This window comes from Homalodisca vitripennis, chromosome 4 (assembly GCF_021130785.1).
Source record: "Homalodisca vitripennis isolate AUS2020 chromosome 4, UT_GWSS_2.1, whole genome shotgun sequence".
Lineage (NCBI taxonomy): Eukaryota > Metazoa > Arthropoda > Insecta > Hemiptera > Cicadellidae > Homalodisca > Homalodisca vitripennis.
Genome location: NC_060210.1, coordinates 156,181,270 through 156,253,358, shown reverse-complemented (window position 1 = coordinate 156,253,358; position 72,089 = coordinate 156,181,270). Strand labels below are relative to the sequence as shown.

General features: G+C 31.3%; 1 protein-coding gene across 1 annotated transcript; it reads right to left on the bottom strand.

The window, feature by feature from the left end:
* Positions 1–13,556: 13,556 nt before the first annotated feature.
* LOC124361242 (ATP-dependent helicase brm) lies at positions 13,557–70,649 on the bottom strand. Its single transcript, XM_046815285.1, has 21 exons — positions 70,560–70,649; positions 69,036–69,197; positions 66,691–66,887; positions 64,937–65,084; positions 64,726–64,831; positions 61,327–61,467; positions 55,438–55,549; positions 53,446–53,527; positions 52,069–52,226; positions 51,111–51,288; positions 48,998–49,240; positions 47,766–47,932; positions 47,071–47,259; positions 45,225–45,555; positions 41,593–41,823; positions 39,445–39,630; positions 37,150–37,260; positions 34,903–35,123; positions 16,419–16,545; positions 14,611–14,788; positions 13,557–13,949 (listed from the first exon to the last, which is right to left on the bottom strand). Exons 1-21 carry the CDS (start codon positions 70,647–70,649, stop codon positions 13,783–13,785), a joined length of 3,525 nt encoding a protein of 1,174 aa, XP_046671241.1. The 3' UTR covers positions 13,557–13,782.
* Between the last annotated feature and the right edge of the window lie 1,440 nt (positions 70,650–72,089).

Below are 72,089 nucleotides of genomic sequence, written 5' to 3'. Positions count from 1 at the left end.
CATAGCCAAGCTCAAGAAATCGTAGCAAACGTTTATGAATACATGAAACATGAGAAAGAAAGTGGCGCTGCAATAAACATAAACAATCCGTGTAAAAGCTGCAACTGGCGTGCCATTGACAACTATAAAAAAAAATAGTTTCTAAGAGGAAAAAAGTAGTTGAAGACAATGCAGAATTCAGCACTCCGAAAAAGAATCGAAATCGTACAAAACCTAAAACCGATCTAGACAATTTCGATATAGGTGTTATTAGGAGGACTATAAATGAATTTCACCGAATTCATGGCGAAAGACCAACAATAAAATCTCTACTACCTGTTCTGAAAAGTGTAAAGGTAGTTCTTTCTCTCTTCGAAGCATTTTAAAGAAAATGAATTTTAGAAGGAAGAAGACTAGACTAATGACAGAAAAGTATTGGGAGAAAAAATTAACATTCGAGAGAAAAGAGGATTTTTTTAAAATTACTCAGTACAGATCTGAGAACAGACCCATTATTTATATGGATGAAACTTATATCCATACGACTCATGCAACCCCTAAAGCCTGGACTGACGACAGCAATGAGGGATGTAAAGTACTGGAGGATTTTAATTGTTACTATTGGAAGTATGTTAACTATACTGCCAATGTAAAATTTGTCTAACATGTGTTTAAATAATCGTACGCAGCGCGCAGATCCAGCTCACTGACAAGTGACAGTGGCAAGCTTTTTGGCGCGGCGGCAGTCAGCCTCTCCCCTCTTTTGACGGCTTCTCCCACTCCGTACCACACCACTCCCCTGTCGCGCTTCTCAGGGCCCGTATGGAATCTCTCGAAGTATACGTAATACGTAAGGCTGTTTATAAAGATTTCGTCATTCTGGACATGATTGAGTTGTGGGAATATGAGGTCGTCAAGTAAGAGTCAGGTAGTCTCTTTACAGAGTCTATTAACCCTCCGAGTGGTGAAAGACGCTGCAGCGTCTATTAAATCTCGTTCGCGAGTGGCAAAGACGCTCTAGCGTCTATTAACGCAAGCCTCTCTTGTTCCGGTATTTCCGATGTTATGCCGCGACTTAAACGCTATTATTAGGTATGGTTAGAAAGACCAGATTCTAAACTTTAATTTGGTATAGTATTTAGATATGCTGGTACTAATGGAACTCTTACAAACGGTTCATCCACCTACTGTACTACCTCCTGGACCAAGTGTAGGTCTTCTTCACAGGATTGCTTATTTACCAGACTTTGTGCAGTGTGTGTACACACCAAAAAAGGGGGTAAAAGTCACTTCTGGTGCCCAACTTGTAATTTTGGGGTTCATAGGGAGTGTTTCCCCTTACCTGGAACATTATTGGAGGCCTCTCAAACCAGGAAGAATGATGAGGAATGAGGTTGGCTCTGATACTGACTAAATGCAGTAAAAAAGGTGTACATAAAAGTTTCGATCAGCAAATAGTGCGTTGTTTTTAGGAATAATACATATAACGGATACATATTTTTGTTCAGAATTAAATTTTAAACAAAATGGCTATTTTGGATTTGTGTTAAAAAATTAAGTTTAGGAACATTTACTCAGCCTAATATAAAACAAAAAAATTTGAATTTTTATTTTTGGAATTCAACCCATTGGTTTTTTACACCAATCCAAGGTAAGTGTTTCATATTATTACCATTCTACTCTGTGTGTTATGAAGTTTAAATCGATGTATGATATGTCATACTTATATAATATACAGGATTTAATATAAATTTTCTTTTGCGAACATACAAAATCAGTAAAAATGTCCCGCCACTTGGAGAAAAAAGTACCGCCACTCGGAGGGTTAATTAATTCCTGAAACTGAAACAGGTGACCTCCGGTTATCCCTCATGGTATATTCCGGAAGACAGGAAATCGATAGGGGACTACTACCATCAGGTGTTAATCCGACTAAAAGTAAAGTAAACGGTGGTCTAAGTTCTCTAGCATAGCTCATGCTAAAATCCTCTCAGGTGAATTCGGTCAAAGAGAATATCACCAGCAAATTGTCTTTGGTTAGACAAACGAAAGAGTTCTTTAACCTCTTGACGAATTCGTTCAGGTACACACAATTATTGAGATAAACGAAGATGCAATTCCTGTCAACTGGCATAGACGAGGTAGGCGAGTTTTTGCGTACTGTCAAGGTGGTTTTCGTCGCTTTCGCCACAGCACAGGTAAGACTAAAGCAGTACGAATACATTGAAGCTGTTGGATCACAAGTACAGTATTAAGACAAAGACTCCATCCTATACGTGTACAAACAAAGTTCGTACAAGGAAGTCACGAGGAACTACCTCGGTGGAATAACCGATGAATTGGTAGATTACGGTTACGGTTCCTATAATATATTAGTAGAGTTTGTTTCGGATGATCCCAAGACGTATGCCTAAACTGTATGGTCCTTCAAGGAAAACTGCCTCGTGACGGTCTGTACAGTAAAAGGATTAACACTGAATCTTAAGTCAGCCAGATCGTCAAATTTGACAAACGCAAAGAAATGATTCCTTCAGGGTCGAAACAGTCCTAAGAGATATCGGAAAATAGAATCCGTCAGACCAGGAACAGGGATGTAGTAAACGACATAAATATGCAAAAAAATATTTAAATATCTGGTGCTAAAAGAAAGTATAAAAGTGACTGTTACCTTATCCTACAGTTATTGTAAAAAGCAAGAGCTATAGGATTAAGAAAAATTCATTATTGATTTAATTTAAGTTTATTCTACAACACTCAATTAGCAATCATCTTCTCAGCCGGGCTCATCCCACACTTTCACCGTTGAATGACCTGATATCTCCACTACATAACCTGATGACCCGCCTCGTTCATGATGAGTCTCCCGGGTTTCGGTGTGGATTCCGGACTGAGCGATGTCTCGGCCGTGTGACTCGAGTATTGAAAAACCTCGCAGGTCCAACACTGTGACCTCAAGTGTGTATGTGTTGTTCAAGGTCACTGCTGTGGCCTATAAACCTGATAAGCATGCATCAGTACAATTAGAGACAGATGCAGAGAGAAAGTGACAGAACCGAGTGTCATTCGAACAACGGTGTAACAGAATACTTAGTGACTCTTTAAAATTGCATATAAATATTTTACATTTGTAAATTCTCCGTTGAATATGAACACTAGTTTTTTATAATTAATTATTAGTAGGTGAAAGGAACACATATAATTTGATTTCCATTATAAAATAGTTTATGTAGAGCTGAAGTTACCGGGGGAGGTTATTGACAAGCCGTCAGAATGACCAGCACGAATGACGAACCGGCAGAATGACCAGCGCGGACAATAAAATACACGCGATGAGACGTGTACGGCCAGCTACATGTCGGTCGCTGGTGACTGCCAGCGCATGGATGCTTTCCTTCGCGGTGGATTGGTGCGGGAGTGCTGAAAGGAGGTTCACCCGAACATTCTGTTCCGGTCCGTTACGCTGAGTGTAGGTGGAGCTCGCTTGTATGGTAGCCGTAAACTTGTAACCTGAACTTGCAACCATTTGGAACGTAATGTAACAGCGTCATTGATATAACAGTGATTATAGTTTGGAAGTAAATTAAATTATTAAATAGGCGAATACGCAAATTTTTACGATGAGATCAAAATATCTTTCTTCTGAACTTGTCCTGATCAGTTTCGACAAGTTGTCGAGGATCAGCAGGTTGTGTGGCTGTGGCCATAAGTATTAAGTTACTTGGAAAACGGTGCAATAGGCCTACACAGAGATTCATGAAACAGAGAAATACTTTGATAGTTTTAGTACGAGGAATAGTGTTATACGCCGAGAGTTGCAAATAGAGAAATACTCTCACAGTTTCAGTAATATAAACTGTGTAATCCACCGACATTTACAAAAAGAGGAATACTCTGAGGTTTGATGATTTCTTGTTAATTCTTTCTTTTTCTGAAGCGACCAGGAGTCTCGGGGTAACCGAAAGTATTAAGGTATTTGATAAATGTGTAATCCACCAATAGTTGCAGAGTAATTCTCTGATAGTTTTAGTATGAGGAACAGTATAATCCACCCAGTTGCAAACAGAGAAATGCCTGATAGTTTTAGTACTAAATACTGTGTATGTAAAACACTGAGGTTTGTTAAACAGAACATTACTGTGCAACTTACAAGCTCCTTACTTGGTTATAGGTTCCAATTTAGCAGCAGGCGTTCACTGAAAGTAAATGTAAGGCCGCAAGTATTAGGTTTCTTAGAAACGGTAATATACACTGCGTTTAGGGGCGGTGGGCCCCTAACAGTGGTTTTTACGGTTTTCGGTTACTTAATTTAGACTAAGACGTTACTCAGATAGCGTACACGAACAGGGATAGATTTGGCTGGTAAGGTACACAATTAGTCCTCAATATTAGCAACGTAGCTAATAGGCTATGATAAACTTAAGATCTTTTAATCATTTCTGTTTGACCTATAAAATTTGAGTCCTCACTTATAAATAGTTTAAAATTGACATTTTAACGTTTAATAGTCAAAGCTATTTTATTTAAGACTTTGGAACATCCCGGCTTTGAGCTATCGCGCAGCCAAGTTTTGACAGATTGTAAATCTATTAACATTACAATCTATACATATACATCTATACTAATACATATTTTTTCTATTAGTCATGGCAGAGATCTCTATGAAATTGTACAACCACTTGTTCCAGAATCTGATGTGTTTGTTAATGTCTGTCCTGGAGCTCAAATTACCTACATCATGAAGAATGCTGCTTACATCTGTGCAGATCTGACTGACAAGGATGTGGCTGTTATAATCGGAGGGGTGAATGATATGAAACGAGTTGCCTACACAGATCGTTGAGCTGCCCAGGTTATTCCTAGGCAGATTCATACATTTTGTCAGAAAAACAACCACACAAAATTTGTAGTTGTCCCATTTCTTCCAAGATATGATCTAGGAAGGACATATATCATTAATAAAGAGATTGCAATTTCAAACAAGGAACTGAAAGAAATTAACAGTTTTGGTGTTACTGACAATACTCAGGACAATAAAACAGCATTTTACTCGCCATGGAGTGCACCTAAACAAGATGGGGAAAGAATTACTTGCCAAAACAACAATCCAGGCTATTGGTTCCCTAACATCAAATGTGTCTTCAGGAACATCTGCAGATCCCCCAGCTTTGGATAGTAGTGAGAGTGGCCAGCAGACACCCCCACCAGGTCATATTAAAAGCTCATCTGTGACTGAGATCAGTTAAAGGATTTTGAAGATAACTCTACAGGAGCATACCACCAGTTCCCCTTCAACTGTGGACAGTTGTGGCAATTGCAAGCTTACACTCTTCCCAAGGCAGACTACCAGGCCCACTTCTACAGAAAATAGTTTGGAAGAATTACAAGACAAATCAACAGACACCCCCGCGAGAATACTCTGCCTGTCTCCCTCCAGAGGAACGTCATGGGACTTCTCTGCTGTCCTCAACTCTTGTAAATAATAGTGTTTCTTCACTGGTATAGGGTTTTAATACGCCAAACATGGACAAAATTATTTTGATGCAAAAATTAAGGAATGAGTGCAATCATGTTACAAGAGAGCCTCAGGCTGAAAATGGTTATTTTTTAAGGAAAAACAAACACCATGTAAATATCTTAGTTAATAGCAATAGTCTATCATATGAAACAAATAAGAACCATAATAACCATATTAACAATTATTTTGGTATGTTTTTGAACGTTCAAGGGCTCAGAAACAAAACATTACTGTTAGAGACCTCTTTAACTAATGTTTCAAATTTAATTTTCATTTGTTTATCAGAGCATTGGCTTAACTCTGCTGAATTTCCATCATCATTCCCAAGTGGGTTTAGTTGTATCTCGGCCTATTGCCGGAATTTTTATATTAGAGGTGGTTGCCTGATTATTGTAAATGATCAAGTTCAGTGAAGACCATGTGATGTGAGTGGTTTCTGCATAGAATTTTTTTTTTTAAATTTTGTGTAGTTTTTATAGATGAATTGAAAGTTTTAATAATATCTTTGTACCACTCCACAGCAGGCGATTACAATATTTTTCTCGAAACCCTAGAGAATTAGCTTTCTTGTACGTCTAAGTGGCCAAATTATACTGGCATAGTTGGTGGGGACATAAATATTAATTTTGATGTAAATAAAAACAAAAAAATCTGTGAAAAGTATGCTCAACATCCTTTGACAACATAATTTTTATCATTTGAACAACAACTCTACACGAGGTTATAACTGCTTAGATAATGTTTTTATTAACTGTCATAAAAAATATGTTTTATCATGTATAGTTACTTTTATTTTCTTAGACCATACAATTTATGACAAATGTCAGGACACTGTAGCTGTTAAATTTGACTCCAACTATAAAACGTCTCTTTTTCCAAAAACTGCAATCAATGAATTAGCCATTAAATTAGCTTCATATGGGTGGCTAAACCTATCTTTCATTGTATTTCAGGTAAATCCAGTGCAGAGTTAGTATTTGAAGTGATTTTTTCTATTTTAGTTAATAATATCAAAATCTAAAAAATTAAAATATTAAAGTTTAGCAAAAATTATGCACAAATAAAAAATAAGGGGTTCAACAATGAATTGTCTTCCAAGAGGGATAGACTGTTCTTTTTAAAGTCACCGACTAGAGATACTACCAGCAATGAGCTTCAGCAACATATTAAGACCTTACAAAGAGAATATAGACAGGCAATAATAGATGCTAAACTGTTGTACAATTCTAAACTTATAGAGTACAGTAATAATAATAAGTGTAAGGCAGCATGGAAAATAATACACAATAACATAGAAAATGGTAGTAAAGTAACAAGTGGTATACCTCCTAATGACTTTAATGATACCTTTATAAATTCTGTGAAAATTATTAAACAAAAAATAAATATGTCTAATCAAACTCCGAGCACTGAAGATTTTGTTCGGAAACATTTCATTCCATCTATCTCATTTACTTGGAAACATATATTTCCCAATGACATATTAAATGCTGCCATGCGTCTGAGTAACTCCAATAGCTGTGATATTTAATACGTCAAATTTTCTTATAAAACAGGTGGCCGATAGCAACTTTAGCCGAACCTTTTTCATACTGTTTGAACCACTGCCTATTTGAGATTTCCCAAATAAACTTAAAATAGCTTGTATTTGTCCTATTTTTAAAAGAGGCCCTAGAACTAGCCAAACAGTTAACGCCCAGTATCTGTTATACCAATTATTTGAAATTTTTGTATACGATCAAATTAGCATTTTTTTGGAAACTAATGGCTTCTTGAGTATGCCAAAATTTGGCTTAGGTCAGGAAAAAGCACCTTTGATGCAATAGACAGCCTTTTTAAATTTGTGCTAAATGATTTTGAAAACAAAGACTGTGCTCAGGCCACTCTCTGTGACTTGAGCAGAGTTTGATTGTAAATCACAATGACATCCTCATGAAATAAAAATATCATGGCTTAAGTGAGAATGTTATTAGGTTTTTTGAATCATACTTAAGTAATCGTAGTCAAAGTATTTGTCAAGGAAAATGGTCAGGAGAGCTCTTGGTTGAGTATGGAATTCCTCAAGGCTCGGACCACTTTTGTAATGACCTGAATTAATTTGAACAAATTGCAATGGAATCGATTCAACAAGCATCATTGTGGTTTAATTCCAATGGATTTTTATTAAATGAAAAAAATACAAAGCACATACTTTATTAGCCTGAGACAAGTAAATTACAATATTTATTCTGATATTGAATTTTTGGATAATGTGAAGTTATTGGGTGTTTGTGTGATGATCATTTGATATGGGGACCCCACATTGATCAGCTATCAGCTAAGCTCTCCAGGATTGTTCTCCTAAGACGTCTCACGTGTTGTGTGCACACTGATTATCTCAGAACGGCATAGTTTGCTTTCTTTCAACCAGTGTTCAGATATGGCCTAATTCTATGGGGAAATTGCAGTAGAATATTAGAAATGTTTATTATACAAAAGAAAGCCATTAGAATTATTGCAAGTTGTGAACCATTAGCTCACTGTAAACCAATTTTTATTGCCAAATTCAAACTATATTTAACTTGTATATATTTGATATTGTGCTCTATATTCTCAAAGATCCTGAACCTCTGAAGACATATAGTGACAGGCATGACCAGAAATAGAGAAAATGTATCCATAGATTTTTATAGATTAAACAAAACTATTACTAGTCCCACAGTAATCACTTTGAAAGTCTACTTTTTAAGACCACTTATCTCAAAATTTAATTATAATGAATTTAAACTAAAATTTTATTTCTGGCTTTTAGTCAATCTATTTTATTCATTGACATAATTTTTTGACTGTGGAACTGTTAGTTTCTAGAGATAACCTATTTAGTTTAATGATTAGATTTTAAATGTTAATGTCATATGTTTTTTATTTATACAGATTATATTAGAACATTTATCAATGTTATATAATTCTGTTATTGTAATTTTTGAGGCTGTGTTTTACTTGTTGTTGTTATTTATTATTTATTATGTACCTGTTTTAACCCTCCAGCAGGTATGATACGAATTTTCGTCGCCAAAGTAGACATGTACATTGAAATTTTAGGCAATTAAGGTCATATATATGATTTTTATTTGATATATTCTGGAAGAGCATTAACTATAGTACCGATTTACTGTTCTTACTTTGATTATTGTCTTCTTTGTTTACCGTAAACCATTGTTCTCTATGGACAGCTGACGTGAACATAGTACGGGTCAACCACATTGTTGTGAAACTGTAAACAAGTGCCGGGTTTTGTGTTTAAGGTTACGATCCAATAGTATTTGTGGAAATTGTATTTTATAGTGTTTTAGTGTTGTTATTGTTGTTTTTTTTTAGCTTTCTTAGGTAATAGTTTTCAAATGATCTTAGAGAGCTCGTAGGACGGGATCTAGTGGCGCTGAGTAAAAAATGAAACTTTGTATTTAACCCTTTGAGTGCTGGGCTTATTTTGATGTTGCATACGAAAAGTGCCAGGCCTCTATACTATTGGTTATGCAAGAAATACCAGGGCTTATTTGTCAAAAATGTAGAAGTTTAGGAAAACGTTTACAGCTCTCTTATTTATGAACAGATCTTTGTGAAACTTTTTTTAAACCGTTCATAATACACTATATTTGAACATTCAAACACAAAATATAAGGTCATGCATTACAAAATATATATTTTTAGTATATGTATATATATACTTACAGTACATGATTTTTTTTTTTTTTTCTAAGTTTAAGGTAGATAACAATTACAAAAAAAATCTGTAGGCCAATTTTCATTTGTTTTTAGTGATGCTCCTATGGTTTACACACACTGTCCAAGTTTTATTACATTTGATCCACAAATAACATATTTACATCACTTTAAAAAAAATACGATACAGTACTTTTTTACAAGCTTTTGTTTCTATGGCATAACAATATTAAATGCAAGCTTCCAGTTGCACAACAACTTAAATAATATGTTTTTTATAAAACAAAAAAGAACCAATTCACTTTTTACAAAATAAAATAATTACATATATACAAAATGTCCGTTTGGGCATGTACCTAACAAGTATGTTTCGGGAAGCAGAATGTGTGGGTACTTTGGGATTATACCGACCACACCAGTATGAAGAACACAAAAATATAAATTTATAGAAACAAACATGATAGAACGAAAAAACAAATCTTTAATTACAAAATTGCAAACTTACAACGATTGTCAATTGTTAATGGGGTCAGATTCCGTTATATGCCCCCAACGCCCCCAAAGTTTTTCAATGAACTTAGAACGTTATAAAACGAAGTAAGTTGAGTAACAGAACTAACATTCCATCAATCAACAAGCATTTCCAGGTATTGTGATCGGTATTGTTGTCGCTGTTATCTTATCTTTCTTGAGAATCCCGATTACGGCAGGCCGCGCGGCATCACATGATTATTTAAGTTTTTTGCATGGTACATAATTACCTTTCCATTACAATTCAATTTATATTTCTGATCAGCCTCTCTAGAATTTGATATTTTACTGATAGGTACTATCTCGAGGGAAGTTTTTCTTTCGTTGACATCAGCGCGGGCTTCGGCAACACCTTCGGCCGAGGCACTCACATTTTGGGTGGTGGAGTGTGATCAAGAATAATAAAAGGTTTTGTGTGTGTTTTTTTTCAATAAAGAGTTTAGTTTTTGTTTGGTAATGTTTGTTTTTGTTGATTTTTTGTGTTTGGAGAAATGTAGGGGTAAAACACGGAAGTACAACAAAGCGACGCACCAGCTGAATGGTCGGCGAGACTCTGCAATCACGTTATCTACTAGACCGCTCGACTTTGACCTCCGTCTGAGGATGGGGAGGGGTTTGCGATAAGAGAATTCCTGTTTTATATTGACGAAATATTGTTCTAAGCTAATGTAGTAATCAGTAGAAGCAAAATGTCAAATAACGATTCATGTCTGGGTGTGGTCGGTATAATCCCAAAGTACCAATGTTGTGTACTGGCCTTTTACACTATCGGCAGATGTAAGAGGATCTTTTCCTTGAAAACATTAACCTGTCGACGTTATGCGTACATGTATACGCTATAACATTTTTTTTAATCGAAGACATTGAAATACAGAATATTACGATATAAGTATCAATAGTGGTAAATATCATTTTAATAACAAACAAAAATCAAATTGCGGACGGCGGATTACTTGGCCGTTGGCACTCAAAGGGATATTGTACATATGTAAATAAGGTAAGATTAAAATTTATTATTTTATTTTATTTTTGTGTTTATCTGTCATACTTATATAAGTATAAATGCAGTCATGAGATTATGTTTACCCACGAACAATAATATTTATTTAGAAATCTATGCATTTTTGAAAATAAGTAAATACGCGTACTTTTTCATACAAAGCCCTGTAACACATACATTTTGTGGTAAAAGTTATAATTATACATTTTTGGAATCAGGACAAAATTTTGAATAAGTTATACATTTACAGTTTTGATGTAAAGATTATTGCTAAGCAGTTACACAACGGAATATCTACAAAAATAATGTCCAAAAAACATTTTTCTTACATTTAGTAAAAAAAACAAAAATATGTTTCCATGGAAACAATAAGATATTGTTATTATAATTCTCTCCATATAGTTGTGAATACATTGACATATAATAGTTTATATTTGGACTAACAGTAATGAAATGTGATACATGATAAGAAACGTCTGCGAGGCTGTTAAAATAGAGCCGACAGTACAGAGTGACACCATTACCAGTTCTAGGGTTAATTTGTTATTTATTTACATTTTAAAATAATTTAAATTGTGGCAACTTCATGTTATGAGTAGCAAATTTTTCTTATCTGGACCTTATGCTAGTTTTCATATTTTATACATGACTTGTGTCGATGCTTGTGTAAGCTTTATGACAATAAACATATTTTTATTCTTATTCATACTTGTATATAAGCAACACAAAGTTCAATAATGATGCATGTCACTCCATGGGATATAGCTGAGCATTACCGAATATTTTCAAATTGGTCTTATGATGGCAACAAGAAAATAGCAGAATAAATAGATTTGTAAACAAACTCAATACATCCAAAAGAGACTCAAACATGTGACATATTAACCCTTTTAGTGCCAGACAAAAAAATCAAGTTGGTCTGAGAAATGCCAGTGATTTTTCACATAATACTACTGAAGGATGCCAGGCCTATTTCAGCCGTTTTGCAGTGTTTTACTAAACAAATTGTAAAAGTTACAAATATTGAGATATTTTCCTAATTTTTTCATTGTTTTGCAGTAAAATAAATTCCCTTATAAAAAACTACAAAGCAAATTATATTTATAAATGTAATTAACTTAAAAAAATTTAAAAAAGTAGACATTTTACTTACAGTTTTTATATTTTTCCAGTTTCACATGAAAAATAGTACTTTAAAAAAATTATTTCACTATAACACATTCTATCACTTGAAAGAGGAATTAAAACTGAATACACACAAAAAGTTTTGATTAATATTTCAAAAACCAAAAAAATCATGTTAATTTTTTTAGAAAGTTACATTTTCACTTTTTTGTGTTATTTACACTATTTAGCTTCTTTATAAAGCTTATAATATTTTCCACTATGAAACCATTAAAAAATGTCTGAAACTACTTTCTACTTAAAAAATAATGTACACTTTGTAAAATAAAAAAATTACACACTTTTGTACATAGATATTATAGTTAGGCGGTAACACAAATATGGTGAGGCAAACATAAGGGATGCAATCTTAATGCAATTCTAATACGGCAAGAACTGTATTCTCGCTAAATGGAGATCGCGAGCGTTTCATTTTATTGAAGTTTACTTTTTATGTTAGTAAAACATTGTTAGTAAACTATTTATCAACAAACAAACACTGTGGAAGCAGCAACACAAACAACCAAACACAGAGGTTAGACGTGAACTATCAGCTAACACAACTTTGTCTGATGCAACAACCACGGCCATTTCTATCATGGCTAAACACCTGACTAACCTTACGATATTCCTATTATTATTTTTTTTATGTAGATTGGTTCATTCTGATTGTTTGTATACCAACAAATTTATAACAAGTTAAAAAATGATTGCGGTATGACTTTTACTCCGAACGTCCGTATATACGGACGTCGGCATTCTTCGGTAGTTATTCAAACGTCCGTATATACGGACGTTGGAATTTCTCGGTAGTTTTTCAAACATCCGTATATACGGACGTTGGCACTAAAAGGGTTAATACGTATAGCCTAAAAATCCAAACACATATAATTTTATAGTGACTTGAAACCTAATTTAATTTTAAAATGTCAATGTATTATCTGGCAACATATGTTGAGTAAAATGTCATGTGTAGACTTTAAATTTTGCATGAAACTTCATTTCTACAAGAATGAGTTGTACGATTGTCTGTCTAAAATTTTGCAAGCAATCTCAGTAGTGCCATTATTCATAATTGTGTCAATATATGTATACACAAATTCAAATGCAATTTTTAATTTAGACCAATATAATTTCTTAGTTTTAATAATTTCATTAATACATTTACGTTGACGTGTATTCCATCGGGTTCACACAGTCTTTTACAACTTCCATTATGTACCCAATTGGGTACATATCGAGCTTTTGTAAAGCGCGTTGTGTGTCCGATGGGGTACATGTTACTAACGCATTTCCTTATTGCGTTTTTATTGTATGGCTGTCTTGGTGATTTCTTAAATTTGATTTTGTGCTTAAATGAATACCTTAGATTATCATGTACCCTGTCGGGCACAAGATTGCACAATTTTTAAGGTACCCCTTGGGAACACAGAGAAACATTGAAAAAAACATACTGAAATAATTTTGTGTGTGCAAAATTGCGAAGCCTACATGCTTTTCTAGTTATACTTAAGATGTTTAACGTTACAAAATCTATTACCATTCTTGCCATTATTATTGAAAAATTCAACGGCAAATAAAAAAGCCTGGAAATAACCATTGTTGTTAACGTGTTAAAGATTGCTGATATAATATCAGGAGATAACAGGTAAATTAATAATAAAATAAAAATAAAAATTCTATAATTTAAGTAGGTTACTCTAACATAAAAAATACAAATATTTTGATAATATTTTTAATACATCTGTTTCACTGACTAAAATACGGGTCAATATGATAAATATTGAAGAAAAAGTAATCTAAAACAAGCCAATCACATTAAAACAATAATAATTAAGGAAACATATTCACTTTCATAGTACCAATCAAATAGTTTATCATCAATACATTTTTAACTTGGTACACTCTCCAACTCATCCTCTTCGTCACTAATGTATTTTTTACTACGTTTTCTTCTCCCTGAAGAACTACGGCTGCTGCTGCCTTTACTTGACTTCAGTTTTAGTTTAACTTTGACTGAAGAGTCTCCATCTGACAAAGTTCCATCCTCATTTCCTCCTATAAAAACATTGTACAATAAGATAAAATAATAGAACAAATATTTTTCTGCTATTTGGTGACCTACTAGAAATAATTACAAAGGACACATGATTAATACAACATTAAATGTTAATTCTCTCTCTTTTTTATTTTCATTCAAAGATGGCGTACTAAACATTTTGTTTTCTTCAAGACACCTAGTTGAGTTGGATGGTTTGCATACATATATATTTAAGAAAATTCAGAGCAAATCTATAAAAAGTACATAAAAAACTGTATTTAACACAAGTAATTTATGAAAATATAAAAAAATTCTTGAAACACCACTTTAATAATTATTTTTTTGAAAGGAAATTTGGTTTCTGTGTTAGCAATGCAGAATAGAACAAGAGTGTGCAGAGTCAAATAGAGTCTGCAGTCACTCAACAGCGCTAGCTGTTGTACAATACAGTATACAGAATAGTTGTCAAATTGAATTTTGTTTTGGTTTAAAATTTTGAATTAGTTCAATTTTAAATTCTATAAAAAAATAATTTTAAGAAAAGCTTAAAAAGTGACTACAAAATGTGTGTTAATGAGATAGGTACTTTCTTAAACTCCACATAGTTTATGTCCAAAGTTCATTTATAATTTTATTTTGTAACACACAGACGCACACCCTTGCCACATAAAATATTACCTTTACTATCTTCCTCGTCATCTGACTCTGGTTCCTGGCTGAGACGCTGCCTAGCATTTGTGAATACTGACTGCAGCACAATAGAGTCTTCATGGATCAGGGATGCTTCTTCATTGTACAGCTGAGCATTCTTACACAACTGCATGAAGTCACGTTCCAAATCATCAAAATCTATGTACTGAACAAAAATTATCATCTTTAATAACTTTATAGTGTTTAACATATGTAATTAATAAAATATACAAATAAATTCTTGTAATAAGAAAATTTTATATATAGATTTTTGTAGCTAAGTGTTTTCCAGTCACTCTACTTAATGATATGAAAAAACATGTTATGCAGGAAATTTATTAGTAGTTTTAATCCAAGGTCTTTTTAACCCAGTTAATTTAGCCAAGAAACTGTTTTCAAATATTCTTTTACTTAGAAAACATGATTACATGGGATTATGAGGTTTGGTAACACATCAATTTAAGAATCATGACAATGTATTAGTGAATGGAATAAGGCAAAAGACTAAAAATGCTATATTACTTTATTTTTACAACTTGATAGTGAAAATAATATAACTTAACCCACAAAGATAAAATGGACATAAAACAACCCTGTAGGTGAATGTCAAATATTAAATTGTCCAAAGTTAAATTAAAAGATTAGTTCAATTTTATACAAAGTTTGTAATCTAAAAGAAATTATAAATAACAAATCTTTTTGAATTAAGAGGAAAGAGTAGAAGCAATAGAAACAAAATATAAGATTTTGATTATTAAATCTTAGTAATAATTTAATGTAAGAGGCATATCCAGAAAATAAGTGTACTGATACTATAATGAGGTAAAACTACTTATGGTGGTGATAAAGCTATGAATCGTACAAGAGTGATCAAGTGGTGTTGCGAGTTTAAAAACAGTTGTACGTCTGTGTATGATAATCTGGAGCAGAAGACTTTCAATTGTGACTAAAATTCTGGACAAAATTGAAAATGTCCTCTGTAACGATCACATTATTCAGTGTATTGAGTGTGGATCTTTATTTAGGCGTAAAACTCTTTAATAAGTTACCATTAGTTGTAAGAGACATTTCATGTAAAGATTTTAAGAATTCAATGACTAAATGGTTAAAAGAGAAAGCTTTTTATTCTGTAGAAGAATTTTATTCCTGTAGTATAAGTGATTGCATTTTCATGTAAATTGTGCTATGTTGATTTTTATGTGTCATGTGATTTATAAACTGTTTTGTTGTAGGCTATTTTAATTTTAATTTATGTGCTCCTATATGTTAGTCATATTTATATATTTATTTAGGCCTACTAGTGCTATTCTGACGTTGTCAATACATTGTTATGTGAGATGACAATAAAGATTATTGATTCTTGGATGAACTTTCTACGAGATTTCTGCAAATTTCCACATCTTTACTAAATGAAACCATCACAGAAACCCTTGGATATTGTAAAATTTTCATGAGGTGGGTCCCAAACCAAAACAGTTGACAGACCAACACAAGTTGAATCAAGTGGAGACCAGGTGAGAGTTTTTGAGATGCTACAAACTCCATAGAGATAAATTTCTTCACTCTATCATTTGGAATGATGCAGTTTTTACCTCATTATAAACCTCAACCGGAGTTTTTCCTTTCCAAACAAGCTAACGAATGAAACCGTGTATTTTGCATCGAGACAAATACTTAGGCGTAAGCAAGTTTTAAAAAGAGATGATTTGTTACTTGCAAGCATTTTATAAAAGATAGTCTCTGTATAAAATTATTAACAAATTTATTTGTAATATGCAAATATACATTGAACTTACCTTGCTTTCTTCTATGCGTGTCATAATTTTTTTAATATCCATTGGTTTCTTTATAACTTCATAATAATCTGGCAACTCTTTACGTGAAGGAAGTTTCATGAAAGGGTCACTGAGTACTCGAGAATCACTGAAGTAAACAGACAAAAACAGTCAAAATTTACTATAATATTTAATGTAAGCATATCTAAGTCAAGTTAACAGAGTACAGTAAAAAATGTTCAATACATCTCAGGGAATTGATATATGTTTTATATATATATATATATATATATATATATATATATATATATATATTATAGGAGCTTATAAATGTATAAACTAGTAATTACTAGTGTGTAGTATACAAGGAGTACCCAAAAGTTTCAGAATATCTCTGCTGTGGGCGGGCCCTGTGCTGTACAAAATATGCTGCTATGGAAAAAAACTGTAGTGTATGAGTGTTTTTCTCAGTTTAATAATGCAATATGACCATTGATGACAAGCCTTGTTCCGGACGTCCATGAATTACCCAAACACATGAAAATGATGAGAAAATTGAAGGAATTGTGCTTTCAGACTGCCAACAGACCACTAATCAAATGTAAGAGATTAGTGGGTTATCTCGGAGTTCATCTGAAGATTATTTACGAATGAGAAACGTCTCTACCAGTTTGTGTCTTGTGTTCTGATTGACAGCAAAAAGAATGTCAAGTTGAAATATGTCGTGGTTTGAAAGAACAACTTGAAACCGATCCTGGCTGTGTTCAAACTAAAACTGTTTCAACGGAACTTTTACCGAGCAACAAAGTTTCACAGCTAAACGCTGTTAATCAAACTAGCCACCATAAAAAAGGAAAATAGCACAAAATAACTGCCACTATAGGACAGAACAAGTCAGATCGATAATCCTGGCCAGAAACAGCAATGAGTTGCACTACCAACACCTAGCGGCAGAAGTTTGTACTGCACAAGCTCTGCCCACAACAGAGCTATTCCAGAAACTTTTGGGTACCCCCTTGTACGTATGTAATATTATAAATCACAAATGAATAAAATGATAATTTTCAAAATAAAAATTTAAAATTGTAGTATACATAAGTTGATTTTGATCATGTTTAGAGAATGTGATGTACTGACAAAAACATCATTTTATAGGTAATTTTTATTTAATTAAATCTAGAACGAGTTAACACTAACACATAACATCGAAAGACTTTGATTATTAGAATAAATAAATATAAATTGATAATTCTACTATATTTTTAATTTGATTCTTTCTTGAGTGAAATTTTAACTAAGATGTAAAGCTTAAACTAGATGTATAATCGTGAATCCTCTTATAAAAGTGTTTTAATAACAGAAATGAGATTATACAAATAACATTACAAGGTCAACAAAGGTAAATGTTTTTAACAATGGAAAATATTAAATTCTTATTTTGGCAGATCGGATCAACTAAGATGGAGTTGAAACACATTAAAAATTAAAGGTCACATCAATATAATTGAATTTTGTACATATATTTACAAAATACACATATTTTGTACCATGGTTCCAAGAGTTAAAAAATAATATCATTTTTTTTTTAAAGAAAGTTATGTCTCAAACTATGACCAGGCAGGCGGGATTAGCAGTCAATACAAGAAAAACCTTAACTTTGTTGTGCAGCAAGTGATAAAACTGCCTTAACTACTAGACCAGGCAAACGAGTTACAATTACGAATTATATAACTAATAGCATATAGACAAGGGATTAAAAAATAATGAAATTATAAATCAATTTATCATGTTAGAGAGTATCAAATACAGCCAAACCTGGATAATTGAAATATTTTTATTTCGAAATTTTGTATACATAATTTCAAATGATTCTCCTAATCAAATGACATCTCTATACAGTAATAAGTCTTCATAGTTCAGGATCTTGAATAATTAGAATGTTTTATTGTTTACTTCAACTCGAACCATCCAAGTTCTACTGAACTATTGGTTATAATATTTACTTTTCACTCTAATCCCAATTATTGGATTACAATTTTACATGAGAATTAAGGTTTTAGTTCTCTCATTTATAGTAGCTTCAAGCAAGCTTTGTGAATGAACAATGTTTGGCTTGCATTTTATTGTCTTAGTTATAGTTATCAGCCTTGATTAGTATAATTGTTTGTGTCAGTATGAGTGAGTATCTATGCCAATAAAATACTGAATAGTGCTTTAGAATTCATTATTACTAAGATCTTATTTTTGGCAATATGATTTCTTATATATAAAGATAGCTTATTCTAGAGTTTACGGAATGCTCTCGAAGTTCCACTGTCGCTTTTGATTGTTTAGTTTTGACTGTTATCATTTTATCATTATTTCTTTCTTATAATAAAATTTTATAAGTTTCTAAAATTAACCTAAAACGATATTTTTCAAATTAAAAAAAAACTTTGAAAAATATAGACTTAATGATGTTAATATTCTTTAATTGATAAGGATAATGCAGATATACATCTAAGTATGCCACATTTAATTGAATTTGGACATGTTGTGATCTCTAACATTCACTAAGTCACATACATACTGACTGATGTTTTTTCAAGAAGCACATTTTACAACAAAATGGGATTACCCAAAATGATTCATTATGCATTTGAGTAAAGGTAAAAATTAGAATATGATTTCTGCACCGTTATAATTCTGGTTTAGAAATTATACTCAAACAGCATGGTAAAATGATTAACTTATTACAGTACTGAATAATGTGTTGTATGATTGGTACTAATCAAACATAAAAATTTGTTCTTTTAACCCTAGAACTGGCCATAATTTTTCCTGTGCTGGCAGGAAGGCATATTTTGGCTAATTTGCAAAGGTTTTTAAAAACTACTTTTAGTCATGTTGTTTTCACACAAAAGTAAACAAAAATGGCATGCATGACCATTTTTATCATGAAATTAGTAATTGTAGCTATATTATAAAAAAAATAAATAAAAAAAGTAATTATTATTGTAACATTTTGATGTAAAAATGCAAATATATATGCCTATATAGTTGATATTCTTTGTCAATTTTAGTTTATTTTGTCATAAAAAGATATTAAAATGTTATACAAATAAATAATTGAATATTTACGGATTAGACAATAAAATATTATAGTTTTCCTTTTCTCTTTAAACATTGGTTCATCATATTTTAATAAGTACATAATTTTGCTCTCACAAAATTTCAAAATAATGTATATTTTCTTTGCTTATTTTCTGTAAATTACAGAATTTATTTATTTGTACATTCTAAGGTTCAAATTATGTGACAAAATATAAAAATGTGAATAATAAATTAAAACATTTTAATGCTCTGGAAGTCCGGACAATTAAAACAATACGTAATAATTAATAAAGGCAATATTTAAAATGAAAAAATAGTTTTAAAGTATTAGTAAATTAACAAAACAGATCCTACTGCTACAGAATGTTTAACTACCAGTTCCAAGGTTAAGAACTTGTTAAAAAATATATGAGATTGAGCAAACAAAATAAATCCTTAGCTAGTGTTTTGACTATTGATTAGTTTAAATTGTTACATCATATTAGTCATCAGCAGTATAACCTCCTCTATAAACAATTTATTAGTTCCCTGGTCTATGAGAGTTAATGAGCTTATTGAAGAATGTACCAAACTTATACAAGATAATTCAAATACTTCTTTATAAAAAACTGACCTTTTTTAATAATTTGATTTTTTAATTTTTAATCTATTTATACTAATCTTGTACAATATAACCTCCACATTAAGGATATACAGATATGCATTATTGAAGTTCAGGTATTTGTCTGATTACATACCATGTTAGATAAAGTAAATTAATGTACAGACAAAACAATTATTTGATATAAATTACAAGGCTGATAACTAAAAATTGGAATACTAACTTGCTCACCCCATTTCTTGGAAGGCTACAAAAAATGTTTACATTAACTAATGGGTTTAAATGTTTGAAGACATATTTTTATATTAATATTAAATTTACGTTTCATAGGAAATTTTACAGATTTGGTCAATGTACTGAGAAAATTAGGATCAGATTGTACCATGATGTACAACAATTACACTGCACTGAGAAATATGAACAAATTATATTTTTGATAAGATATACTTTAATTATTGTTATTATTGGCAACTTGATTTAAATTAATCCTGAGTAAGGTTTTTTGACTTCTACATAAGGATGTTGTAATGTGCAATTTCATCAAATAATTTTGTATGGGATAAGTTTTTCTGCAGTATTATTATACTACTTATTGATTGTTATTTGATGAATACAGATTTTTATTGTAATTTATAATAAGGCATATTCTATTAGTACAAAAAATATAAATAAAAACCATACAAACACAACTGAAATATTTTATGATGTAAAATTAAGAGTCACTTGACAGGTAACTTAAATAGAAGAAGGTTACAAACTAAGTATTACCATATAAATAATGGCACTGGAACAAATAAAACACTACTTTCAAATACACAACTGAACTAAACAAAAATTATCTGACTAAAGGTCAAAAACCTACCTTTACAAAGATGAAAAAATTCACACAACACAACACTGCACTTCAGTCATAATTAGTTCAAACTATTTAAATGAAATAACAACAGTTTAAACAGGTTGGAAAATGTAGACCACAACCAACAACACACAAACTAGAGCACTTGGGAAAGCCAAAGGATAGTAGCACAGATGGGAACTAAGCGAAGATCACTGTCTATGCTGGCTGTAACAGATGGGGTCTCTGTAAACAGACAGACATGTCGCAACCAACTCATTTGCTAACCAACATCTACAATTAGGTAAAACAGCAAACCAAACCGACAACAAACAATTATAATCATAACAACTGAGGACACTCTCTCCCAAGTACACATTTAAACTGCCTACAAACCCTTCCAGAATGTGAAACACCAATTTCTAGCAATGACATTTTACATTATGGCCAAAAAATTAATACCTCGAGAGGATTACTATGGTATTTTAAAACAAATATGTGCCTGATGTTAAAAAAAGTTAATCCAGATAAAAGTTTTAGTAATAAAATAGACCTAACAATAAATTCGAAATGTATCTTTTCACCAAAGACAAATATTAAATCACAGTTAACTGCTACTGTTTGCCATATAAAAACTCACACATAAGTTATGAAAATCATAAAAACAAACATGGTAGTCTTCAGCAGTAAAGAACATGGATGCAAACCCGTTCTGTTAAAAGTGTGTTTACTCATGTCATAAGAGTCAAGTCATTATTTTACTTTAAGAGATTCAGAAGCCAGTTTGTATCAAATAAAAATAACTAAATAAATAAATTCTTAATTTCACCAATTTGTGCACTCAGTTTATAGTTTTATTTTAAATCAAAATAAGAATTACCAGGAAAGGAACTGAAATCGTTCATGCTAATTTTGGTGGTGGATGAAATAGGAATGTAACAAAGAGTGAAAAAGAACCACATGAGACCTTTTCAAGACATCATATATTTTGAAGCATAACACAGAAAAAATCACTCATTGGCTGTATAAAATGATCATGAGTTTTTCCCATTAGAATAATATCAAATCCCATTCAGTTTTTTGCCTTTATTTTCGATTGTAGCTTTATGGGAGATGTCTTATTTTAAAGATATGATTAATAAGCATCCAAAAACTTTTTGGTATTTTTTTGTTGTCAATTTTTTTCATATTTAAACAATGAAGTACAAAAATGATTTGAGTTTTTTATGAAATATCCCTAAAAATATTGATAATGTGTTTGGGTGCGAATTAATTACATCTTTAACATGTGACACCGCCCATGATTCTACGACCGAAAATAAGGGCGTAAAACTCCATGAGGTTTAACATTGTTCTTAAGGTAAAATCTTGAAGTCATTTTAGTAAAGCTAGCTCTAAAATATAATTAACAGTTCTATCACCATTACCCAATGAGATTAAGAGGCTGGAAGTTGCCATTTTCATGCTATCTATATCTCTGCCTGACACTGATATAGTACAACCTCGTTTATCCAAACTTAATTTATTGGGATCGGTTTTACAGAATAGAGGGAGCTCCATGTTTTGAAGAATAACAAATTTTTGTAGAATTTCCGACGTAATTTGTATTTTTGTTAATATATTTTTATTATTTGGTGTTCAGAATAATGTACACAGTATAACAAATTTAAAAAAGTTGTAGTAGCCCTACAAAAAGTTGATGATTGTAAATTTGGAAGATGTAAATGATTGGCTTCAAACCGATAATAGCATCAGCGTGATGACTGATGTAGAAACTTTATCAGCAATTTGTTCTTGAATTGTTATAAAGGGAAAATTTCGTTGCCAGTAATAATGTTATTGGGAAAATATTCATCTTCTTGGACGCAGTCCAAAATTTCTTGCAAAATTTCCACCCCTGACTGTTTTTATCTCTCAAGACTTTCGGCACGAGCTTCATGGACATTTTCCTCACCACAAGATCCTCTGTTACAATAGTGTCAACAGTTCCGACTGAAAAGCCGGTCTCATCACACCTGAGCATCGGTTTGAGCCATTGTCAGGTGTCCGACGGGCTCCCGGCCTTCCTTATACATTTTGTGCCACTCAAACACTCATGTGCAACTTAATGCATCATCGTCCCCATAAGCCTTTTTAATGAGTTCAAGTGTCTTGGACACGGGTCTCTCGAGTTTAAAGCAAAACTTCAAAGCGTAATGATGCCTGATTGTCTGCTCCATGCTGGCGTAATGACACCATAAAAAATCACACGTTACAAAAATCCACCTGCTGTCTCAACGCATGCCCGTAGGTGACTGAATTAAAGTGGTGGGGGAACCACTCTACCGAGTACTGTGGAACAGTCTCCGATACTTACTGAACAGACCTTGTATTTGTAACAAATAAATTCCTTATCTGTAATCTACTATATTTTTACTGCATTTCCACTTTATCTAGATCACCTCCAGTGTCATTTAATCCAGATAAACAAGGTTGTAGTGTGTATATATTTGTAGTTTTATTACATGTGAAAAAGATTTATCCATTTGGTATGTTTAGCCCTTATGCATTTATATCCTCACCAGAACTTGCATAGCTGAAGTTCAATTTAATTTTTCAGCGAAGTTCTTTTTCCATCTTACGGAAACTAACCATATACAAACAACTTTGTTTAAAACTTTACTAGTAAAAACTAGAGTATTTATGTTCAGAACAAGTTGGTTATCCTTATACAAAACACAATTTAGTTAATACACCATTTGTAAAGTATTCACTTCTGAAATGTAAAGTATCTGACCCACAAAATGTATACTATATTCATTGTGTAATTATGGTTATACATTTTCATTGTTTGTGTAATATAGGAAACATTTTTAAAATGCTGTAAATTGACAAAATTATGACACAGAGATAGAAAATGCAACTACACATATTAAATACAACAACATAGCAATAAGTATTAAATAATTTATGGTATATACCAAGTTCTAGGATTGTTACTTAAAAGAGGACTATTTTAAATGCTTCTAATTGAATAATCATTTTGTAATCAGGAATGTACTTGTAGTGTTTATTATTGTAGTTAGTTTTAAAAGTTGTTTTGCACTTATGTTTTCTACTGCCAAAGACTTTTATAGCTATGTACATTTTATTTTACACTCACAAAAGTATTTCTACAATATCCTTCTTAATTGTAAGTATGACCTTCATGGCAAAAAGTGATTGTTAACTGTGTTAATATATTTGATCGGATTGTGCTAATAATATATAAATCATACAGTTTTACTACAGTACAAAAATCTAACTATAAAATATCTAGTATTTCAAGCTAGAAAATGTTTGTAGATCAGCCTGTTGGTTGTAAAACATATAGTTTTAGGTAATATTACATTACTTGCAAAATCTCATCTACATAAAATTAGTTAACCACCATTAAGACAACTTTAGCTACGAGTTCAGTTTTATTTATTTAATATTTATATTTACAGTACTATTGTATTTATGTATAATTTAGTTACTGAAAATAATTTTATCGTATATCAAGAACCAATCCTTGAAATTTAATCTGAAATTTTTTAAGAGTAGCCTCTGTTTTTTACATTCTGATTATCGGTTTGGAACTTAAACGTGTAATACTACATCAACATAATCTTCAACATTACCACATCCACACATTTCTTGCATTTGTCATCTGTAACTGTCACGTACACATACAGGACATAAAAAATTATCTACATTACACTTATATGATTTCAGCACTGACTGTCAATTTTGCTCCTTAAAGTTTTAAACGAGAACGTTTATTAATTATTTCTTAGAAAATCAATTGATATGTGTACGTATATGTATTTGTGTGTGCTCGTGCATGTGTGTGTGTATAACTGTCAATAGTGATCATTTACTTTTAAACTATTAATCAATGATATTATAGCAAATTAAATATTAATTGACTATCCTATTTTTATTTATCTAAATACTAACATACTAACACATTACAAAATAGTTCACAAATTTAAATTAAAATAAATTTTAAAATGTTCATTTATGTGTTCAATTCAAATGTGTTCTTTCAAATTAAGTGTTCTATTAACATGAGATCATATCCAATTTCTGGACATGAGAGGATGCGCGTAATTTGCTCTTGCTTATTTTTTTATCATTTGTGATTTTTTTCATAGAAATCTTCTTGAAAAAAATCTGTGATAATTTAATAACTATCCCTCAGAATATACTATACTAATCTACTAATTTAATTCAAAGTTTACTCTATGCAGGAGGCCGCACGTGAGCTAACTACCACAGGTACTTCAAGCATATCTATAAAAAGATTTTTTTATACTGTACCTCAAAAGAAAATGTGTTTATTGAAAGAACAGCATACAAAATGGAACTTAAATTTATTATAACGTGCTTGTACTGATAATTTTTAATTTTTGCCTATGAGAATATTACTGATCTGGGTGCAAAGGAGGAAACAATTGTAATTACTTAAAAAACAAAAATTGGCAAGACCAACAGATGTAAAGATCACATGATAAAAAAATATGAGAAAAAATAAGTCAAGCTCCCAAGTTGCTAATATTAATAAAAATAAAAATATTATCAAACTCTGGAAAGTATGGCCATGAGTGCAACCTTTCACATCTTTCAAAAAAAAAGAAAGGATTAGATAAACATTAAAATATGTAACATATAAATTAATGAGAGATTTAGCAGACAAAAGTTGTATGAAATATAAACGTAAGTGAATTTGTATATAATCCCTTGTAAGGTGTATGATTACTCTCTTCTACCAGCACTTAAAATCTACTGCTCTTAAAACTAGCTGCAGTGTTCATTTTCAACGGGTCCTAGACTAATATCAGATATCTATATAGAGACTTGCTTCTTGTATTTAACAACTGCCATGATACTTTTAACATTGAAGATAACAATATGAACTCTAATTCGTTATTAAAATTGCTTTCCATGCTATCTTACGACTTAAGTATAATAGCATTAATTTTTAAGATAGCAGGAGTCATACCAGTTAATACAGCTGTCTGCCTATACAGTGGTATATTTCAAAGGTGTGTAAAATTTGTCCATTGTTCAATGTCATTTAGCATTGTATTTAAATAAAGTAGCACTTAACCCTTTGACTCATGCTTGTGTTAACACAGGTGAGTCTGGTTTTGTGTGTAACTGCCACGTTCATGTGTACACATTTCCAATAGCTACCTAGTTAGTAATGCCCAACAGCTGTAAACTAATACATTAGAGCCATTAGGAGTATATGCTATAACTACAAAAATTAGACAGTTGCACGGTTTGATTGCTTCTGCATTCTAATGCCTAACTATGAAACTATTACCAAAGCAGATATGTTCATATTGTACAAGCAAAGCAAATTGTTCATTTTAAGTTTTGCAAGTTTCTATTGATGTACTTAGCGTTTTGAATTATGTGGAAGGGTCCAGTAGAAATAATTATGAACATACATAATTGTTTTAAATATACCCAATTATATGTTAGGTTTTCAAAAGTGGGAATATTCTAAAGACCTATTGTGTATTAAACTATTTTTAATGTATTCAATTGGGATGCAGAAAAAATCTATTATGCTACCTCTAAAAGTAGATCCACAGGTACATATATATTATGCATGTCTATTACACCTTAATTAGTAATAATAGCCGCGACAGAGAAATGTTATAGCAGTATATATTGAAAACATGGCATTCAAGGGAATATCGATAATTAATTAACTGGTATAGTCAACTTTAAATGTTAAAAACTTGTCCAAGCAGTAGACTAGCAAAATGTGCACTTTATTGATAAATATTTAAATTTTTAGTTTCAGGCTTACTATTACACTTAGTACCTAAATGTGTACATGGGATTGAGTAAAAATCAAGTAACACCAAAAAAGAGGAAGAAACAGCCATTAAGAAAGAAGTAATATTAAGAAAAATAATAAAGTATTTGAATAACAAAATAAAAAGACATACCAAAATTAAAAACATTTAATAATTAATAAAACTCTACAAAACAAAAAGCATATTGGTTTTAATTATTACACAGCTTAATTGTAAGAATTAAAGTTAAATTGCTTATTTTATTACTAAATAATATCCAAAACATTAATATTAGTGTCATAAGTCATTAATTAATTATTCATGGCTAATTATACTTTCTGATAGACTTGTAAATTTATACCTAGGATGAATTTGATTTTGAAGTTAAAAAAATAAGAATTACTCAAACAAAATTGTAAACATTAGCAAAAACCTATAAAATTGTGGAAATATAAACTCTTTAAGGAGTTTCTTTTAAATAACATTGATTATTTGACTACAAAATTCAAACTTGTTTAAAATACTTTAACATATGAGCTTTATTTTGATTAATTGAAGTAATTATTTTCAAGAGTATTTATGCTGTTAAAATTGCCTTAACGGTGTGAGAGAGATTGTAATGCATAATTAACTCAAATTTAAACTATGAACATATCTTATTTTCTTTATTACAACCAGATGACTGCATTTATTAAAGCAAAGAATATTATTGTAGACAATACATCCTTTATTCTAATAACATGTTTTAGGTGAGTGATTTTTTCCAACAATCTAATTATAGTAAAATATACAATTCCTGTCTTTGGATTACAGACATTTAACAATGAGACAAACCAGGAGCCATGACAAAGACTAAAACCCTCAAACAAGAGACAACCTACCAAACTAATTATCCACCAACCTACACCAAGTTTCACAGAAAAACCCTCCACATCACAATGACAAACTTTGAAACTGAAGTTCGGTCATAAATGTAACAATATAATAATAGAAAAACAAATATTGGTTCTGTTTTTATATCACGAGATAACTATGACGGTTACAATGGAGTCCAGCTGAGTTTAGTTTAGGTTTTCGCAAGCAACATCAACTTTGTTCCTTCTGAAAATCTGTTCTAATTTGAAGATGAAAAGATTCCCATTCTTTACTAGAAGAAGCAGTTATGAGAAGCTAGAAGTGGAACCATTTGACAAAGTAAACCAGATAGCCATCTGTTTCTAAACCTTGTTTCATTCATCCAATATTTTATACATGTAAAAGGATATGCGTAACAAACTGTGGTTGCATCAGATTACATCAGATTTATATCAGACTAAGGAAATTGAGTGAAATTAGAATATGTAAAATAGTAACACGATCTTAAACTGCTTATCATATCATTGAAGAAAGTTTGAAACTTTAAAAATATGTTATTTTTACTATGACACATTCAAACAAATATCCTCTAGTTCTTTTATTATGAAAAACTAAGCATTTATCCTTAAAACCTTATTTGAAATATGCTGAAGGATTGGCTTTTATGCAGTTTTTGGCTTGTTTAAGATGCATACACAAATTAAAGAATCTTAAGTCAATAATCAGGGCTTTATTTATGCATTATGTAACATATATAGGATACAGATCTAGCTCTTTGATTGCAGCGGCATACAATAAAACAATAAAACATAATTAAAATATACAAATTAAAAAGTGTCTACTTTTAATAAGACATTAAATTAATTTTGTGTATCTAAAAGCTATTTAGAATTTATTGAAATACATCATGTGCAAGAGCATAACAAAAAACTAATTTCATAAATAACAAACCTCTTTTCAGAAAAAAATACAGTAATACTAACAAAAATAACATTTTATTTCAAAATGCAAGGGTTTGAGAAAACCATATTGTAAAATTACCCACTATCCATGAGATTTTTATATTTTACATTACTTTACAAAAACATATTTGTACAATAGAATGCATGTGTTGTAATTAATTTTGTTTTTAAAGAAACACATACAAAATTTGCATATAAATGCTGTTATTGTGTTGTATAAAATTGTATTTTGAACTAAGTTTTGTTATGACTGTTAATTTTATTTTAATTTCGTACTTTACTACATTTAAGACCAAAATATCTAGAAATAAATAGAACTAATAAATAATACACATTTTAGATACATCAAACCAAGTGTAGGATTACTAAATGTATAAGTACTACATAAAACGCTAATAGCTGCCACCACCGCTACTGCCCAGCCTTTAGCTAACAAAAGTTGTACAACAGACACTTTTTATTAGTACTTCAAAAGACATCTTCTCATTGGAATGTTTTTTTTTTTTTTTTTTTTTTTTGCATAGTTACTTCAAAGGAAAGTTCACTAGAATGATATTAAACAAGCTAAAAAAAGGTTCAACAAACTAAGAACGCTATAGTAAACACTACACATTTTGGATTGAAAAGAACTTATTTAGAATGCTTTATGCTACAAAAACATAACAGTAGATGAGTCAAAAAAATCATTGTGAACAGAATTTAGTAAGATGTAATGTAAAAGATTTCATCATAATATCAATTATGTAATTTGGCATAGTGTAATACTATGATTTGTATTAACAAAACACGTGACTATTGGCACATAATAATGATAAAAAACTCAGTACAAACCACTTGAAATCGACCATTATGCCAGCTAACAGAAGAAAATATTGTAATGTATTGATTTGAAGACTACAGAAGAAGAAAACCAAAATAAAACTTTTTATAATACAATGCTAGTTTGGAATGCAGTGATATGGTTAAATGGTTGGAATTATGTAGCACAATATTAAATATTATTTAAACATGAACCGCCAAAATATTTTATCAAAGAGTTTAATTTTAACAAAAATATGTTTAATAATTATCAAAAATACGTTTAACAATAATGTTCAATTTTGTCATTTAGGATGGAATACAAAGAAAATAAGCATAGGACAAAAAATATATATTCAAAATAAAAATGTTTACATTTTTCACTTTTATTTAGGTTATATGATTTTGCTGCTGTACATGTTTCACAAAAAACACTGAAACGTTTTTGAAGATTTCTTGTATTTATAAAGAAATTAATCTAATTATGCACAAACTGCTGTCGGCATATTTACAAATTATGAGGATAAAATAAAATATTCAGCATTTTCTCATACATACAGACAAGTAACAGTACACATCTCCTCAGAAATCTTTGATGGTATGAAAGGTGCCGCGTAAAGTTGGACGCACAAAGCAGAACATTGCAATCCCGGCACATTAGTCCACGCAATTTTACGTAATCAGTAATTACACAAACAGCCACGTTTATTTACTCATGGTAAACACAACAAAACATTTACAACCAAGGCAACTGGCAATGTAAAATTGAGGTTACAACCTGTTTTCACTACACACACAGAAATAGAATCAGCTGATTACTTGGAACAACTGATTGAATACCGTCAATTGGGTCTGAAAGAAATAAATAAAAGAGCGACTGCGATCTAGAGAGAAACTGTTTCTTATTTATTCCGCTAGATCGCATTCATATTCAAGCGAGAGATTATTCATCACGAAACATAATTATGAAAACTGTTTGACGTCATAGCGCTTCACACACAGCTATAATTATCTCAACATTCCTTGACTCAGATTAATAGTACAGTACATTTAGACAAAAAATCCCAAAATCTTAACATTAAAAGAAGAAAGATCTTATTGCTAGACGTTGCCCATCGCTCTTTAATTCTGTATGTGAAATAAAATCTTTTACGAAAAGGTGTCCAATATAGGAGATGGAACAGGCATAAAATTATCCATTTTGCATGTAACTGGATGCCCAGGATGTTAACACGCGCCCAAAAGGTTGCCAGCTTGTGCAAGGTCTAACAGATGAAAACTATACTAGAACGGTTTTCTTGAAAAAAAAAGAGTTCAACATTAACAATGTTTTATTGCTTTGCACATGAGTTTTTATACTATGCAATAAGCATAAAACATTCTTTACTGTGTGTTTTGCAAGTTTTTACAAGATTAATGTTTTGGTTGGTGACCAGGCAGGTATGAGTAGTAATAATGAATACATATTATTGTTTCTAGATTTACTTAGTTTAGGGCTAAGCACTGAACAGTGCAAATATTATGAAAAAAAAAACTATGTTGCCTAGTGTGATGATTGTGAAGCATATTCAATTCATCAACCAAGGTCTGATGAGACAAGTAATTTTTATGGCAGTTAATAAATTTTACTTGGTATCCTTAATACTGACTGCAATTACTAGGCTGTGTAATACAAAATTAGAAACCCTTCACTTAAAAACGGCAAGCCTAAAAATTACAATGTGTCTCGAGCATAATGAGAAACGTGTTAAAAAAAGAAAACCTAAAAATATCCATAAAACTAAAATCAGTTTGTGTCTATAAATTATACATTTTATGAGCCAAATTGTAGATAATGTTAACCCAAATTGTTATACTGATTCTTGCTTTGAAGTTGATTAATAGAAAATTATTAGTTGAGAAGATTTCAATGTTAATTCATAGCTCCTGGAACAAACAGATAGTACCAATTTATTATGCTCTCTGTTCTGTTCAATCAAAGAGACAGTGAATTGAAAAAAAAAAAACGTGTGTTAATGAAAGTTTTATTATGTTTCAAGGACACTGTAGTTTCAAACAATACATACTATGAAAAGTGCAGAATTGGCATAATTATTTATGTGTGAGACATACCATGTTCTTGACTTGTGAATAACGGCGCACACTGTGAAATATTGGAGAAACTTGGAGAGATTTTTGGTTCTTCTGGGGCAATCACAACTTCCCTGTACCCTTTTCAACTAATTGACATTGTTTTTTTCATAAATAGTACAGCAGACTACATTTATTCAACTAGTCACAACTAGTTCGATTATCCAATGACAATAGTTACAAGATATGCTGACATGATAATAAGTGAATATGTTCATGAACAAATAAGATAGAAAAACAAATCCTGCTATAAAGTAAAGAGATGGCCACTCAATGACACTTCAATCACTTCTAAGCTATGCAACACACTAGCCAGCAGTCACAGCAGACAATGTCTTGTCACGTGTTGAAGTTTTCTGGTAATTTAGTGGTGGTGGTGGTTCGAGGCTATAATAGTATTGAAGACAAGAAACAATCTGTAACCCACGAAGTGGATTGATGAAGAGTACAGAAGTTAAAATATTTCCTGGACTTTTACCTTTGTTTGAGTAAAAGATTAATTGCTGAAGACTCAACATGTACAAGACCATGGTTTTAAAACTATTCCTGAAAATGTGAACATGAGGAAGATTTGGGTGAAATTGGTATCAAAAGTGTTGTGCAATGAACAAAAACAACAATGAGTTTATGTTTCCTGTGGAATTTGGTTAAATATATGTATTTAATCCTTTGAGTGCCACTGCGTTGTTGCAAGCTGTAGAGGTAAGGTGACCAAATTTTGTCAGAAGCCATAATGGAAGGAGTGCATGCATTCAGTGTTCAAAGTAGTAAATAGAATTACTTATGTAAGTTGCCAATTAGTTTCATTAAAAGTTCTTTAGTTTCACCATTATTATTGTTAAGGATTTTACAGGGAAAAACTAGATGTAAAATATATTGATTTCTGATAGAAAAAATGTCTAAGCTTATGTTCTATGGCTAATGTCTTGGCCCTCTTGGCACTGACAACCTAATAAAACATGGCAATTCCATTTTCGCAAATAACTATGAAAAAAAGTCAGTCTTTAACCCAGGTACTGGTGATAATCGCTGCAGTGACGGTTTATCACTCTCAACAACTGGTGACCATTGTTGTAGCGATGGTCAAACATCTCCTTGAAAAAGCCACTTTATAAAGCTACTATAATGCTTTTCGACTAAAGTAATGGTAGCATTCAATAGCGGATAAATAAATGTATCGATTAGTATGAAGTTTGGTACTTTTTAATCTTTGATATAAGTCGGAGAGAAGAAGTATATTGTATTTAATTTTCATTCTGGTCATTTCTTTGCTGTTGTTTACGTATGGATTAGTTTGTGTTTCTTGTTGGAAGTATGTAATATTATTTGAAGTTATTATTTAGTCAAGTGGTATAAACATGTTTTGAAAAGTATTTCTCTTTCATGGGAGTAATGTAATAAAGCAAATAATTAGTGTTTTAAATCAAAATAACCCAAGTTTCGTAATCTATGTGGACCTAGGTTAGGAGTCAAGTTTCTATATTAGCGTTTTAATTATTTTATATGTTGAATTTTACTAACATTATATGCATTTGAAATGGACAGGAACTATTTAGATCAATTTAGTGATGTAAGAGAGTTGTTAGGAAGTGAACCAGTACACCATGACAGCGGTAGTAATCTGATTAGGTCTAGTATAAGATCTCAGTGCCCAAACCGAAACTAGGTTTATAACTGTATACTTTCGTAAATACATTTTTATAACAATTAGTATTTCATTGTTTCATTGTTATGGCACTCAAAGGATTAAAAAACATGGCAATGGATTTTTCCTTAAATAACTAGATATGAAAAACAAACATTTTGATACATACTCTTTCAAGTAACTTGTTATGAAAGTTAAAAGTTTACAGATAAGCTGGGTACAAAATTCTAGATTTTGGGATTTTTAGCATAGATTAAGAAAATGCTACATTTTTTAAATACCCATGCTTTAACTGTTGTTGTGTGGTAAAATCTTGTTTTTACATACTAACACTTTTGTAGTTTGGCATTTTGTTTACAGCAAGTATTTAATTACATTAAGATATTTGAAATAAAAGCACCAATAACGGTTATAAAATTATTTATAAGTCCAATTGATTATTATACTCTCAAACGGTCATTGTAATGCAAATGTTTACAATTTCAAACATGTGAGAGAAGAGTTGCAGTCATTTTCTGACTGATACTCATTTGATGCATGTGGATTGCATCACAGTTTTACATTATGTCTTGATTTTACATTAGGACATAGCTTTTTTGAAATAGCATCTGCAACAATTATCTACCAAGCCACAATCTAATTTATCACACAATTTTACATGTACCACAGTTTCCTGATCAAGAAATCTAAATTGGAGAAGAGATTGCTATGTTCTCGCTTTTCATGAAAAAATATAACCTGAAATTATACAATAAATTGTAATTAATAATTAAATGATGAAATTTAGAACAATCACTGACCAGAATTTCTAGGTAATAGTTTCACCAATAAGATATTAATTTCTAATTCATCATTTCAGTTATACCCATTATTAAGCCAAATTAATAACATCTTACTAGTACTTACTTTCACAAACTTTTACTGGGTTGGAATATGATTCTATTTACCACGTTTTACATCATTGGCTCTGTGTTCCACTATAAAACTTTTCATTTATTAACACATTTATGGATTGCTCATATTATATATCAAGTGTTTACTTACCTTCTACTGGTTCTATTAACATCTCATAGATTACATGAATGTTAGGCAACTTAGAATATATCAATTATCTATATTTATTTATTTTTACACTCTAAAAACTTCCTTAACTTTTCAGAAGACTGCAGTAACATATTTAAGTTTAAAAAATGTACTTGATTTTACTGTATTATTCAAAGATAGGATTAGCTACCGTAATAAATATGACTTTTTTAATTATTTCAGATAACTATTTTATGATAATCTGCAGTACACAATAATGTTCAAAATGATTTATTATGCAAAATTTAGCCATAACACTAGGAAAAAATATTCTTTACCAGTGAATTGCATGCACACAAACAACTCAATTCACATGAGTCAACAGAGCTATTTTTATTTTTTTAATAACACCTTCACTGCTGGTCTATACTGTGTGATGATAGGGCATCTGCCGCAGTCAACATGTTAAAGACATCATTCTTCTTTTACCAAAATAAATGAAAGTGAGAAAGAGAATCAAAGCATTTCTCATATACTACGATTAGGAAAGGTTGAAAACAATTATTATTCTACTTATTGTTGTTTAGTTCAATTGTTTTGTTTTACTTATATCTGTTTAGTTTTTAATATTATTACCATTATTAGTCAATAATATTAAAACAGGACTTTGTGTTTAATTCACCAAGAGAATCTACCATCATTCTTTCACATCAATCATATGAGAAGTACATCATAATTCTACATTACCTGTCAGTATATTTGATGACAACATTCATAAGTTTTTTCATTTGCCTCTTGAGCTTAGCATCGCCCGAATTTTTGTCTCCTCCTCTTCGTCTTTTGCTGCTGCTGCTGGGTTCATCATCCTCATCATCAACCCCTCTTCTGCGTCTTTTACGAGTTTTCTTGCTTGATTTGATCTCTTCCTCTTCTTCCTCTTCATATTCTTCCAAACCATCATCGATTGCCTAAAAAATATTGACAGAGTGTGACGATAATGAACAATTTAAAAATAAATAACTGGTATGGATATTCTGAATAGTAACATGTATAATCCAGCTCAATAAATAAATATGTCTCTTTATTCTGAGCATTTCACAAGATAACTGTTGAGATCGACTAGCTTAACTAACTAGAAATTTAAATACCAAGGAATTTATAACTGGAATAACTATATAAGGAATTTTAAAGAGAAACTATAGCCCCCAGGCTGAAAAATAACTACCGAGGACAGCTGAGATTTTGGGTACAAGAGTAGATTATGCCATTTGGAAATCTCTTGTTTTCTGACATAATAGCAATATTATTGGCATAGATAAACTTTCAAGACTATATTTTGGAAATATCAGCAATATAAACGTTAAAAATAATAATAACAACACAGAAAGAATGCTGATGTAGGCCATTCTTAACAAATTGGTCACTTAACATAAACCTTTTTAGAATTAAATGGAAATGATGTCGTAAGACAAATACACGTTTTGGTAATCATCTGTAATCTGTAAATAAATGTGTTGCAGTGCATGAGCATAATTATAAAATAGACAAATTTAAGTAAAATATTGTTTATTAAATCATAATATTTCCTTACAATGGTCATCTACCTCCAATTTCTTTGTGTGTTTGTACTAACCAAATTACAAGAACGTCCACACAACAAAGAACTTGCCTTGGCTTGGGCACTTCTCTGTTTACATTTGTGACTATTGACCAGTACCAATTAACCATAAAAACAGACAGACAACAAAATATGCTAAACCTTTCCAGTCAAATTATTTATTATTTAGTAGGTAGGAAGATTTTATCTACTGTGATGTTGCCAACTGGAAGTGATGCAACATAAACATGACTTCTATCTTATAACTAACTGACACGGCACTCTCGGAAGTTTTGAGATTTGAATGTTCAGTCTCGTCAATCGGTTCTCCTATTTGAAGATTCGGTGGATTCAAAATTTGGCTATTACACTTTACAACATAACAGCTAGGCCAAAATATTTGAAGATTTTAACAGTATTTGCAATGTTTTGACGTGGTATGATCCAGAAACCTTACATGAGGACTAATGACACCAAGCCACATAAACCTAGGATTTAAGATTGATATTACGTTGGTTATGAAAATATAAATTTTACATAAACCCATGCTGACTATGTGGAATATTGATAAGAACCTTTCTTCTTCCGTCTTTAACCAATCACAAGAGGAAAATCCACAAATAGGTTGAATACTCACACTACCAACGAACTGAAACTAATGTGCTACCATGCCTTGTATCAAAGACCAAAGAAAGGTTATTGTGTTCGGCCCTCTCAGCTAGGAATACACAATTTTCATTGTCAGACGAATATCCACACATGCTGTGATAGCTTTTGGAATAGCTTACATGAAAGACAAAATGAACAGTAAAAGATAGATAAGTTGTTTGCGCTTGGATATTGAGAGCTTGTAAACATTTACAATAAATCAAAAACTTAACTATAACAGTAAAAATATTATAATTTACACTGTTACAGAAAACATTGTGTAGCTTAACCAATATTTGTGTAACTACCTTTGTCTACATAGAAGTAAGTTAAAATACAATAAACTTAAAACAAAATTTTCAAGACGCTCATTGTATTCTTGTTGAGAGCCCACTGTAGTAAAATGACATTGAGTCTTTTCCGAAAAGGAACAATGTTATACCTAATGCATTTTTGCGTGCAAATATACAATTCAGTTCATAACATCCAAAAGCTTTTTAGTCTTATAAATATTTGTATTGATTATTCATACAGAAATGTAAAAATGTGTACTTCTTCATTTAAATAATCAAAAAGTATACAATAATAAACAAAAGCCTTTAACATTGTGAGATGGCCCTGTCAAGGCCATTTTCTTACAGTTGGCTCTTAATTTAGTAAGTAGTAATGAAGTAAGTTATTATGTTTCAAATCTGCACTATCAAACTGACACCTTCAGTCATAAAAAAAACTATTTTACTTTCAATTACCTTTAACCACTCCTTTTCAGTAAGACTATCTGTATAGTCAACTTCTTTCCGCTGCCGAGAACCACGACCCATTTGCACTTCTGGTTCTTCTTCATAAGTCCATCGTTCAACCTGCATAATAACGTGTATTTTAAAAAGGCTAGACCAATTATTCAAGTAGTGACAAATTTGCATTACCATTCCTCATTAGCTTTTAATAAAAGATGTATTAGGTGAGTTACAATCTAAACCCCAACTAGCAGTATGGACAAACTGGTTCAATTGTAAGAGTACCTAATTTAAAAAGTAATATTTCCAAAGCACTATCATACAACTGTTGGTTATAATGCTGTACTTGTAGCTTTCTACAGTCCTGAGTAATTTCTCAGCTTTCAGGTTAGCTTAGTTTTGGTATAACTTTTGCTCCATTTATTCCCCATATGCTATAAACCAATAGGAAGAACATGACAACAGAATAAGAAGTAGATCTGAACACAGTGAGTTAGAAAATTCCGATGTTAAGTTCTTAAGTGTTAAGTGCAGAATTTTTATTTATATTATCTCTAAACCCCATCTAAGCCTAAGACTGTACGGCCACTGACTATTCCAGTTTGTTTGCTAATCAGTTATGTATGTAAAAGCATAAAACCTATTAAGATTTATCATTAATTGATGGAAGATTATGGAGTGTCACTCATAAATATTAAAAACATCTGCAAGCTATGCAAAGATTTTACAATCAGTTGAAATATAATTTACAATGACAAAATATGTGGCAAACTGGCAACTTCTGACAATTCTGTAACAAAAATTTAAATAGTCCTTGCAGTTCAGCCGAAAGAAGTTAGATTTTGTGACAACTTAAATATTTTAAATTTATTCTCATGGGATTTACATGTACTCAATATATCAAAAACCTTTTGAAATACAACAAAACTGATTATAAAAAGAACTTAGAGAAATTTTAAAAGCATTGAAGAGTACTTTCAATTTTGTTTTAGATGCATAAATAATGGAGTTGTAATTTTTTGAAGTTTGAACAGTCACTATATTGAAATGAAATGGCGTACCAAGCCAGCCAATGAACTTAGCCAAAATACATTTTACCAGCTTCTTCTTATTGGAAACTAAATGCGTAATATATGATCAAACACTCCAATAAATGAAACATTTTTTTCAGTTATGTGGGTCTGACGATGTGTTCATTGAGCACGAAAGGCCTCAAAAATAAACATTTTTCATTTATTGTTTTTTGTTTGATCATATATTAAGCATTTAGCCAAAATAGTTAAAAAATCAATTTTTGTGCTAAGTTTGAACTTCTTTGTTCTTAGTGGTAGAAGAACTCTTACAGTGTTTAGATATAACTGATATATCAAAACCAGTTTATGATAAAAAAATTGATAGTTACAAATTGTTTTGGAAATGTTATAAGATGAAAAGAACACTTTTTGTTTTTTGTCTAGGTTTATGAATGACGGAGCTGTGAATTATTTTTAAGTGAAGCTAGTATCTGGTATTGCTAATGCAAGTCATAATTTACTTAAATATCCAAGATAATAGATGTATTATTCACAGTTGTTAATAGAAGTTATTTGATAAAAGTTTCATCAATTCACTTTCAATTAAACTTTTCTTAGCAAGCACAGAAACATGATTTTACAATTCAAAATATATTAGGAATATACTAAACTTAAAATTTATTAAGTGCTGATAAAATAAGCCGATATTTAACGATGCAGATGGATTTTTTTAAACTTTGAATGCACTGTGACAAAATTTTTAAAGTTGCTGAATATTAATGACAATGTTAAATGTATAATCTTGTCTTCTACAGTGTGCCACTGTTTCATTAGTAAATTTGATCAAATACAAAAAAAAAAAAAAAACAAACAAAAAACAAATATTAGTTATTTCCTTTTTGTTTGATTAGTTATTCAAGTTATTCATGAACCAAAGCACCTGGCTAAAAAACTGATATCAGAATGTTAATAATGTTATTGTTTACAAACTACTTTGCCATTGTGTGTAACTTAACATATATTACTTACAGAGACATCTTCATGTTTCTTCTTAGTAGGATTTAAGTAATACAAAAAAATGGTTTTACCCATTTAATGAAAATACAAATTACTAAGTTTTGTTTGAAAATTTCTCTCAAAGAGTAATAACAAGTAGAATTTATTATGGAAATTAGTAGAACTATTTATAATTTAAATTTATAATTTTAAAATGAACTGTGCTAAATAGCCATTGATTGCAAAGTAATGTTGGTTTAGTTAGTAAAACTTATTCATACTTCAACCTTATGATTACCTCATCATCATCTTTAACTAGCCAATCAGGAAGTTCTGCCTCTTCGATTAGGCGTGACTTTCGGTTAGTGCCAAACTTAGCTTCTTCTCTGCGGCGCTCTAAATCCATCCTCTGGAATATCTCAAATTCTGCTTCACTTCGAGCAATCATTTGATTCACCGTCTCATCATCTGGAACTTCATTTTCCTGAAAAATTCAATAACGTTGAACTTCATATTGACTTAAACTATGCATTACATTATTTCTAATTGTAATGACAAATAAAATAATGAATATAAATAAATTGCGCTATTGTTATTAACTACTGGTGTATTGTTAATTTATTGTAGGAAATTCCTTATATGAGCAGTAATTTTGGTTGCCCTCAATTATACATTTTGTGACACTCAGTCACTATAAGAAAGCATGTAGTCTTTGCTTTGTCTAATAAAATAAAGTCAAGTCAAAGTCAAAGCAAACTTTATTCGTGAACGTAGAGTACAGAATATGTGTCAATACATAAAAGTAATTATAAATTAGGTTGACAAATCTCTCCAGTTTGAAAATTCTTCAACGGAGTAGAATGTCTTGTCGGCCAGCCAGGTGGTGAGACGTGTCCTGAATGGCAATAGTCTCTTCTCTTCTTTGAGATGTCTTGGCAGCAGATTGAAAAATTTTGCTCCTGCATAGGAAGGTTTTTTGGCAAACATTGCAAGTCTGTGAGATTGAAGGTTGAAATTTACTGTGTTTCTGGTGTTGTGGGTATGGATGTCGATGAATCGTTCAGCATTGCTTGTGTGAATGTGAATGATGGACTGAAAGATAAGCAAGGCAGTAACAGTTTGGATACCAAGGTCTTTAAAGGCACTTCTACAATGTCTCTTGGTCCCAAGCTTGCTAGCACTCTCACAGCCTTTTTCTGCATTATTAGGACTCTATTCAGATTTCCTGCAGTTGATCCACCCCAAACAAGCAGTCCATATCTTATGTGGGATTCAAATAGTGAGAAATAAGCAACTTTAGCTGTTGCGAGGTCTGTGACAGCTCTAACTCTTTTGAGCACATACAGGGCAGTACTCAATTTGTTGCAGACCAAATCAACATGAGGTGTCCAAGAAAGAGCACTGTCTACAATAATACTACTAAAGAACTATTAATTAATTTAATCTTATATAAAATACTAGCAGTTGCCCACGGCTTCTCACGCAATTTCCTGTTGGAAAACAGTACACTATATTCACATATTCTTTTTCTATCACATTCCAAACATTCCTGAGATAATTGATAGTCGTTATTTTGTGAGCCTCTTGGGTGCATTATGACGGTATGTACCATATTTCCTGCCTCTATCCTTTGTGGCTTTTGGTAGGTGTTGAAAAGTTATTCAGTACAATTAATTTATATAGATCAATCTCTATAAACTAATTAGATTATATTCGGTCCGTTAAAATTAATTTTCTGTCTAAGATATTTCCAGTATTATTGTGGAGTTTGCCTTGTGCTTCAATCAAGAAAATGTATCAACAAAAACAAATTTTGATCATAAAGCACCTTCTTTCGGCTCTTTTCATTTACCTTCGATCTAACCAAATTCGATTACCTTATGTGCAAACATTCACGGCTTTATACAATGAGGTGGCTTTTATATCAGTGTTTAATAGTATTTTCATTGTATTAGATAGTTTATTGATTATTGTTGGTGCAATCTAAATTTAAAATTAGGCAATAACTTCTTCTATGCAATCTGCATTACATTACTGATCAAACACTTTACAATAATAATTTTTTAAATTTTAAATGTAAACAAATGTTTCTGCCTCTTCGATGTACTTCAGCTGAAAGTATTAACAGTTGTTAAGTATCAGTTCACTTTGTATTATGTGTCGTAGCGCAGTCTGCTAGATCGAAGGTAAAACATTCCAAAATGAACAACAGTTTATAAATAATATATTGATTAAATAAACGATTTAAATTGGACCGAATTGTAAATCTAAACCATTCTCGAATTCCATTGAAAACACACAAAAATTTCATCAAAATCGGTCCAGTTGTTTAGTTTTATCTGTGTATATATATATATATATATATATATATATATAATATAGATAAAACTAAAAATCATAAAATGTAACATAAATTAAATTTTATATTAGTATATCATCACTGTACCTCATCATCAGCGTCATCCTGGTGCAGGATAGTCTGGAGGAATTGCTGACGCTCAGACCCTGTTGATTTCTGGTCAAACATACCGGCCTGGATCACTTTCTCATCCATATTAAGCTTGTAGCGTGCTGCAGCCAGAATCCTCTCCTCCACAGAGTTGACTGTCATCAGTCGCAGTACTCTAACCTCGTTTTGTTGGCCGATACGATGGGCACGATCTTGTGCTTGCAGATCCTGTCAGAATAAATATTACTGTTGTGACTAATGATGTGTTGAAGCTGAAACCCGAATCTAGAAATTTGAACAACGAATTGGGTTCGAGATTAAGGGGATTCCTTATTACAATCAGTGGAAATACGCACTGTCTGTCAGTAATTATCAACTGATCGACAGTATACAAATTATCGATCGCGAAAACGTGTTTTAATCGTACTAAGTTTTTATTTATGAAAAACAATAGATAGATAACCTAATTAACGAACTATCATGCTTTTGTAAATAATATATTGATTGCATGTTTATGTGGATATCAGCTGCTAATTTTTGAAGTTGTATAATTATTTCCTGTATAAAATATTTATTTTCATTTTTTAATATTTTCAATTAAAAATAAATTTAATAGGTTATGTAAAATAGCTCATACTTTTTGCAGATTAAAGGCATATTAATTTATCTACAGATAGATTCTGGAAGTCCATAATGTAATATATAATATTACTTTATTATTATCTAACAAATTAAGGTGGAAGGTAGAAAGGCATATGTGTTTGTTCTTAAAATATAGCTATTTCTCGGAGCCTCTGCGAATCCCTTTAAAAAGGAGAGTTAGTTTGATTTACTTTTTATATTATCAGATAGTTTCCAAGGGTTTAAGAATGCGAGATTTTGGATTGATGATGGTGATTTTTATTTAAACCATATTTAGGTTTAACCCTTTGAGTGCCACGGGTATTTTCCGAAGGCATATGCATAAAGTGCCACGCTGTTTTTCGCATATTTGTAAGCTTTTGGGAAAAAAGCTTTAGTAAAATAACTACCAAACAGATTTCCATCATTTTGTTGTTGTTTTTTTTTTCTTATTAAATGCAGAGTATGATACATATCGTTACAAATAAAATTTGATTTATAAAAATATAAAAATTTCAGTATTTATAAAAAAAGTGTTTTACTTTTGTATAAAAAGTTAAGTTTCGACCTAATTTGTGTGTATACGGTATTTTTAAGATTTTTTTTCTTTATACCATGATAAAGGCCATATGATTCTAAATAATACCCATGTGTAATATTTTATTCTAGAATTTAAAAAACATGGCATTATATGTATTACACAAAATGCTGCCCGGTACCAACATTTTATTAAACTGTACTTCATTTATCAGAGTTTAGAAATTACTTAGTAATGATGTAGTTTTCCCAATAAATCTAATAAAACATTAATACAACACAAATAAATATGATTAGTAAATTTAGAAACAAATACTTGCTAACATATTTACATAAAAGTTTACATTTACTAAATAACAACCCTAATCATATTTACACTGAAAATTCACGTTTTTCGCTTGAACACAACTCAAATCATACATTACTTTTGTAAAGAAATACAGTAAAATACTGTATAAGTTACTATTTTATTTTGTATTTACTCAAATGCTTGGTTATCGGCACATAAACAACAAGAAAGGCCGTTACGCAACACGGTAGGCCTACTCGTCCGCTACGTCGCGTGACTGGAAGACAGAATCATCTTACAGGTACTTATCACAGCCCACTATTTTTGGACGAGTTTTCCTTATCAGAGATCAAAATAAACTTCATTATACGTTCCTTCTTCCATAATGAATCGAAAAATACTCGATGAGTCATACTTCCTATCTCCAAATCGCCTCCAAATAGACACACGAATGACTTGACATTTTCGAATAATGAAACGTTGTTCTTACAGTTTTTTATTTAATTGATTGTCGTAATAACTTGTAAATTCCAAAATAGGTTAAATAAAGTCAGTTGTTTTTAATACTGTAATTTATTTTGTCCCCGATAAGGAAAACTCGTCCAAAAATAGTGGCTTCTTGATAAGTACCCAAACAACATAAGTTTCACAAATAAAATAGTAGAGAAACAACATAAAACTCGTATTTATTGATAGTTTGGAACCTATTGAATACAGCCGTCTGATTATTTGGCCAACATAATCTTGTACTATATAAAATATTATCGAAATACGAAACGTCAAAATTGGCGACGCTGGCACTTTATGCACTTTTCGTACCGTCAAAATTAGCGACGCTGTGGCACTCAAAGGGTTAAAAAAGCTATTAGAATGCAAAATGTGGGAATCAGGAATCAATTGTTTAACACTTTGTACCCTGGGCCCTTAATACATGTTTCGGCGTGGCTCCCTGGGGGTTTTATGATGATTTAAAAAAAATTCTGTGTTATTACAGTAATTATGTTATAAACTCATACTATATATCTTTTTAAAGATAGAGATACATACTTTTTTTAATGTATACAAATATAAAGTTTATTTTCAAAATAAAATTATTACATAATATTGAATGTTATGTAAAAAAATACAAAAAAAGTTTTTGCTACATAGCTTGTTAGTTCAGGTAGTTCGCCTTAGTGTGGTAATTTTTTAAAGCACAATGGTCTGAATGAAATACAGGATCTCGCACATTTTCGTTTAGATAGTTCATAAAATCAATATTTGGTCCCAGACGTGTATCAAAATCATCGTAATTTTCCGACTCTGAGTCAAACAAAAGATCGCGAATTGCATCACTTTTGATTTCATCACCCATATTATTTAAACTAGAAAATAATAAGTAAAGAATATAAAAGAAAATCAACGGAAAGTCGAGAAGAAAGAACAAAGCGAGTGTAAATACAAAACAAAACACACGGATAACCTCACATTGCTTACATTTGCCTTTACTTCATTCAGTAAAACTAAAGTTCTGATTTTTTCAAACAGTTAAATTCACATTTAGAATACATTATAATAACATTTGCTTCAGTATTTGTCAGCAAGATTTGTAGAAAACTTAGTAAGGCATCACTAAGATTCACAACAAAACACAACGTGAAACACTACAAAGCAAAATGACAGTACCGACGATCAGCCGCGGCGCCTATGATTAGCTGTCTAGACTCGCTTGTAATACGACGATAAATATACGTATTTCATTACTAAAAACGTGACCCAGGGATCTCAAAACCAACAAATACGAACTTAGACAACCAATGAACATAATAAAAATGTTTTGAATCCTAAAATAAGATGACTAAGCTAAATAATACAATTAAATAACACGACCCGAGGTATACTCGGGCGCCGGTAGCAGGCGCTGCCGACGCGGCCCGACCTATACTCGGGCTCAGGGTACAAAGTGTTAAGAATCAGAATCAGATTTGAGATTAAAAATTCTGGATTTACCCATTACTAAATTTTATATTGAATAAACTGTATTGAGATGAAATTCTAAAAAGTTTGATTTGAATTTGTTATGTAACTAATCATATGATTGATTAGGACAACATTTTGAAGTAGTTACTTGAGTCTAATTTAAGAACAATGAGGTGAGAAATAATTTGTGTTCCGTTGTGATGTTTAAATTTACGCACTGTACCTGGTGGGGATTCCAATCTGAGTCAAATATAATGACAGTATCTGCAGCTTGTAAGTTAAGACCAAGACCTCCAGCTCTGGTACTTAGCAAGAAGATGAAGAAGTCACTGTCTGGGCTGTTAAACTTCCTTAACAAATCACCCCTGTCCTCAGCTTTTGTAGTTCCGTCAAGACGAAGGTAAGTGAAACCTCTCCAACCTAAATAGTCTTCCATGATTGTCATTAACTGGGTCATTTGACAAAACAATAAAACTCTATGGCTAGTGTTTTTCAGTTTCGGGAGGATTCGATCCAAAAGTTCAAATTTTCCAGATACTCTATAAAGATCAGGCCTGAAAAAAAAACATAAAAAATAATAGACATAAAAATTGATCATTTCTAATATTACAATTTAACAGTAATATTTATACTAAAAATATTAAATTACTATGAACTTTTTACATTATGAACCTTATATATGCTGTATCTAAATTTGTATGATGTCAGATGATCTTGAGGATAGCCTTATGGTATCCTTAATATACTGTATCCTCAAGATAAGTATTATGGTGTCAGAGCTAGTAACTTTACTGTGTACTGTTGTTTTGTTTTTAATTCATTAAGTAAATTCATCATATTATTTGTGGGTAACAATTTTCTTTACATAATTTTAGACATAAGAAAGAATGATAGGAAAGCAGCATGATTGTAACTAAGACAATAGTGATTAAAAAGCCACAAAAGTAACATTAAAAAAGAACCAATTCCAAATGTTGTAGGATAACAGTTTATAAAACTGGGACAACATAATCTCATTTAATCTCAAAACTGACATCAGACTGACAAATTATGTTCTAAAAATTGGCTTTAGGTAGGCACATCACATTTATTTTAAAAAACACATGAGGAGGGTGGATGACATGTATTACCACAAATACTCTCTTGAGGCTGGAGAGATAAAAGTTACTAGCAAAGCTGGTATACACCCAGTTGCAACTGGAAGTTCACATCACAGGGCTGATGGACAATTTAGCATTTTATTGTTCTGCCTTGAGATAGAGTTGTATGTAAATTAGATTTTGTTAATATTCTTTACCTATTATTATACCTATCTATTATTTATGTTTCTATTTATTCCTGAGACTGGTGAAATAAACTTTGTGATGAAGGACTTGCATTTCCAACAGCAAAATAGGGTTGCCAATGAATCTAATGTATTTTAAATACGGATTAGTGAGATAGGGTTATTTATAAATTTCTTTCCTAATCCAGCTAAGAGGCTGGTTAACAGTCACTGAGAGTGCCGCACTGCCAGTGATGAGAAAGGGATTCCCATTTACTATAAAACTGTTCTTATAAACTACATTCAGGAACAATCTGTTTGAAGTATAAACATTACTTAGGTGAATCTACACTTTAAACCTCTTTCTTTAAATGAGTGTTTTTGAGACGGTCGGTAATTTAGTACACAAAATGCCTCACATCAAAATGCAGTTTTATTTTATTTTGTATTTATTACTCAAAATAAATAAAATGGAATCAGGTCAGTTGAATTAAAACCTATCCAAATATGCAAAGCAAGCTTTATAACTTTCAACTCTAAAAAGGCCATAGTCATAATACTTTGTGGCCAGCCATTTTTATGATATTTTTCAAACACTTTACTCTATATTTATAAAAAACATTTCTATTATCTCAAAAATCATGAACCAAATTTCTTTATTGCCATCCCACAACTGTTTTAATGACACAAGTCCTAAGGTAAAAAGTGTAATTTTGTTTGTTGAATACAAAATTTTGATTGTTAGGTATGAAATATAGAAAATAGTATAATTCCAAATCAAATGTTATTATTACAGTATAATTACCCGGAAACAACTCCATTTTGACTACCAATATGATCACAATACTTCTCTTCAATATGTTGAAACATAAAAGGATGATTGCACAGTTTACGTAATTGCACAATGGTGTTCATTAATGCCTTTGCTCCACCCTTGCCTTGCTTCCCCTTCTCTGATCCATCTGTCAAAAGAACTCCTTTGCTCTGCATGTGCCTGGAAAACACATACAATTTATCTAAACTTTATATTTCATTTTTTATTATTGTTTATTTAATATCACAACATAAAAAATAATTATTCCAAAAAATAAATTAAACATGTATTATAATTTAGTTATTACAAGTATATTCAGATAATAATTTGCTGAACACTTGAAACTTCAAACATGACTTTTAGTAACTTGGGATATTTGACAACCAAAATTAATGTTAAATTAAATTACAAACTTTGTCTTCAGATCTTGAGCTTATATATATATATATATATATATATATATATATATATATATATATATGAATATATATATATATATATGATATATATATATATATATATATATACATACAATAATGCAATTGTAATCAAGCATTATAATACATTGCAATATAAATTTTAATCATTGCTTATCTTGTGTTTTCTACATTTGAAGAGACTTAAGAAATACTGTTGGAATGAGTAACAAAATGTTCTATTAATCTTGCTGTAAAACTATGTAGTACCTGTATAAGACTCGCTGTAGACCAGACATATCACATTTGACAATATACTCCACTTTATCAGGTAGTTGAGATTCTACTTCTTTTTTCAGCCTTCTAAGTAAGAAAGGTCGAAGAACCTTGTGTAGACGACGAATGATCAAAATAGTTTCTTCTTCATTCAACTCCACCTAAAATAATATAAAATGTTTGTACTGGCGTAGTTAAAACCTGAATAGTAAAAAACTTTTCGTGTCACTGTACTGAGAATAAGTATTTTTGAATAGCAATTGTGAGTACCAAAAATGGCTTTTTCCTTGTCTACATTAAAAATAACAACTGAAGATTTTTCATATACTATTAGTGATTACGTATTCTAACACTAACTGTGCTAGTAGCTTCTTGCCTATGTACTACAATAGTATTAATCTACTTGAAATAAATCACTCAGCAGTTTGCATTAATTTAATTAGCAGTACAAATGTAAAACACTTTAAATATCCTTGTTGTCATTATTTTGTGATAAAATCTACTGTACAATTGCAATTCTGACCAATTCTGTTAGTGATAGCAATATTCACAAAATTATAAGTCTATAGCTGAACTCGCTCTCGAGACATCTTGTGAAAAGTTAGGCTTTGCTAATGCTCATCAAATCCAAAAAGTGTACTACTCTATCAAGATGATCTTGTCTATATATAAAAAGTTCATGCAAAAATCAAGTCAATAGGTCAATTCCTCTTCGAGATATTGTCCAGAAAGAAAGATAAAGTTCTCCCGTTTCTCACTTTACAAATTTATATTCATTGCAAATGATCAGCTAATAAAAATTCTACATATAAATTTAAACTAAAAGGTCACTGGTTATTGTCAAAACAATTTTTAGAAATTTAGTTACAACACTTGATCTGCAAACGAACTGAAATAAAAAAAATACTTCAGCTCACACATTTTTACAAATGAACAAAGAAAGAACAAGGATTGTTGAGAGGTTTGTTAATGGTTGAAAATGGAAACTTTTTTGTTGTCTGCTTCAACAAACATTACCCTTTAATAATAGAGTACTAACAAAATTATTGAGACTTCTTTATCCAGACATTAAAACTATTCATAGATAATTATATGAATTATTTACATGTACATAAACACAAATCATTATTATGATAATTAATAATTTAATATTATCACTGACAAACAATAATTATAAACACATTCTTAATTTATTATCCATAACATGGATAAAATTGTAATCATACCTTTTCCCCAGTAGTAGCAAATGGAGCGTTGAACCATTGCTCAAACGTGCTACATGATTTAAATATGCTGGGCAGTAGAAAGTTGAGGAGAGCCCACAATTCTGGGAGTTTGTTCTGCAGAGGAGTACCGGTGAGGAGGAGCCGGTGAGGGGCTGTGTAGTGGGTGTTCAGTACTTGAGTTAACTTGCAGTGATGGTTCTTCATACGGTGACCTTCATCAATGATCATGTACTTCCAGTGCAACTGGAACATGTCACATTTGTTTCTTGTACCACACTTCTGACAAAGGAGGGAATTTATACTTTAGATTCCAGATAATTATTGATAAGAACTGTTTGAAAATTGTAACTCTTGACTTTACCTGCTTCAAACTTTAGGTATATGATCCCAGGTTGAATAACATTTCCCCCCTAATTAATCTCGATGTTCCTGTCAAGTATCGCCAGAAACTGAGTATGTCAAATATCACATTCCATGCATTAACTGAGTTGCACTTGAAAGTGTGATAAGTAACAACATTGAATAAGTGTATTTTTATTTTCTTTAATAGGGTGGCCACTCAAAACCTCTTTTCAAATTTCCGGTTTTCCCGGTCAAAGTTTCTAATTCTCTAGTCTATTTTTAAGCTAAACAAATAACTGTAATACTGTATTTAATCCTCATGCCGAGTGTAACGGTGACAGACCAGCTGTATTTGCAAGAAATGCGGTGCTTTACTAAATTTCATTGCTAGTAAAATGTGAGAAATTCGGTGACGATTTATCAGCATCACTTATTTTAAGCTCCTTAGTTTTTATCTCTGTGTCTTTCGATGTGTCAACATAACATAGTGAATATCTGTAATAACTCTCCTTTCTGTGATGTTTGGAAAATATATGTATCCATTACGGAAAAAAAACAAATAAATATCAACATAGTGCTACACTGGGACAGAGTGCAGTTCAGCACTGCGGGCCAAAGGTTTGCAGTGGACAAAATTTCGATGCATAAAAATGATTTTGCCGATATACAAGGTCGATCTATCTGATACTTCATCAAATACCTTCATCTGAACTCTACTTCATTAATTTATCCTTTGAGGAAGGGGTGGGGGCAAGCCTAAGAATACCACACTACTTCAAAGTAATTTGCAAAGATTCAGGTAAACGAATATATTTAAAATTACAAGTCAAAACCTCTACCTTCTCCTTTTAAATAATAGAAATGGTATATTATACTAATAATTATACTTATAAGTGTATTATTAACTTATACAAATACTGACGCATAATTTAAACAAGATAAGCAATTTACTCGCAAGTAGTTGCTACAGTTTTATCGCTGGTTGCTCTGAGAGTCAATACGAAGTCTGTTCACACACACTGTCTTGTTGTTATGTCTTGGCAATGTGTATAATTTAAATTTTAATAGCCGACGCTGATCTCCAGTTCTTTCAAATAACTATCCGACATTGGTTACGGCAGCTTGTGAGATCTCTTGCGTTTAGACGTGATTTTTATAGTCGGACACAAAACTTGAGCAATTTTTTGCCAGTGTACAAACAGTTCAATCGATATTGGATATGACCGTGATATCATAACATAACACAACTTTCTTTGTTTTCACCTACGTAATCTGGAAACCAATGGGAACGTGACGCACTCGTTCATAGACCAACCGAGGCTTTGACCGCGATACGAGCGATAAACAGTGAATGATGGATCAAGCAGCGACTTAATATTTGTGTTGTACATACGGAGAACACTCGTACACTAGCCACGACGGAGGTGAGTGGCATGACGGTACTACACAATGCTGCCAATTCTAGACAATAAATGTTTCTCCTTGTTTATTCACCTCACAAATAGTTATTCCTAGGTAAGTTTAGGCACTAGATTATTTTTTATTCACTTCGCCCATTATTATTTCAATGTGATGAAACTGAAGCAACATGGCTTGGGTATGTTTCCATAACATGATTATGATGAATAACAGTCTCATTTACTAAGAGGTAGTTTCATTTTACAATTATTGGACCATTAAGTATTAGACCAAGATATAAATTTATATTTAAAATGTAAAAGTTGTATTTTTATATTAAACCTAACACAATGTTCTGTAATAATAAACTCACCTTCGCCAAAACAGCTTTGTCCTTGATAACATACTCGTATGTGGTCAACAGTACATTGAACTTGGTCGCCCTCATCTGGCCTTGCAGAGTTCGCCTCATACCTGGGGATCCTTTATATGCAACCACATGAACTGATGGTGCCCATTTTTCAAATTCCAGAACCCAATTTGAAAGAGTACTGAAATAAATTTAAAATCCAGATTAAAATTTTGTTAGGTATCTATTAATACTATAACAACAGTCAACTATAAATAAATTCAGCCTATAAATAAAAACCTCTTTTGTTATAACTATCATATTCTGGTAAAAATATAAACTTGTGAAAAATGATCAAGACAACATAAAACAATTTGATTTATTTAATAGAAATAACTACCGCCAAAACTTGAAAAGCAAATGATAGCAAAGTCGTTTTCATGAGTGTATTTCCACTACTAGGTCTCATTTATTACTACAACTATTAGACCATTAAATATGCAATATTTTGAAGTGGGAGTTATTGAACTCTAGAGGTGACAGGTTGCAGATATATGGCAAGTTAGGTCATTGTTTAAGTGGCAGCACTAGATAACCGCAGCATATAGTTGGTAATGTTTTTATTGTGTAATCTGTGTACTTAGAATTATAATATCCCCTGTTTAGGTCAATAGATTAGTTAAAATTTGGGCAAAACCTAGCTAATCACTGTATGTATTATTTTTATTCTTAAATAAATAAATATTGAGAATTCCTTGAAAGTTTAAAGTTAACACAGATACTGATTCTCTTCAACTAAAAAAAATATTTAAAGAATAAATACTAGCAATCATTAAAGTAATCACAAATTCTATTTGTTCCAGCTCTTTATTTAGTTAAGCATTAGGATGCAGATTAAAGCTGAATTGGTTCCATTATACACATTGGCAATGGAAAAAATTATGGAGTTAAATACCTAGTAAATAGTTACATGTGAACTTACGACAATGGGACAATTATTAAGAATGGCCCATTAACTTTCTTCTTTTCCATGAGGTAGGTAATTAGTCCAATTGTTTGGATGGTTTTACCTAAACCCATTTCGTCAGCCAGAATGCCATTGAGGTTGTTGTTGAAAAGTGACACAAGCCATTCTAATCCCTGAAACATAAAAAATAAAACCTAACAAGTTTGTTGCGTCTATAGGCCAGCATGGACATATCCCACCTCTGTTGGTTTAGAATTAACTGTCTCAAATCTTAAAATAAATTGGTAATTATTTTGTGAACATTTTATTTTCACTGGAAATTACAACTAATTTTTGAATAATTGAGATAAGAAGACAAGCTCAGAGATAACCTAAAACCAAAGTTAACCCATTCTATGGAAGTTCAATTTACTAAATCTCTGATCCATAGTTAAAACTATAAACCTAAAGTTACACCTTTGACATAATGCTGCTCCATAATGTTGTCAAATTAAAATTCTTTCAAAACAATTCCTATCTAAAACAATAACATTTGCAAAATGTTTATTATAATTTTGTTACATATAACATAAAACGTACTATTTATTAATGGATAGGAAAATCAGCAGGGCTTTAAAAACTTGTTTCTAGGATTCACTGATTTAAAAGCAACATATAATATAATTGTTAAATGTTAAATGATACATACAAGAATACATATTTTAAAATTTTCCATAGCAATGCAATTTTTCTCAATCAGTAGAAAGTATACCAGTTGTTTCTCCATATTGGGTTGCAGAGTTAATTTTGGAATTTTCAAGCTTTACATGCTGAAATCACATGCATGCCGCGCGCGCGCACACACACACACACACACACACACACACGCACGCACGCACACACAAATTGAGCTAAACCAGTCAATTAGCCCTTTCAAAACATTCTTGGAATGAATACAGAGGCTTTTTTAGTAGGTACTCTTTAAATTTTAGTTTTGAAATTATTAGTGTTGTAGTGAGTTTTCAATTCAATCGGTAAATGATTTAGAAACTTTTTTCCCATGTATGATTTTTTTATTTAAAATAAAATTCCAAATGATGAGAATTATTAGATATATTGAACCGTTTGCTATACTGCTGTTTTCTTTCTGTCAAGATGAGATTGCAGAAACGTATTTAGTTTCAAAAATGTAAAGATTGTAGACAGTACATAATTGGAGTTCTCTTAAAATAATCTTTAACTAAATCTTTTTCTCTTTAAATTGTTTTGAGGTATGAGATTTATATACCTCATATTTAAATGCTCATTACCACAATGCAGTGACTTAAAACACAAAGTCTGACTCCTTTAACATGAAATACAAATATACACCTATACACCTAAGACACAAAATACAGTATTGTAACTTTTTACCTTTATCTGATATTCCTTTAATTTGCCGTTAATCATAATGGTGGCTTGTTCCGTAACTATCTCATGTATTGTATGAGCTATGCTGAAACACAAAAGATAAAATCTCATTAATTATGAAATATTAATAAAACAAAAATACAAGCAGTGTTTCAGAATAACAAATATTTCCAAAAAATTAATATAATCAACTAAAGACTAGTATAAAGATTTATTGACCAAATCTTTGTGAAACAATTATCATGCAATCTTCCTACTAATCAAATTATGAACAAATCTACCACACAAAAAAGGGTTGAACAGAAGAGGGCTGAAATTAAAATATGTAATAAAATTTATTTTACTGCTTAGGAATAGTAACTACCCGGTACAGATGAGACAAAATTTTAGCAGTCAGTGTGTCCTGTCTTCTATGCCTCTTCCACCCAACAACCTCTTCAACACAGGGAGCTTGTTTGCCATCTATTGATAACTTCTATGGTTGTTAACAACAATCAATAGCAGAGGAATTCTTGTACATTGCACTCCATTCATGTGATATTGCTGAAAATGTCTTGTCTGTGGGAAAGTACTTGGGTTTTGGACAAAAACGCAAGGTTATATAAAAAACTTTACATCAAATTTATTTTTTATCACAAAAAGCTCCTTTTTACTTTTTTTAAAGGTAAATAAATTATGTATCAGAAACTATTTAATATATTTATATAAATTTAAACTTTTATACAATTGTTTAAATTAAAAAATCAATTTAAACAGCAACATTTCCACAGAAAAAAATAAAGTTTAAGGTGAAATAATTATTACAATTTTATTTTGAAATTTAAATACTTTCATGATAAAGAGAATTTAAACCCAACCCAAAATCATGTGTAATAACCTAATATTGTGCCATAATCAAAATGTTTATAAATATTTAATTGCTAGAGATTATTTTTACTAAAATGCAAGGTTCCAGAAGAAAATTCACTTAAAATTTATTTTTGATCATTAAAAGCTCCTTTTTGATTTGTTTGAACGGTAAATGGATTGTCCATCAGAAAATATAACAATAAGATGCTTATAAAATAAAAAAAAATTAAATATCACTTCAGACAGTAACTTTTCTACGGACACAAAACAAAAAATCCAGTTTAAGGTAAAATAACTAACATAAGAAAAATGTATTTTTAAATTTTAATAATTTTATGATAAAGAGCATTTAAAAACGCACAAAAATCATAACCTAATATTGTACAATAAACACAGTTATAAAATTTATTCAAGTGCTAGAGGTTTGTTTTCCAAAAAAGCACAGGGTTCTGGAAAATATTCAGTTACAGTTTATTTTTCACCATAAAAACTTTTTTTTACTCTTTTAGAAACTTTTATATTTTAATGGTAAACAATGCAATTGCTATTTAAAACAATGAAAAATCATGTGTAATATAACAATAATTACTAAAACGAACCTCAAAACATAAACATTCAGGCAATTTTCAAACAAACTCTACAACACTGTCTTCATGGACACTCGGAAGTGACTGTCATCACTTTTTTATTAATTTTAATATCTAATACAACTTATATACATTTCAAATTAATAAAAACGCACAATTATATAACCTAAAAACACTCTGCTACTCGTCACGACACTGCGATCATGATCCAACTAACGAAGTGTATTTTAGTTAGTTCTTTATGTCACCTAACAGCACTAAAAAGTAGAAATAATAGTTGAAAAGGTCAGTTTAGTTAATGTATTGGCCTTTGGTATGAAATCAACCAGTATGGGATAAGTTATAGAGGTACTATAAATGAAATAGAAATACTCTCGTTCCAAGACTCCGGCACTCAAGTGTGTTTTTAAATCGTCTCGTAGCGAGATCCCTGGCATTTAAAGGGTTAAAGAAGATTTCTAATTACCCAAGTTCGAATTATCCAGATTCCACTGTACTAAAGTGTACCACTATAATTTACTAAAACAAATGTAACTTTTACTTATCTAACTGTATCTACCTGTAGTATGTGTGCTCTTCAGTGGTAGTTTTGTATTCATCGTCTTCTACCTTTGCTTTTTTTATAACCTCTTTTGCTTCTCCTTGACCTTCTCTTTTATCAGATTTTTTTCCTAAAAACAATATGTATATATAAAACACACACATATACATGTATATATGAACAATATAGATAACATATGTTGCCTTCATACATACATATACTTATGATTTTATGAGTTCTAACAAATCTACCAGCAGCTCAAATTCAGTGAACCTCCTAATACCTAACAGTATTTGATGGCAATTCATGTCCATCCCAGGGTGTGTAAGACTAACTTGGGAGATTATCAATTTTCCATCCCATTGAACTTTAATAAGAATGGCTGTTCAGAAGCAACGAATAACCTTATAAACTAACATTAATCAATGAAAAACGACAACTTACCATGAAACTCTTACTTAAAAAAAGGTTTCCTTAACTACCTGTTAGTTTTCACAATCCTCATCATCATCAGACGTTTCCGTTATCACGGGTCGTCGTACACAGCCTCCTCTACTTTTGTCTGTCATTCCAGGTCTCCTCTTCCTCCACCTGCATTTTCTGTAGTCCCCTTCTCTCTATGTCTCTCCACACTTGGTCCTCCTATCTTCCTCTTGGTCTTCTTCCTCTTTCCTCCTTCTCCAGTGCTATTCTAGGCATTCTATTATCTCCCATCCTCTTCACATGCCCCATCCATTGTATTCTTCTTCTTTCCATTGTCTCTTGCAGTGAAACTAACTTCAATCTTTCTCTGGATATTTCGTTCCTTATTCTATCTCTTCTTGTAGTCTTCTCTATCCCTCTTAAAAATCTCATTTCTGCAGCTTGCAATCTGCTTAAATCATTTTTAGTCCACGTCCACGTCTCTGCTCCATATAATAAAATTGGTTGGAAATAAGATTTATACATCAATACTTTTGATTCTTTCCCAATGTTCCAACTCCACACAATCTTCTTCACCATATTGAAAAACTTTCCACTCTTCCATATTCTGTTTCCTATCTCTTATCTTATTGTGCCCCTATCTGTTATGATACTTCCTAAATAACAGAAATTCTTCACCTTTTCAAGTCTTTTTCCTTCAACTAACACGTCTTTGTTATTTCCTTCCTTTCTCTCTACTTTCATTAATTTACATTTTTGTATGTTCATCTCTAAACCATATTTCTTCGCCACTTTTGCCCATTTGTTCAACTCTCGTTCTAACTCTTCTTCCCTATTTTCCCATATCATTATGTCATCCGCATATGCTATCGTCTTAAGTTCTTCTGCTCCTCTGTTTCCTTGTACTTCTAGAATGATTTCATCCATTATAATATTGGAAAGGAAAGGTGACAATATGCTTCCCTGCCTTACTCAATCACAATCAGTTTCACAATCCTGATTAACAAATATATGATACGGCTAAAATAGCTACTTAACACTTATTTCAGTACAAAATAAATATTTTATAAGTTAGGTGTATTAATAATATATAAACAACATATAAAATATAACACATAAAATAAGTTTGACATGATGTTGCTAAAATATTCCATTGTTGGGCTTTATTTTATTTGTTGTTATATGTGAAAATATATTTATTGGCTGAGCTTCAGCAGTTCCTATCACTCAAGAGGCCGGGAAATTTTCATTTCTGTTTGTCTGTTTATCTGTCTGTCAGTTCATAAAATATCTTGAAAACGAACTTACCTATAAACTTAAAATTTTGCAAAAAGAATCATTTCTATGTAAGAAACACTAAATTCGATGATGGTCCACATCACACCATGGGAATTTGGCTGAGCATTACAGAATATTTGTATAGCGGACTTATAGGTAACCATGATGGGAACAAGAGTAGATTATAGCAGAATAAATAAACTTATAAACAAACTGCTTACAATCATATGTGATCTATGTGACACTTATTCATACAGTAAATGGAACAAAAATGAGTACAAAGTCAATGTTAAAGGTGCTGAAAGATTTGATTTCAGTACTCTCTTGTGTTGTAGTGCCCCGCCCTAGCTCACCGGAACTTTTAATTATGAGGCAAAATTGCTAGGAAATCTAACTTAATGAGCAAAAATTTGAATGTATCATTAGGTAAGATATCTCGAAAAAGATTTTATCTACAGACTTTAAATATTGCAGAACACTTCATTTCTACATAGGCAAGAATGCGTTCTATGTTGGTGCATGGCTATCCATGGAATTTGGCTGAACATTATTTTTGTGTCTGTCTGTCTATCTATCTGCCCGCAGGACATCTCAAAAATGAAATGAGTTATAGATTAGAAAGTTTGCATGTAACCTCAGCAAAGCTGGTGGTGTGGCATACTCCAATCTTGTTGTATGTATTGTGTTGCACCTTGATTGTACTAAAAGTAAAAGAGGTTTAGAGGTGAAGACACACTTGTAGAAATTTAGTTCTTCACCCTAAAAGAATACAATTTAGAATGGTCTGCTTAAGTATTCAAGTTAATTATAAATATGCTGTATTATATTGGATAAGGATATATCTTTGCAACTACCTTCTGTTTAAAAACAAATTTGTATTATTTTCTGAAAGTATTAATTCAGAAACTATTATGTAAAAAATTTTTTTTGTACTCAGTTTGGTCCAGAAAATGTGCTTCATATTTTCTATCGATAAACCTTATCATTGTACTTATATGACCACACGGAAATATTAACAAAATATTTGAACTACTATTTTTCATTTTCTGTAGTGATTAAGAATATTTTTAAAACTGCATTTACAAAACTGTAAAACAGAAAACAGTACCATGATAGTTACATGTAACATGTTTGGCAGTTTGGATAGGATTGTAGTACATACGAGGGGTATCCAAAAAGTAAGTTTCCCTGTTCTGTAAAAAGACGCGTACGTAACACAGCGTGCAGCTGTGGGCGGGGATATGTAGCGCGGTTCGGTTGGCAACAGGTGCGCCGGTCACTGGCCCATTGTCACGCTTCTCAGTCAGTTGCTGCCCAAACATCATGGAGACTCCACTGCGTTCTGCCGCCAGTTGCGAAGTCCGTAGTGTTATTCGTTTCTTGACCGCCAAAAACGAAACTGCCGTTGAAATTCATCGTCAGTTGTGTCAAGTGTATGGTGAACATGTTATGTCCGTTCAGATGGTCCGTCGTTGGCGTGCAATGTTTTTTGGAAGGAAGAGAAAATGTTCATGATGATGAGCGTAGTGGCCGACCGGCCAATTCTCTGCAACCTGACGTCATTAATGCTGTACGAGCAGTTATTGACAATGATAAGCGAGTGACTCTCGATGAAATTATGGATAAACTGCCGTCAAGTGTTGAAGTTAGCCGGTCATCTGTGCACAATATCATGACAGAAGATCTTCAGCTTGCAAAATTGTGTGCAAGATGGGTGCCTCGCTTATTGAGCAATGCCCATAAACAACAACGAATGGTTGCTGCCCAGTCTTTCTTGCGATTGTTTGACGATGAAGATGAAAACCTTTTCAGTAGAATAGTCACTGGTGATGAAACATGGATTCACCACTCAACTCCAGAGACCAAACGCCAGAGTATGGTGTGGCAAAAAAAAGGAGAGGCAGCTCCTCAAAAAGCCAAAGTTTTTGAGTCGGCAGGAAAGGTAATGGCTACAGTTTTTTGGGACTGCCGTGGAGTGTTATTGATTGACTATCTTCCTCGTGGCGAAACCATAAATGCAGAAAGGTATTGTGAAGTTCTCACCAGACTTAATACAGAATAAACGGTGCGGACTTTTGTCGCGAAAAGACACCTTGGCGGTCGGCGATTTGCCAACAGCGATGACCTTCAAAATGAGGTGGATACTTGGCTTAAAAATTTGGCGGGTGAATTTTGTGATGCTGGAATAAAAAAACTACTTCCTAGGTACCAAGAGTGCTTAGAAAGGGATGGTAACTATGTAGAAAAATAAGGTATGATGTAAAAAGTTGAATAAATGTGTTTCAGTTATTTTTTGAGTCTTTTTAACTTTTTCATAATTAATGGAAACTTACTTTTTGGATACCCCTCGTAATTACAAATAACTTTTTTCAATTACCATGTTACACTGAAATCCAATGGAATCAGTTTTTGACAGCACTCCAAAGTAAGATTTGTAATCATTATTTAATGCACTAAACATTCTTACAATGGCCAAAAAGAGTTTTTATTATTGTTATGAACACAATAAGTAACTGTTGAGAGACTATTGTATTCGGAATGGAATATAACTTTTTCTATTTATTATAATAGAGGAAAATTTAATAAAAAGAACTTTGCTTATCACAAGCTGCGAAACAATTATATCAATTTGTATTTAAAAAACTGAGAAGATTTGATTATACACTATTCAATACAAATTCTGTTTTATATAAACATTACTACTCACATACCACTGGTATTAATAGAGTTATCAAAATGTTATAAGGCGAAGAAATTAAGAACAAGAGTAAATTATCACTAGCAAAAAACTTTTCAAAATCTAAGTTTGAGATTATAGTTTATGGCGGTAACTAATATTGACTAGTTATATTAATAGATGTGACTATCCTAGATTGTACTACATTTAAGATAAATTTGGAAGACTAATTCTAAAACCCCCAAGAAGTTGGATTACTGTATCTCTGCTCTTAATCCATTAAACTTGTCATTATTGAAATTAGGCATGGGTTCATGCCAACACTTGATATCTCGATTCTTAATATCAAGCTATTGACGATTCTCAATACTGTTGCTCTTTTCACACGATTCTGATACCAATATTTTCAAGGAATGTTACTGCAAAATAAGAATAAAATTAACAGAAGTACTTAAAATATCCTTCCAAAGTTACGATTTCACAGTATCATACATTTAACAGTATAACATATTATTGTTGTAACTTCTGTATATGAAGAGGAAGATAGATTTTTTAAATTGTTTTTTTTAAATATTTTAATTATAGTTTGTATTTTATACTTTTACGATCGAGCATGGTCAAGAGTCTGCTGTGACTATTCACGGACAACAGCTAATCTGGTGTACATAAATTTTAAATTTCTAAAACGTGTTATTGTCATAATTTATGAGTGGTTATAGATGGATAACCAAATTAACAAATTACCTAAGTTATACAAATAATGTTGCTTACAGTGCTTATATCTATCAATGTTTGTGAACCATTACATGTACGTTGCGTCTGTGCACAAACATCCACTTTTCATTGATAAACAAACAGAGGTTTGCTAATATTTTATCCCTCGTAATTTGTGTAGTTGTATAAATATGTCCTCCACAATAAAATATGTATGTTTATATCTTACAATATTCATGGCTGTAGGTGGTTTGAAATATATGGCTGGCCACTCCTAAGGGCCAGATTTGCTTTAATAGTAACAAAACAAATCTGTTTAGCGTATTATACTCTGAGTGAGAATTTATTATTAAAGATGACAAAAAGTCAGGTTTTACTATGAGAACTTAGATAGAATGAAAGAGCAGGCTTACCTCTACCAGACTGGAAACATATTCCTCTGTTTCTTCACAGATTGTGTCTCTGAGCTGTAAGCCTGCTCTACCTGTCCTATTTAAATTCTGTAGTTACTTAACAATATTTAGTTATTATTCATCAAATCTGTATTAAATTTAGAACAAAGACCAAATTTTGGTATCCATATCAAAATCAGAATATAATTTCTTTAATCAGCCCATCCTTATTAAATACAGTGATATATTCTTTTTCGAATAGGCTATATTCTCATGTCTTAGTAATAAATAGCACATGCACTTTAACCAAATTCGGAATTGAGACCAAAACTTGAGTATTGGAATTGGATTTTTTAAATTCTGTTTTCAATCACTAGTTAAAGTTTTAATGCGATGATGACAGTGACTACTGAATACACTTACTTTCTCCTCCCTCATCATCTTCATCAGAATCCTCATCCTCCTCGTCTGAATCTTCTTCAACTACAACCCATCCTGGATGAGCTTCAAGCCATTCATTTAATTGACTGGCTAGAGGAGCATCTTCTCCTGATAGCTGTTTACCTGTAAATTAATATTAATCATGTATAATCATAATTAGGCTTAGCAGTTATATTAGGCTTAGGACCATTGCAACAATAATTACTAATTTAGAATCAGAAATTTCATTATGAAGACTCAGCTTCTACTTTTTTGTTTTAATATATTTTTAAAATATTAATGTTTTACAAATAAGTAGTTGTCATAGTTCTGATATTGATAAGTACAAAACTGTAATGTCAGTTAATTAATGTTAATGTAATGGTTTGGAATTTTTGATAAATGAGCTGACGATAATAACTAACTGGTCCAGGACTTGTACAAATCATGTTTATGCAAGAATAGAGAATAAAAGTAAAGTTGATGTTGATGCTACAGTAGTCCACACAGATATCACTGATCATGCATCTACTGGGTGGCGGAAGGAGAGAGCAATTTGCCTCCCCCCTTGCCATCCGAAGCCGGCTCCGCACGGACTATGCTCCTCTTGAGCAACTGCTTGATAAAGAGAACTGGTCAGCTGTTTACAAACAGTCATTTGCTTTGACGCATTTTTTTTTTAATCTTTCACACTAGTATCTTTGAATACTAATGTGGTTAGTAGTAAAATAGAGGTTGAAAATTTTAATAACTTAAAATAATCAAGCCATGGATAGATAATTTTATTTGGTTAAAAATTAAGAAAATAAATTATTTGTTTCAGCTTAAAAAAAAAACATTCTAATAATTAAAGAAGTATTATAAATATTTTAGAAATAATATTAAATGGACTAGAAAAGAAAGAAAATGAAACATTGAAAGTTATGAATGAATTAAAAGGACATTCTAGGGAGAGAGGGAGGAAAATACAGTTAAGACAAGCAATCTACAAGGTCAAGGGTTAAAATTTATTTCGGAGATTTGCCAATGTTAATGTTACAAAAATAGAACACAACATTTTGAAAATATATCCTCTTCTTCGAGTGACACAAACCTTAACAAAAGAACTGATATGAGTTGTATATTACAACTCATTTACGTGTCTCTTTACAGAAGGATCATAAATTAAGGCTCCATTTTTTTCCGGATCGTGTTTAACTCAGCAACTGTTTAACGTATTTCTATGAAACATGCGTCAATCAATTGTTTAACTCATTCTCAATATTAATTATACTATCCGAATACATTGAGAAATTATTACTACATCAGTGACAGAAAAAAACTGAGTGCTTCGCCGCGCTTTGCTATGCCATTATTGTTTCACGACATCTGAGATGGCAGTTTTGTTTACTATTATCGTGGTTAGTTTGATTTGGCTATGTTCTTCTAATCTAATATGGCTGATCCGTGTTTTATCTAACTCTAGCATTCCTCTTTGTGAATAGATTTTTACATCACAAAAAGGTTCATATCCTACCACTAGAGCCAGAAATAAGCATTAAAAACAAGTTTACTGCCAGGAATGTAGGCATTCAAAACTGTCCTCCTAGAAATTCTAGGCCTCAAAACTATTTTTACCTCTCCTTTTCTAACATTGTACGGAACTTCCTGACAAGAGAAACAAATGCATATCCTAAAAAAATTAGAAAGTCCAGGTTAAGTTGAAAACATTTTCTAAGAAAATGGAAGGAAGTTACCTATCAAGAAATTCAAAGATTTATTATATTGGTATTGAATATGGATTTGGTAAGAATGAAAAATATTGAAGACTACTGGAGTAAAAAGAAAATTAGAGCTATGACCCCTTTTCAAACACCATGTTCATTAATAGATTTCAGTTAATTCCTGCCATGTTTCACATCAACTCGAAAGAAAAGTTACCAAGTACCCATCCAAAGTATGAACTATGGTAAAAAATGTTTTAAATGACTATATTAAGTACCAACTAAAGGAATATTTTGTACCTGGCTAAAATCTTTCAATTTACAAGTTGCTTGTTGGGATAAAAAATTGTTGTTTTTAAAGAGTATTTATGAAAAAAATAAATAAATAAACAATTCGGAATGGCATTAAAAAATTTGAGCTTTGCAACAGCAAAACGACTATGTAAATAATGTACAGTGGCAGAAATTTCTTTCTGGAGGACCAGATCCATTTAAATAAAAAGTGGTATTAGACCAGATGATCAAATGTAATCTTTTTAATAAAAGTTACCATATCTTTAGAGATATATTTCACCAAGTTACCATTAGCCCGCAAACTGCTTGATAGGACAACCTTTCTAACTGGCACAGTGAACAAAAACACAAAAGGTCTATCCAAAGATGTAATTGAAAAGACTTAGATGTTGAAGAGAGTATTTACTATAGGCAAGACAAAATTTTGTTAGTTGGATATAAGCAAAAAGCATGTAGAAAACCAGTATATTTAATATCTACTGGTTATAAAGCAGAGGACAAGTTGATAACTAGTAAAAGTGGCCTTCAAGCAATCAAACCAGTAGTCATAAATAAGTATCACCTGTCCTGTAGCAGAGCCACAAAGAAGTACAGGAAGAAAATATTTTATAACCTTCTCGACATTGCTGTATTTGATGCCTTTATTTTGTATTCTAAAATTACAGATCAATCAATGAATAGAGATGATTGTGTAGAAAATATTGTGCTTGAGTTGACTGAAGATGTTTCACAAGTGCATCCAATGCCTGGTGGAAACGGTCAAGGGGATTCTGAACATTCACTTCAACATTTACCAGACCGAAAAGAAAGATTATGTGTCATTTGTGTAGATATTCTCCACTTAAAACGAAAATGGAGCTACTGCTGATGTTCCAAATACAATTGTAGGACCCATCCAACTTGTTGCTATAAATTGCAGCACTTTTATCGGCCTACCAAGACTGGGATGGGATAAAAAGAAAAATTGCTGAAATTGACTCTGACTAGGAACTCATTCCAGAAAAATGATGGTGCAAAGTTTTAGTTTTGTGTGCCTAATTTTTTATCTTTGATTTACCCTACATATTTATTTCAAAACTTTTGTCCAAATAAAATTTTAAACATTTTATGTATTTGACATTTTATCTAATTATTATGGCATTGGAGCAACATACTGTGAAATGTGAAGTCCATACAGATTAGAATTATACATAATACCATATGTTTTCTGTTCATTATGTATTTTTTATGAATTTTATATGTTTATAGACAAAAAGGTCACATTGGTATATTATTCTTAGAAATTAATTGTATCAGTTCCAGGGTTAAGGCATAAGGTTAAGTATACATAAAAAATTAAAAAATATCAATATCTTTACCAGCCAAATAAGTTAAAAACCTTAAAACCATATTAATGGTAAAATACCTGTTGAAGGTTCAATAACAGTGACGTGCATGTCTGACATTTGTGAATTATCATCCTCAGCACCTTCTATGATTTCCCCATCAGCATTCACCTTCAAACGCTTCTTCTGCAAAAACAACTAGACGTTATTTTTCAAATTCAAAACCTTCTACAAAACAAAAACCCCTGTATAGTTTTGCCATCTATTGCATTACAATATAAATTACATTACCTTCTTTTTTTTCTTCATTTCTTCTTGCTGTTTTCGTTTCTGTTCCATTTTGTGTTGTTTAACCATTTCAGTTAAATTGCTAATGTATTCGTCAGTCTGAGAAAGTAGGAAGGCTAATCTCTTGTCTTTCTTTTGATCAATTAATTTTCTGAAATAAAAATACAACAATGAAAACATTGAGACCTGTAAGTTATTAATCCTTTGGGGGGTCAAGTGCCATGAAACATTTTTTTCTAAAATAGCCAGGCTCTGACACATCTCTACTTTACACAATTTGACTACAGGTATATCAAATCAAATCCACTATTAACAATCAAAATCATTACAATTGTATTTAATGTTTATTTATTCTTTGTTATAACATTACTATTTTTTAGTCTAATCATAACATATTAAATAAATAACAAAATCTATCTTTTACAACTAAACTATTTATTTAAAACTTAACAAAAAATGTTTGTTGTTTAACTCAAGAAATGTACAGTAACAATTCACACTATGATTATGTAGGTTCTAGAGTGAATTAACTGACACTGTATTTGTAACGCATTCGATGTTTAAGACGAAATAAGTTGATGAATTAAAGATCTTATGAAATGAACTAAAAACTTGTGGTTTATAAAAAATAACACTTTAAGTATTTTACTCAGGCATAACTTAAAATCAAATTAAAATCATCAGTGCCAATATTAGTTGGGCCTTTCTTTACTTGCTAGAAACCAACAGTTCTGACATAGTTATTAGCTCTTAACCTTGTAAAGGTTACGCTAAGTTTCCGTCATTATTTGTTGTGCATGATTTTTTGTAAACACCAGCAAAAAATAATTTATATAAATAAAACATGACAATCCATTCAGACCACCCTGTGCTCATCACAAAAGGAAATAGAAGAGCCGAGAGTTCTCTGTTGGTTGGCTAGTTAGGGTAGATAAAAATTTGGAGATATTAAAAAAATATTGTGATTTTACACACAATATTTTACGTTAAATCCGTATATTCTATGTTTATGTTCTTGTATGTGTGAGCATGTTTATTTCGATACGATTGGTAGTACACAAATTACTGATCACTGAAACGTGTTTTTGTTATTTTTTATGTTTAAAAAACCATAGATGAACAAATTGTATTTTTGTTCCTAAAAGTTTGTATTTTCTACTTTTATGTAATGCATCATCATAAGTTAAGTGTGTCTATTCACTGATATCAGCTGATTAGCGTTACACAAAAATTATAAATCGCTAAAACATATTTTTGTTGTTTTTTATAAGAAAAGGCTTAGATCTTCTTTATAATCTAGATAACGATGTTAACAAATTATCACTGTTTTGTAAATCATATATTTCCTGAAGTTAGTATTTTCTTTATGTATGTTCATGCATTGTTTATAGATTGTAATGATTTTAGGGTTTTTATTTAAAATGTTTTACTTAAAAGTGGTAGCGAAAAGGTGAAAACAAATTAGAAGAAACAATTGACAATAATGAAATGTATCTTAGCAGGAAAAACAATAACCTAAGCAGTGATCGAAACTGACAATAACCTAAACATATTATTAAAGGGCTACCTATACAAATTGTGTAATGTTTTTTTTTTTAATAATGTTTTGTTTAACAATAACTTAAAAAGTCTGATGGTTCTTTTATATTGTAGCAAATTAGGTTAAGACCTACAATTAAGTAATAACACTGTTTGTCATATATGGACATAGCAAATTGTCTCATACACATGAAGATGATATAATGACAGTACAATACCTGTAACCCTCTTCATCCTCTGCCATTAGTCGACGCATTCGTTCTTTCTCAATGCGTTCCTGTTCTTTCTTTTGTTCTCTCTCAGCATTTGCATGATAATTCATTATTGCTTTATTTATACGACCAACTTTGGCAAGATTGTTACGATGGTATTCTTTAAAATCTTTGCAGTGTTGAAGAATGGTGCTTAAATATTCCTAAACACACATATAATAAAATTACACAATTATAAAAACAATGTGATAAAATTAACCCTTTTAGGACCAGACCAAAATTTGACATGTGCAAAGAAAATTTTTGCGTTTTTCTGGCCATGCTCCAAGAACTGTGCATATTAAAAATGTGCGATTTTTCAAGCGTTTGAGAGAAAAATCATATCTTCAGAACTAATTACTGTACAGATTTGTTTTTAGGCTTAAAATGTTTATAATTAAATTGTTAATTGTGAAAAAATAAATTTAAGCCATTATATAGCAAAAACATTTTATACTGTAAACACTATTTTTGGCATACTGCATGCCACTTTTTGGTTTTGTGTAACAATGAGTGTTTGTTGTGAATTCTGTTTGTTTTCCATGTGGTTTTAATTATGTTTTATAACTACTCTTCTAATTTTCTCTGGTAATCCCAGCACATAAGGAATTTACATAAGTGCAAATTAGTCTATTCGGATATTGTAACTCAAGAACAATTCTTCTGGCTTTTTTTCTTTTTTTTACACATGTTTTTACTGACTGAAGGTGTCCTATTTTCCAAATATCTGATTCAACTTCATTTCTCCTTTTAATTCATTAACATTTGAGCATTACTTTTTTACTTTATCAAACAACGAGCGGGCAGCTCTTTCTTTGACAGGTTTTTTATGTTTTGACTGTCAATTTAAATATTTTCCTGTGAGATTATTTTTACGTAAGACTTAATGACACCCCCATCTCTTAAAACCTACACATAAAAAACAAAAGTGTCATCCACAAATATCTACTAAATCTTTTGTTTAAAGTGAACTAATACCAAGGTTTTTTTTCTCAAATTCCTTCATAAAAATATTGGTGAAAATGGAGGCAATGTGGAGAACCCATGGCCACTTCAACCATTTTAACAATAAATTTTACCCTTTAAATCAAATTAATTACTACATTGAGTGCTTAATTCTAGCAATTCCATTATTATTTGTATGGTAAGTTAAGTCCTTTCATTTAATGTTTGGTTTTCATTGAAACGTGATTCCAAGAGATTCTGGAACTGGTACATTTGTGAATAAACTTTCAACAGAAGAAGTTGTGTTGAATCAAAATTTAGTAGTCTGTCAGTTTTCAGCCAACTTCAGGGATTTTAACTTCTCTCCAAAGTTCTTAGAATAAAAGAGTAAGCTTTTGCTATCAGCAGTGTTAAAGCGTTCAAAAGAAATAAAGACAATTCCCTACAAGGTCAATCATGAGAGAAAATTATTGGCTGGAGAGTGATGCTGCGTTTGTGGAGTTGAGAAAGCCTTGCATATGGGGTGTTGTGAAATCCTGATTAAATTTATAACTCAATTTGTCTGAATTTGCACAACATTTGCTTCTTACTTTCTAAGGTTTCTATTAGGTCTTTATTAATTCACTACTTATGATTGCTGTAATTCTTTGCTTATGCATGATAAAAGATTTTGGTATGATTTTTAAAATTTTAACTTAGATTGCATTTATGTGGTAGATTAGTTATCCATCTACGGAAGAGAGATTGTAGATCTTAAAACATTCTAGTGTTATCAAGTTCTGATATCACTGAAAAATGGCAACTGAGTCAGGAAAGATCATGTTACCTTACCATATAATCTTCCTATATTTGGGAATGAATACGTTTGCAATACTACTCATAATTTTTGAAATTTGTGCAGCAAAGTATTTAAAATGCAAAATTGTAATATCGTTCCCACCGATTTCATCCAAAAACAATGCATTAATTAGTAAATTCCTTTCACCATATTTTATTGCCACAGAAACATTAATTAAATGCAGAAGAGGGTGAACATATCTTTTCTTTTTAATATTAAACTCATGATATATTTTCATTGTATTAATATCTATGACCTACTGAAATATAGATCCATATGTACTGCCTATACTTCACCAATATACAGGTTTATTAACCCATATTATCCTACCAGCACAGATTTATAGGAAACCTTGATGTGGTGCATGAAATGTTTGATTCATGATAGTCTCAATACTCTACAGACAGATGAGAGTTAATACATTACAAGTACTACAGTTTGGACGGAACCATCTTACCATCTATATGCACTTTAACACATTCAGTCACACTCTATGTAGCCAATTATTTAAACGTGTTGATTTTAATACCTGATGTTTCTGTCTTCGTTTCCTCTCTGCTTCCAACTTCTGCTGTTTTTCCAATTTTTCAGTAGCACGAGCTTCACGCAATCCTTGACGTTTTGTACGTTTATAAGCTTTCACATTAACTGCCGTTTCCAAAGTTGTGTCACGTCGAGTGCATGAAATTACCTATTAATATAAAACTTTGTTTAATATACAGAAAACTTTTAATATAAACAATGTACTTGGGAGAGTACACAACTAAACAACAAACACATTGTTAATTCTTTAATTGATCAAAAACATATCCCAATATTGATAAGACATTTTACATGAGTTACTGAAAAACTACATCATATTGTAAATTTAATTTTTACTAAAATTTATTTATAATTAACCTTATTTTTATCATGCATCATTATTATGAGCTTAGGATATAAAATAAAAACATGCTACATCAATTTACTTCAAAACACACCAAAATCTCAATGTCAAATTATGTAATTTTTAACCAATCATTGTGAACGATCCAGGGAACAGAAACAAGTTCGCTGGATCTCGATAGTTGCAGAAATATTCTTCATTACAATGTGAATGATTTTGTGATTGATAAAACGTTTGTTTACAAAAAATATTTCTCTAAACCCTTACACACAGCTAATTGTAAAATGGTTTAAGGCCATATATCACCCTTTCTGGAAAAATACATCATTTGTAGTTATTTATTATTACACTAATTAAAGAAAAACTATTGTGCTTGAAGGGGAAAGTACAAAGCAATGATTTGTCTATGTTCAGCGAACTTTGGTGACATGTTGGCAGCTATTGAAACTAAATTGATGCTATGATTTCAGCAAAAAGACAAACCAGTCCACCATTTTCTTAGCATCCCGGCTTGACTGGTTTTGTTTCTTTTTACCAATTTTAGTAAACAAGTTGTTTTATATTTTTTAAATGAATTAATCTATTGCTTGATTCAAATATATAACAAATGTTAGGCCTCTTTTGTTTCAGTTATAAAATGATAATCATTTCCTAAAAATGTAGACCATGTATAATGTTTGATATTATTTTCCATGAATTATTTATTTTTTACTAAATCTCAGCATATATTTTACGTTCCTTGTTCAAAATAATATAATCTACAACAAAACTATTGAGAAAAAGTCCTAAAATTATTTTTATAATTAATTGTTGAAACCTAATTATTTTTTTATTTGAAGTGTCAATTTTTAATTTATAACTTACATCATTTATCATTACTCTTATATTATTATCTGTATATAAAAAATGGGTGGGGGGGGGGGGGGGTGGGGGGGGGGGGGGGTGGGGGGGGGGGGGGGTGGGGGGGGGGGGGGGTGGGGGGGGGGGGGGGTGGGGGGGGGGGGGGGGCTATGAATCAACTTTGACACTGCTACTTATCTAAGGTCCAGCATGCAATTTTAACACATTCATGGTTAATATGTTTATATAATCTTTCGGAAAAAATCACTAAATAAGTATGAAAATGACCTGTGTTAAATGAAAGTACTATAATATGCTAATTCTAACCTCTTCTTTGTATGAAACTGTATCCCTCTTAATCAGATTCTGAAGCTGTGAGAGATTATTTGGTAGTTGGTTGTTGCGCCTTTTAACCATTTTGAAATGAATAAAGATGTATACAACATAGAATACAACTAAAAATATTAATTTCAGTTTATTCACAATTACTTTAACCTAACTTTATAGGTAAGCACATGATTCCACTGCCTAATTTGTTTGTGTTGAATGTTGATACTTCGGTCCAGTGTTGCCAACAATAAGCCGTCATATCACCACCAATCGAACTCAAAATTACCCCAAACTAAAATATAAAAACACCATTTTTTTCCAAACTATCCCAAAATTGCATTACGTGGTTTCATTAATTATTTACATAATTCAATGTCAAAACATGCGTTTGCATTGAGTGTTTTTTTTTATATAATTTCACTGAAAACTATTTCTACATAAGCAATTGAGTAAGGCAATAACATCAGTTGTGTAACTATTTCCAAATTAAAGAAAAGACAATCCACAATTTGCTTTCATTTTAAAAACATCTACCCAGTTCTCAGTATTGTTCTGCATACTTTTATGGATCAAAATTCTCTATTCCATTATCTAAGAGTGTATGCGACTTCTACTTCGAGTGTGGAGCTTACATATTAAGACGGGTTATCTCTGGACTACATTACAAGACTTTTAAACTGTAAACTATGTTTAAACATATTTTAAAAGAGATCATCTTAAATAATAACTCAGCTGAAGTACAGCGCATTTTACACCAACCTACATCTCATCTTCCCGTTAGGTTAGAATGAGACTGTGGGCAGAAAGAGAGGTAGTTATGCCAAAATATAATGTATGTACAAAATTGAATTAGTTTACTAAATAGTGCCAAGTGAAATAATTAAATCTTATTTTTACCGAAAAACCAGTGAACACTTAGTTCAGTTACACCAAGAATATTGATGTGATAATAAAATAGTAGTAAATGTTAATAAAACAACATTTTTCAATGTAATAGATTTTTTGAACGAAGCCATTCTAAACCACAATCGGAATCGCCTGACGATGAAACCTTAGTTTCGAAAGGCATCGTCCAAAAAAAGATAATATTTGGAAAATGTTATTTTAACAACATTTACTACAAGTTTAAATTTTTTCCTAAGTTCTCCAAGCGTCTTTAATTGATGAGATAAGTTCAGAACTAACAACAGTTAATCAGAGTTATCAGGTTAGATTTTCGAATCACCCCAAAATAGCCCCAAATACCAGGTTACCCCAAAATTATTCCAAGTGGAGTGATTTTACTTTAAATTGAGTACTCCATAATTGACAACATTGCTTCAATGAAGATTAGTGATTCCACTACAAAACCATTTGAATTCCGCTGCAACAACAAAAATTAATATTTTGTCCTGGTAATTAAAGAAAAATAAATCCTTTCTCATTTTACTTCAAGAAATTTAATGAGTGTGTTTTTTAAATTTACAGCAGAAGTGCACTATAGTAAGCGACCACCTCCACAATCTAATCAGGGAACAAAATTATCGA

Excerpts from the sequence above, each read along its gene's own strand:
- LOC124361242 (XM_046815285.1), bottom strand. The coding sequence starts at position 70,649 with ATGGTTAAAAGGCGCAACAACCAACTACCAAATAATCTCTCACAGCTT. Across the intron at positions 61,468-64,725 it reads TGTTATTGAACCTTCAACAG|GTAAACAGCTATCAGGAGAA; the intron begins GTATTTTACCAT and ends ATTAATTTACAG. Across the intron at positions 37,261-39,444 it reads TAGTTAAAGATGATGATGAG|GTTGAACGATGGACTTATGA; the intron begins GTAATCATAAGG and ends GTTATTATGCAG.